At 36.8% G+C, this 72,089-nt stretch overlaps 1 protein-coding gene and 2 pseudogenes across 1 annotated transcript; 2 read left to right on the top strand and 1 right to left on the bottom strand.

Moving 5' to 3' along the window:
- Positions 1 to 33,440: 33,440 nt before the first annotated feature.
- LOC103542450 (olfactory receptor 9G19-like) lies at positions 33,441 to 34,375 on the top strand (annotated as a pseudogene).
- An 8,113-nt stretch (positions 34,376 to 42,488) lies between these two features.
- Positions 42,489 to 43,427, top strand: LOC103542451 (olfactory receptor 9G4). The gene has a single exon (XM_008509392.1). The coding sequence runs from the start codon at positions 42,489 to 42,491 to the stop codon at positions 43,425 to 43,427; it is 939 nt and encodes a 312-aa protein (XP_008507614.1).
- A 1,581-nt stretch (positions 43,428 to 45,008) lies between these two features.
- On the bottom strand, positions 45,009 to 45,955 carry LOC103542452 (olfactory receptor 9G19-like; annotated as a pseudogene).
- Between the last annotated feature and the right edge of the window lie 26,134 nt (positions 45,956 to 72,089).

Below are 72,089 nucleotides of genomic sequence, written 5' to 3'. Positions count from 1 at the left end.
CAATTTTGCTTCCTACAGACACCTCACAGTAGACTTAGTGTTTTAAAAGCTTTATTTTATTACTTAATTTCAATTATTATTTTTTTCATCATTCTGCTAATATATTTTCTTTCCCTGCTAACTCCCTGCCGTTGAAAGTTTAAAATGCACTACTCCAAGTTTTGCACTCACAGGTAGCTCCCATCAATAGGAATCTGTGGAAAACGATGTGGGGTTTTAAGTTTCACCTGGTGAATGGAATGAAACCCTTGGCCGTATACACTAGTTTTTGTGATGGCCCTAATACAAAAAACTGTATGCATCTCAGGGACTGAAGAAGGATTTGTGTTCAATTATGGCAGATAGTGTGGTCCACAAGACCCATTTGCATTAATAAAGAGACTTGTGCTCATCTTTAATGCATTTTGCATATGAAACAGCTTCTGATAGAATGGGTTACACCTGTATTTGCTTGGGATTCAATTTTCTGATAGGTGTTTAGAGGATTAACTAAACTTCTCTAGGTTGGAGCTTGGTTGAGCATATGATAATACTCTCTAAACCCTGGTAATGAAGTTCATTACTTGAGAATGTACAGAGAAATGCTGTAGTGGAGTGTAAGCTCTTAGTCTAGAGCTACCTGTTCCTAGTAAGGTCAGTTGATTTGTAGCATCACACGGGAGTACATCTATGCAACTCAATTTAGTGGTTGTGACTCCATGCATGAGGAGTCTGGGCAGTCTTTGGGTCTGAGCACAGTGCTGTACCACCACTGCATATGTAGAGTGGGCACCCCTGCCACAGTCCCATCTTCTCTTAGAGAACTCAATTCTATCTCTCAATCTGACTTTGCCTCTTGACTTTGGAATAAAGAGACAGAAAGGAAAGAGTTTCACTGAGGAAATGGATCACCATGCCTAGATGATGTTATATTGTCATGGCTAATTTGTTATAGAAATGTCCTCAGAAATTTAAGGAACTCTTACATCCACCTATTTGCCTAGAATGAATTTAACTAAGATAATTAAGAAGCTTTCTCTGAAAGTCACAATCTATCTATTAGTTAGGTAGATAAGTTCTCTGAACTTTTGAGTGCTTTTCCACAAAGCATTATGGGTTATCTTCTATTGATTATTGTACAATGCACAATTTCTGAAAATAGACAATTGATCAGTGAGTACCCACATAATCATAGCATGCTTTATAGCTTCAGGGGCCTTGGAGATCAGTTTTTCCTAACCAGATTACTGGCTAGACATTGAAGCTTGCAGAAAAATGTCTTTTATTACCTTATGCATTATAGAAGCTCAAAATTTGACTTACCATCAAATATAGTTATGGCAGATTCACTGTAACTCCAGAAGCCTTGTTTTAGAGTGAGTTTTCTAGGTGGATAAACGTTTTCCCAGACTATTTGTTGACGATGCTAGAGAAGCAACATGATATAACAAAAAGAAAACTTAAACATTTATAACCACAAAACTTAAACTTTTATCAATTTAGAGTTAAAAGACCTCACACATTCATTTACTCAAGAAATAATTATTGAACTTCTTCTGTGCATCAGGCATGGAGTCTGGTGTTGCATACAACAGTGAAGAAAATGAATATCATTCCTGCATCCACAGTTTACAGGTTGGCAGATCTAAGATGTACTTCCGTTCATTACCCTTTTGATGTATCATTCAAGACTGTAATGAGATCAATAGATGTAACGATAATATTTACCTTATCAGAGAGAGGGCTACTGTGAAGACTAAAGAGAATGTGTGTGGAATCACCTTACAAACTATAAACATGTTTTCTGCTTCCAAGCAACAACTATTCAGTGAAAACAGCAAAATTTTGGAACTAGGGTGCTATCCTAAGTGTGCCAGATTTCCCAGTGTTGGTTCCTTTGCAGGATCTTAGAATGCAGTAATGGGAGGGGAAATAGAGGCAGTCTGGAACAGGGAAGAGCTTGAGTTTTGGAGACAGTCACCTGAATTCTAATCCTAGATCCATTACATGAATTTTGTGGTTTTAGGGTTGCTTTTTAATTCCACCTATAAACTAGGGATAATAATGTGTAATTTACTGAAGAATTATAACCACTTTCTTGAAGGAGCTGAAGTTCACAGCATATAAGAAGAAGGCAACTTCATTATTTTTCATCTTCACCCCTTCAAAATGCTGCTATGTCATTTCAAACCTCCCTACCACTCACTAACATCTCAGACACATCTAACGGTTTTTCCTTCCACTCAAAAGTAAAAACCAAATTGTTTGCTTTTCCAAGTATTAAAAAGTCAAATCCACTATAATATCAAACTACACAGCCTTTTCCAAATTAAATCATCCTCTCTTCCCCATCTCAGTCTCTGAAGTTTGTAGTGATGAAAGAGGGTAAATCTGATTTTCTATTTATTGCTGTACCACCTTTCCCACTCCGTAGGTGCCACATGTGGCTAGTCCAGGATCAAATGCCCTGATAGAAAGGAGAGGGAAAGAGGGGAGAAAAAGTTGACTGGAATAGATGTGGTCTGGTATCAGTACCTTCTAATGACAGATGTATGATTGCTGGCTCTTTCCCTAGAGGGATACTTTTGTGCGTTCCTCAGAGCCAGAGCACTCCTCAGCTCCACCAATCCTGACCCATGAATTCAGTCCATTAGTTCTTTGTGAAGTCACTGCCCCATCTGGCCAGACATTTCTGGCTCATAAAGCAGTTCCCCAGCTTCTGGCCTTGACTCCCAGACTATGATTATTTCACCCCTTCAGGAGGTTGACTTGAGAGAGTTTCTTTTTAAGAAGGTTCTGAGAACCTTCTGCTTTCCATGAGGCCCATATCTGGCTTACAGGAAAACATCAGCACTCCTGGGCCCTTCAGCTCTGGAAGAGTAGGCTGTGTCATTTGGCTTGGGTAAAAGGAAAAGAGTGGTACATTGACAATATTCTCCAAAGAAATCCTCCCCAAATTCTCTCCATCTCCTTTTCCCAACTTCCTCTCCTGTAGGTTTAGAGAGACTAGAGGTGAATGGTCCAATCTGCTAATGCTGGAGGAAACAGTATGGGATCTTCCCATCCCCTTAACAAGAAGATGTCCACATACTCTACTTTAAAATTCAGGAAGTTGATGGTTTCTTTTGCTGTCCAGAAGCTTTTTAACATGAGGTACTCCCATTTGTTTATTTTTTCTTTTGTTTCCCTTGCCTTAGTAGACACAGTATTAGAAAAGATACTGCTAAGACCAGTCTCAAAGGCTGTACTGCCTATATTTTCCTCTAGGAGTTTTATGGTTTCAGGTCTTACATTCAAGACTAATACATTTTGAGTTAGTTTTTGTGTATGGTAGAAGATAATGGTCTACTTTCATTCTTTTGCAACTCACTGTCTAGTTATCCCAAAACCATTTATTGAAGAGACTTTCCTTTCTCTTTTGTATGTTCTTGGCTTCTTTGTCAAAGACTAGCTTCCCATAACTGTGTAGTTTTACTTCTGGACTCTCAGTTCTGTTCCATTGATCTCTGTGTTTTTCTGCTAGCATCATGCAGTTTTGATTACTATAGCTTTGTACTATAATTTGAATTCAGGGAGTGTTATACCTCCAACTTTGTTCTTTTTTCTCAGGATTGCTTTGGCTATTCAAGATCTTTTCTTGTTCAATATAAATTTTAGGATTCTTTGTTCTATTTCCATGAAGAATGTCATTGGGATTCTGATTGAGATTGCACTGAAAGAAATCATCAACAAAATAAAAAGACAACCCAACTTGGAGGAAATATTTGCAAATCCTATAGCCAATAAGGGTTAATATCCAAAATATATGAAGAATTCATACAACTCAACAACAACAAAAAACCAAGCCATGGGGCTGTCCCCACAAAGCTCTTTTTGTTCACCACTTTCCACCTACAAGAAGGCCTGCTACAGAGTAAGTGCTTAGCAATATTTGTTGAATGAATGACTATAAACTGTCCAATAGTTTATGTTATCATATTCATCTTTATCTCAATATAAAGTCTTTACTTTGTCTTTGCATGTCTAAAACACTGGTTGACATTCATAGCAGCACTATTCACCATAGCCAAATGATGGAAGCAACCCAAATGTCTATTAAGGAATGAATGGATTATCAAATATGATATATCCATACAATAGAATATTATTCAGCTTTTAAAAAGAATGAAACTCTGACGTACGGTACAACCAGGATGAACCTTAAAGACATTATGCTTAGTGAAATAAGCCAGACACAAAGGACAACAATTGTATGATTCCACTTATAAGAGATACTAAGAGTAGCTAAATTTATAGAAACAGAAAGTAGATTAGTGGTTTCTAGGTGCTGAGGAGGGGATAATGTGGAGTTATTTTTTGATGAGTACAGAGTTTCAGTTTGAGATGATGAAAAAATAATTCTGGAGATGGATGATCGTGATGGTTCAGTGATAGTGTTAAGGTACTTAATGATGTGGGTCGGTGAGCCGAGGAGTCGAAGGAAAGATTTCTTAGACTCTTAAGATCTGGCAGTAGTGCTCTTTTATTTAGAGAATAGTGTAGCATGGGGACAGGACCCATGGGCAGTCAGAGCTTCTGCTGCCCCAAGTTGAGGGTTAGAGCTAAATTTAAGGCATAGGTATATGATTCATCTCTTTACAAGACAAAGGAAAGAACATGAAAAATGTTAAAATGGTATCAGTGCAGGTGGGGTCTGGTCATTGTGTGATCCCATGACTTTTAGACAAGAATCAAATCGGATTAAGTAAAGGTTAGAAAGGTTAGATGCCACCACCCTAAACCAGTTACATGAGATTGCCAGACAGCAACCAACTTAAGTTCTTGCCTTCCCCATTAAGAGTTTCTAGGGACAAGGTCATCTCTCCTCTTCTTCCTGGTACAGAGAGGGAGGCACCTTTTACAGATAGAGATTTACCTTACAAATGTAAGTATGTCCCAACAAGGGCAAGTTCCATTCCCCAGAGCCTCCTTCCCTGTCCCAGTTTATCAAAAGCTATCAGCCCAAAACAATCCCGATGCCAAAGAGTCATATCTTGGGGTGGCCAATTTCACGTCCCTACAAGCTCATCCCCACCTTCCTTCACAAATGCAAATGTCTCTCAAAAGGGCAAGCAAAATTCCAGTCCTCAGAGCCTGCTTCTCATCTGTAGTTTTAAAAGTAACCAGCCTAAAATCCTCATCACTTAGTGCCACTGAATTATACATGTAAAATAGTTATGATGATAAATTTTATGTTTTATTTACTTCAGCATGATTTTTTAAAATGGTGACTGTCAGAATTTGTATAGAATAAGGGAACATGTTCCACCTCAAAGACGTATCCAGGTCTGTGTCTTCTTAAAACAAAAAAGAACTTCAAAATGATTTGAAAATCGCAGGTTAAAGTTGAAGAACACTTGTGCCCCTAGCTACAGATGGAATGATGAACTATTGAAAGAATAATTTGCCCCAAAGAACATTTAAGCCTAGTGAATTGTTACATTATGTCCTTTATAAAAAAATATTTTCAGCTTTTACCAATATTAAAGTTTCTGTAAAACCATGAAAATACTAGTTTTTCTCACTAAGAAATAAAAATAAAATATCATATACATGTTTAAAAGTATTACACAAGGAAGAAAGATGAACAAAAAGGAAGAAAAGAAATAAATCACCTAATTTAGTAGCATTTATATTTGTGTGGTGAGACCATATCTGACTTTTTAAAAAAATTTCTCTCTACATTTCTGTAATATTCAAGTTTTGTATAATGAATATTTTTTTTAAAACATCTACTGAAAAAGGACCTTGAAATACTCTGTAGAATGTCCACTTAATTCTCTGCTGTCCTTTTTAAGGATAGTAACTCTTTCCTATTTATTTTTAAGTGAGAGTGGGATTTAAGAAGAAAGCTGTTTTAACTTATTTATTATCAGTCAATGACACTGTTTTAAGCATTGTCTTGCCAATGTATAGACTTCAAATATTTAATTTATATTTGCTGTTGTAAAAGATGCCTTTACCACTCCTACCTCATGTCTTATGTTGCCTGGATTTAAACCTGAGGTCCCATGCCACAGATTTTGCCCTTGATGAAGTGTCTCTAAGGGCTTGTGGGGACCTGGAATTGGCCACCCCAAGATATGTCTCTTTGGCATCAGGATTATTTGAGGCTGATTGTTTTTGATAAACTGGGACAGGGAAGGAGGCTCTGAGGAATGGAACTTGCCCTTCCTTAGGACAACATTTACATTTGTAAGGTAAATCTCTATCTGTAAAAGGTTCCTCCCTCTCTGTACCAGGAAGAAGAAAGGAGATGACCTTCTCTCTAAAAACTCTTAATCAATACCAAAGGCAAGGACTTAAATCTGCATTTTATTGTGGTAGTCTGGTAACCTCCTGTAACTGACTTCCCTCCCCCTCCCAACTTTGGCATTTCTTTAAGGATTAAGCATCTTTCTTTAGGCTAGGAACTGATTGCTGAGCTCACCTGTGACCGCCCAGCTCCAGACAATCGACTTGCCTCCGGCTATGCCCACCGAGATAGCAGACCACTACCTGCTGTGTCCATCAAGCAATGGGCCGACAGGGCAATCTTGTGACTATTGTGGGAGGGACATTTCAATCACATATGAAACACCCTGTTTGGGGGTATATAACCACTATGTGCACCCCACTTCTTTGGTGCCCTTTCTTCCTTCGGGAAGAAAGGCCCCGGGCCGTGGTTCCTCATAAAGTTTTGTTTAATTTTCTCTTGCTATTCTGTCTCATGTGAATTTAATTCCTTCTCCAGCCAGATGAACCCACATTTGGGGAGAGGAAATGTCCTCCTCCCCTACAGGCTCTTAAGAGGTTCTGGGCCTGTGGATCTTCTGCTGGGCGAGACTGTGCAGTGCGGGGAGGAGGAAAGAGCAGAAGGGGAATCAAGAGGGGGCTGGAGAAGTTAAATGCTTATAATTTTTATAAAATTTTGTTTTGTAAAATTGAGATCCAAATAACACTCTAGAAAATGTGTAAGTAGCTATGTTGGAAGTCTTGGTGCATAAGTACCATTGACAACATTCATCAAGGACTATTAATCTTGTCTGTACAAGATTAAGGAAGTACTGGGATGGGAAGATCACTAGATATGGAGTCAAAGAACAGAGTTTTAAACTTAACTTTGTCCCTAACTTTCTGTGCACTCTCTAGAAACAAACTTGCTTCTAGGAAGACCTTATTTTCTTCATTTATAAAATAGAATTGCAACCAGTTGTGAGCAATTAAATAGGGTTACTTATTAAAGTTAAAATAGTATACAAATTTGTTGGCATTTATTACTATTAATCAAAATAACCAGAAAGAAATGGTCTTTATCCTTAGAAAATCCCCTATCAAAGTATAGCTAATGTATAAATGACTAAAATGTATAACAGAACATAATAGCCATAAGAAGAAAATACATGGTTTGATGGAGACTCAAAGTAAATAAGGAATAAAGGAAGGAAGGGAGAAAGAACTTCATATTGGATTAGGGCAATGATTGGTTTCCTAGAGGAGGTGATCCTTGAGATTGGCAGTGAAAGTAGGATTTGGACATCTAGCAATGGTGAGAAGGAAACCAGGTGGAGAGAATGGCAGAGGAAGGGCATGATGATATGACAAAGAAAGGGTCTGATTGAGCTGGGATTATAAGAAATGTGAAGTAAAGTGGTGGGAGATATTGATAGAAAAATAGAGCCAGATTATGGCCTAATTAGTTTGGGGAGTTGGGGCATTATTCTTTCTATAGGAAAAGGCCAACGTTTTTAACATGTAGGGCTACCCAATTGAAGAGGTGGCTTTGTGTAGGATGATCAGGATTGAAGAGTGAGCAGAGGTGAGGGGACCTGGTAGGAGCTAGGGCAATAACCTGGGTGAGAATAAAAGTGATGACTAAACAATAATGAGAATTAATATGCATTGAGTTCTTACTATGTTTCAGGCACATTATGGGCATTATCTCATTTAAATTTCCACTACAGGTACTATTATTTAACCTGTTGTTACATTTGAAGGAACTGAAACTCAAGAGTTTTAATAACTTGTTCAAGATCAACAGCTGGTGTTAAAACCGACAAGTATCGTTGTACAAGACACAGGTCCTTCAACAGAGCAAAGATTTGACTTATAGAATTTCTTGAAGCTTCTGATTTTTATAAATTAATCTCCTGGGTTTGCCAGTTTTTGCTGAGTTGGAATACATTTTTGTTTTGCTTTGTTTTGTAGGGCAAGGGATCAAACCCCAAGAAGACAGGACCCAATGGACTGATAATGTTGGGAAGTGGCCCTTCCATTTTACATCTATTTACAAAGGCATTTCCATCCACAAAGTCAGTCTTTCTTTGCTTCCTGACCTGGATCAGGTGCAGGAGCTAACTTTCACAGCTGAATAGATATTGTCATCCAGGTAGTTTTGTTATTTAAAATTGCCTTGATTAATTAGTTCCTCTGGAATTTGTTTAGAGGTGAGGCAAATAATTTCTTTCAACTTTAGTAATTGCCCATCTCCTGGCACCCAATCAATCTTAATGATGCCCTAAGGCATTTGTTAGAGAGGATCAGTAGCCAGGTTGGGCCTTGGGGCCTCAGTTTCACACTGGTAAGAATAGTTTAAGTTGGCATTTTGCTGTAATGGTTTCTCTGAAGAATTAACTGCTGATTTTTCAGGCTTCAAACTCCTACTCCTATGTAGTTTTTTGAGTCACAGAAATGTTAGAAGTGAAAATTACTTTATAAATTATCTGGGCTGAGCCCTTTCTTTGTGAAGTGAGAGAACTAATAAGTGGAGTGAGAAATTAATCTGCTCAAGTTCATGGAGTTAGAAGCACAATAAAGTTAAGAACTTAGTCCTCCTGATATTTAGGGCAATTACTCTTTGTAGGGCTCCGTTATAACAGCTCACAAAAAAGGAAAGAAAGAAGGAGGGAAGGAAGGAAAGAAATGAAGAACAAAAGAAAACTCAAATAGCCATAACACTAAAAGAGAATATTAAACATTTTACGATTAACTCATGACTATCCCCAAAGGACCTTCCATTAAAAAAATAAAGACAATTATATTCTTGTGGGATTTTAGAAATTTCTCATAGAGAAGTACAGGAGATCTTTTTGAAAGAGACTCAGTGCTTCCTGTTACTTTCTGATGAAGACAGAAAGGGGAGGGAAATAGTTTTGAGAATTCAAAGAAATAATGATATTTGTTCTCCTTTTGTTCTTTTTTCTTGCCAATCTTTTAAAAATTTCTCGGGATCATTCCTCTCAAAGATACTAGATTGATGTAATTTTCCGAGTGGATATACCTACACTACACACACACACACACACACAGACACACACACACACACACTGGAACGAATACATGGCAGAGTAAACCTTATCCTAGAGAGGTCCTGAAATGTTGAAATGACATTTAAATAGTTAGATATCGCAATGCTAAGGTGTAATGTAAAAATAAGAGGGTTGAAACAAAAAAGGCATGTGGAATTATGCAAGAGTAATAGGGGACCCTGGTCTTACAGAATAAGCAATAATCAAGTCAAGATGAATTAAAAACTTGAAAATAAGACCTGAAACCATAAAAACTCCTAGAAGAAATCATAGGGGAAAAGATCCTTGACATTGGTCTTGGTCATGATTTTCTGGGATATGGCACCAAAAGCACAGAAAACAAAAGCAAAAATAAACAAGTAGATCTACATCAAATTAAAAAGCTTCTGCACAGTAAAGGAAACAGTCAACATAAGGAAATGCCAACCTATATATTGGGAGAAAGTATTTGCAAACCATAGAGCTGATAAAGAGTTAAACGTCAAAGTGTATAAGGAACTCAAACAACTCAATGGCAAAAATAAACAACCCGACTAAAAAATGGGCAAAGAATTTGAATAGACATTTTTCCAAAGAATACACAAATGACAAATAGGTGTATAAAAAGATGCTCTACATAACTAATCATAAGAGAAATGCAAATCAAAACCAAAGTGAGATATTAGCTCATACCTGTTAGGATGACTATTATCAAAAAGACAAAAGAAAACAAACATTGTTGAGGATGTGAAAAAAAGTGGACCCTTGTGCACTTTTGGTGGAAATGAAAATTGTTGCAGGCATTATGGAAAACAGTATGGAGTTTCCTCTAAAAATAGAAATACCATATGACCCAGCAATCCAACTTCTGCATATATATCCAAAGAAAATGAAATCAGTACCTTGAAGAGATATATCTGTGCTCCCATGTTCATTGCAGCATTATCCACTTTAGCCAAGATATGGAAATAATCTAAATGTCCATCAATGGATGCATGGATAAAGGAATTGTGATATATATACATATAGTTTTAAATATATAATTATCTATATATATTTTTAAAAATGAAGGAGATCTTGTATTTTGTGGCAATATGGATAAATCTGGAAGATATTATGCTAAGTGAAACAAGCCAGACTTAGAAAGAAAAATAATCGTGATTTCACTTATACATGGAATCTAAAAAAGTCAAATTTATAGAAGTAGAGAGTAGAACAGTGGTTACCAAGGGTGAAGAGGTGGGGGAAATGGGGTGCTGTTGGTCAAAGGATATAAAGTTTAATTTATATAGGATGAATAAGTTCTAGAAATCTAATATACAGCATGGTGATTGTAATTAGCACTGTTTTGTACTGAAATTTGCTAAGAAAGTAGATGTCAAGTGCTCCACCACACGCACAAAAATGATGATGTGAGGAGATGCACAGCTTGACTGTAGTAATCATTTCACTGTGTGTATGTAAACCAAAACATCATATTGTGCACCTTACATATATACGATTTTGTTAAATAAAATAAAATTTAAAAATGATGTGGAATTTTATTTTCTCCCTTTATTATAATGAAAAATGCAAGTAACATCCTGTCTACATTTGGTAATAGGTATACTATTTATTGTTTGGTTTGTGCCTTCATATTGAAAAATAATGTATGTTCATGGTAATATTCCAATAAGGTATTCAAGTGAAGACACAATCAGAGATCTGGATCATCACAGTCCAGACCTCCAGCTTCATTCTCTAACATGGTTCAGTGTGAATACTTCTTCTGTTTCCTTCTGGAGGATTCTTGTCCATTTACAAGAATATACATGAATATGTCTTTGCACACCCAGGTAAATGGGAAGATATTTTATACACTGTTCTATGTATTGCTTTTTTTAAATTAAAAAATAACTAAGAGATGATTATGTTTCAGCACATTAATTAATTAATTAGCTAACAATAAATATTTATCAAGTGCTACTGTGCTAGGTGCTGTGCAGGGGCCTGTGCTAGAGATGGGATATAAAACATCAGTGAGCAAAAACAGATACAGTCCTAGCCTTCTTGGGGTTTATGGTTTAGGGTAGAGAGACAAGGCATGCATAACCACAGATGCATGTAAATTTTTCCGCATAGTAAATGGTATAAAGTAGGGATTCTGGGTCATGGATATTTTGAAGGGTATGGATTCTACAAAAAGCATTTAGAGCAGTAGACCCTGGCTAACGGAAGGTGCTTCTTGTTGAGCACATGTATGGATACACTAAACGTGGTATTACTTGTACACACCACAAGATGGCAAAAATTCTCCAAGAAAGGTGTCTTTTCCTTGCTAAGCTAAAGTTGAAGTTTATCTTTTGACTGTCTGTATATGGATAAATAATTACATAAAACAAACGTTTTAAACATATTCATAAACAATATCATTAATTATATCTGATATATTTATTAAAGATAAGTAAACTTTTTTTAATTCTTTATTTCTATTACATAAGTACATTAATGCATGCCTTTACTAAAAAGAGTCAAAAGCTCTGAAGTATACAAAGGAAAAATGAAAACTCCCTTCAATCTTAGCCTTCATGCTCAGCCCCTTTCAAATTCAACACTCATCTGATGATATAACAACCACCTTCTCCCAACTTTTTTAATAAACTGCATATTTTTAGAGCAATTTTAGTTTTACAGTAAAATTTATTGGAACATACAGACAATAATTCCTTTTGACAGATATATTTCCCCGTTTCCATTTCCCTGCAAAAGATATTGTATTGTGATATCTTCTTGCAATTTCACTTTCCACACTTAAATTAGCTTCCTTGAAGGTAGGGATTAAATTTTTGTTTGTTTTCAATTTTTACCAATTGCAATGCCTGTTTAGTTGTACGATTTTTAAAATATAATTGCTTGATTTTTAAATGAGTGACTAAAATAATTTTATTTAGGATGGGCTAGACAACATTACATTTATGTTCTGGAGTGCATCATCTGTCTGCTAATTGGTGACTTGGAGAGGCAGTTTTCTTCCTTCTTTTGCCGTTGTCATCGCCAAAGATGGCCACCATCTTTTGGTATAAGGGGAAGAGAGAGTATACACGATAGGGATGTTTGTGTATGGGGTTTTATTGTGTATTTATATCTCCAGAAAAAGAAATGATGTACTTCACTCTTGTTATATCACACTGGAGAGAACATAGTCACATGATCCTGGCTTCGCTACAAAGTGAACTGGAAAACACAATCTTCCTGTGTGTCCAGAAGAGTAGCAGGACTTGGTGAACATCTAGCCTGTCTATACTCAGTAGAAGTTAAGCTCCTTGAGAACAGGGACACTTTTTTCCTTTTAAGATAAAATTAAACAGAAGAACAAACCATTACCCTACAAGTATTTGCTTCCATTGATGCTGTTAGTCACATGATTCTAGTCACTCTGCTTTGATTTGAAATTCTTCCATATGAAAAACAATAATTCTTCCTTTAGAATGTCTTCTTCCTCTCTTTTTTTTTTTTTATCACAACATCCATATGAAACCTTAGTATACCCTTTCTTACTTCCTCTTCTTGGCAGTTTTCATAAGATTTACCTAGGTTTCTTCTTCTTCTGGATATGATCAATATGATAAAATGAGAATTGATTTTCAGATTTGGCTGACAACTCTTTTCAGCAGTCAAATCTAGAAAGCCGGATTTCTTTTTTTTTTTTATTGGTACCTGAGCTAACATGTGTTGTCAGTCTTTTCTTCTTCCTCTTCCTCTTCTTCTTCTTCTTCCTCTTCTTCTCCTCCTCCTCCTCCTTCTCCCCTCCCAAAGCCCCCTAACACATAGTTGTATATTCTAGTTGTAGGTTTTTCTGGTTGTGATGTGTGCTAAACCACCTCAGCATGGCTTGAGGAGCAGAGCCATGTTGGCACCCAGGATCTGAATCTGCGAAACCCTGGGCCGCTGAAGTGGAGTGCACAAACTTAACCACCTGGCCAAGGGGCCCGCCCCTAGCAGGTCAGATTTCTAAGGTCCTCTAAAGGAAATTTCATCAAGTTTACCCTTTGTTGCCCAAATTCCTTTGGTAAAATCCATTTCAGGAAGTGCTAACATCACTTTAGAATGCTTTAATTTTGAAGGATACAAATCTGAAATCTGTAGACCAATGGCTCTGAACCATGGATCCTCCTGAGAATCTAATAGACCCTCTTAAACACATAAGCACACAAGCAAGGTTTCTCCTGAACATTTTCATGGGGGATCTCGTACACTTTGAAGCCTGTCTGTGTTCTTCTTAGTGAATAATGGACCCAGATTTAGAACTCCTGTTCCAATAGAGATAGAGAAAACCATTTGGGTGAAAAAAGGAGGATAGAGGACAAAGTTCTATAGCACTTATGATATACAAAATGTATTGCTAGGTATTCTGATGATACTGGCTCTGCCATGAATTCCCTTCATGGTCTTGGGCAAGTCTTGCAACTTCTGACGATCACATTAAGCAATTGCTTTGCTCCGTAGTCATGACAACTTGAACTATAAGCAACACAAGCAGTCTTTCTATGTTGTTCACTGTTGGATCTCTAGTGACTATCACATAAATTGTCCATAATCACTGTTCAATCAGTATTTGGCCTGTGGCCTAAATGGGGTCTGAAATATTTCTGTTTGATTCTTTATCTGATTTTATTTAAAATAAGTATCATGAAAATAAAAAAAGGAAAGTTGCCCCAAAATAATTTCATTTATTCATTCACTCATCTACGAACACTGAGAAAGTCCTCCTTCCACTACTATTAGAATGAAGCTGAGGGAGGAGCTCCTGCTAAAGGATGTCCTCAGGACACAGATATCTAGAAATGTGGCCTTTATCACATATTCCTGGTTCATGGTATACTATGGGCAATATAGACAAGAGAGATACAGACTTCCTAAATGGGTAGAAGGAGTTTTATCATTTGTCACACTCTCTTCAGCTTCCTGCCCTGAGAAATGAAGCTATTTCATAAGGGTGCAGTGCAGAAGAGGAGGTAACCATTCATGAATACAGAAGGTCTTTATTACCAGATGAAAACAGATACCAGGAAAATGTCCACTGATGTGAATACACTAACATAGGAAACAAAACCAACATTTTCTAGTATATTATAATAAAGTGTTTGATTGGAATGGATCTTGTAAAATAAAACAAAGATCGTGAATTGCTATACAGAATTTCCACTATGTACCAGTTCCTACATATAGCTAATAAGAAATTAAGTATTGAAAGGGGTATAATATTTTCAAAACTTCATTATGGTTATTCATCGTTCATTCATAAAGCATGCTATTTTCACAAAATCCATTGGAGAACTTCATCAATTTTCTCAAAGGCTTTTCTTAACTTGTATACCTCAATTCCCTTTGAATCTATATTAAAATGTAATCCATATTGGTTTTCCCTCAATTGCTAAATGGACACATGTCAGATCTTCAGAGTGCAACAGATGTATCTGCAATTTGAACGTTTATCTGACTTGACTATTCCACTGTTGTCAATTTTCATTATGTCTGAATTGCATTATCAGAGGATAACATAAACAAATAAAAATAAACAAAATTTTGACCTTCAAATAAGTTGGCTTCTTGGTTGATCATGTTGTGTATTGTGCAGCCATGAGGTATGTCTGAGTGTTCAGAATTTTCTAAGTTGTCATTTCTTTGAACACATTTTGTGTTTTTATCTGTTTCTTAACATAAATACATAATAATTAGGATTTGGATCATAAATACACATTATGGAACCTCTATTTTTATTCCATTTCTTTACTCCTCCAGGCTTGGTATCTCTTGCATTTGGGAATATCGCAACAGTCCCCTTTTTTTGGTGGATGGCTGATGCTATTGCCAACTTTTCTCCCCACTCTCAGGTTTCATACTCCCTTCATAGTACCAAAGGGTGGAAATTTATGAATAATTAGATAGTGATTGTACGTTACCAAAAAAGCTGTAATTTCTGAAAATTTAGTGCCTATCTCCCCCAAAAAATGATAAATAAAGCACATCAGTGTTCAAAATAGAGAAATTAAACAACAGCATTCATATTAATTCTAAATGTATATATTGATTATTACGTGTTCTACACAAGGTTCTAAACTTTAGATTTCCTAACTTATTTACCAAATTATTGAGAAAAATGTTTAAACACAGTTGCCACACATTTTCTGTTTTTTGAAGCAATTTCATTTCTTAAACAACTATTCTCTCTTACACCTTTTTCATTTTTCTCAGTTGTATTATGCTTAGGAAATTTCCGCACTGCTCCTGACAGGTTGTTATGTCTTTGAATTATTTGAGGATTGAATGAGATAATAGCCATAACATGCTCAACACTGCACTTGTCATTTAGCAAGCACTTAGACTTAATGACCATTCCTTTATTAGGATTTGAAAGTTGGGGACAAGTGTGGAGCACACCCTGAGTTCTTGGATTAACTGTGCTTTGTATACAGTGTAGTGGGTTGGCTATCACCCGGTACAAAGTGGGGAGAGTGATTAATTCTATTTATGCAGATGTGTAGGGAATGTCAAATGTTTTAGGTTAACTCTTAACTTGAATTTTTGGCATGAATAGGAGCAAGCCGGGTGAAGTAGTCTTCAAAAGCATTGCAAGCACAAGGAACAGTATGCAGACATCTAAAGAGACGTGGCCATGGTGGAGGTTTTTCTAGATGACAGCACAAGAGTTCTGAAGGTCTGCTCCATCAACAGAATGATGGTGGCAAGTATCAGAAGATGTGGCTGGAGAGGAAGGCTATAATTTACGAGCCTTTTGTGTTTTGCAAAGAAACTTGACTCGTTATCTTGTGAAGTTGCCATATTGGCCTTGTGTTGTTGAGAGGAGCAAGTGATTTATGACAGGGTCACAAATGTCTGATTTAGTTTATACTCGTAGAAGTGCAAACAACACAGATTAACCTGTCCAGTCACTTTTTTTTTTGAATCTCCCCTACCATGCAAGAGAATCTAATAAATTGGAGAACACAATCAGTGAGTATGAATCTGTTTCCTCTTCTCATCCTTCCAAAAACTGGCCTCTGGACCTTGGTGCCTGACACAGTTGACTGAGTGCCTCTGCCCTCTTTCAATTCCTGTGTGGTCCCTAGCAATCCTAGGTTCTCTATGATGTTCTCTGCCTCTTGCCTTACATTAATTTCCTTCCGTTCTGTGCTTCAAGACTGAGCATACATGGATGAGCCTTGGGAGGGTTGGATGGAGGAAGGGATGTCCAATCACACCTGGTGTGGTGGTACACTCTAAGTCACAGTATAGGGGTAACCTGTAGGTTTTACATAGAATCAAACATACAGCACTTTGTCTGACACAGTGCTGTTTCTTCCTTTTATTTCCAGGACTCAGATATGAATCCTTGACTATTCCTTCAAAAGGCAATCTTTTTTTGTTGACAAACAAAAAATTGTATATATTTAAGATGTACGTGATGTTTGATATATGTACACATTGTGAAATGATTATCACAACAAGGCCGATTAACACATCCATCACCTCACATAGTTACCATTTTTTTGTGAGTGGTAAGAACACTTAAGATTTACTCTCTTAACAAGTTTCAAGTTTACAACACAGTATTATTAGATATAGTCAAATGCTTTACATTATATCCCGAGAACTTATTCATCTTAGAACTGAATGTTTGTACACTTAGACCAACATCTTCCTACTTCCCCTGCTACCTAGCCACTGGCAAACACCATTCTACTCTCTGCCTCTAGGAGTTTGACTTTTTTGATTCCATATATACATGAGATCTTACATTATTTGTCTCTGTGAGTCTGGATCATTTTACTTAGCAACATATCCCCTAGGTTTATCCATGTTGTCACAATTAGCAGGATTTCCTTTTTTTAAAAAATTTTATTTTTTTATTAAGGTTATAAAAGTTAACATCCTTGTGAAATTACAGTTGTAAATTATTATTAGTCATGTTGTAGTTACGCCACTTCACCCCTAGTGCCCTCCCCCCACCCCCCTTTCCCCTGGCAACCACCAATCAGTTCTCTTTGACCATACGTTAACTACCACCTATAAGTGGAGTCATACCGAGTTTGTCTTTCTCTGTCTGGCTTATTTCGCTCAACATAATACTCTCAAGGTCTATCCATGTTGTTGTGAATGGGACAACTTTGTCCTTTTTTATGGCTGAGTAGTATTCCATTGTATATATATACCACAACTTCTTTATCCAATCATCAGTTGCTGGGCACTTAGGTTGGTTCCATGACTTGGCTATTGTGAATAATGCTGCAATGAAGATAGGGGTGCATAGAGCTTCTGAAATTGCTGATTTCAGGATTTTAGGATATATACCCAGTAGCGGAATGGGTGGGTCATAAGGTATTTCTATTCTTAACTTTTTGAGGAATCTCCATACTGTTTTCCAAAGTGGCTGCACCAGTTTGCATTCCCACCAACAGTGTATCAGGGTTCCCTTTTCTCCACAGCCTCTCCAACATTTGTCACTCTTGGTTTTGGATATTTTTGCCATTCTAACAGGAGTAAGGTGATATCTTAGTGTAGTTTTGATTTGCATTTCCCTGATGATTAGTGATAATGAGCACCTTTTCATGTGTCTATTGGCCATCCATATATCTTCCTTGGAGAAATGTCTGTTTATGTCCCCTGCCCATTTTGTAATTGGGTTATTTGATTTTTTATTGTTGAGTTTTGTGAGTTCTTTGTATATTATGGAGATTAACCCTTTGTCAGATAAATAACTTGTGAAAATTTTTTCCCAATTAGTGGGATGTTTATTTGTTTAAATCCTGTTTTCCCTTGCCTTGAAGAAGCTCTTTAGTCTGATGAAGTCCCATTTGTTTATTCTTTCTATGGTTTCCTTCATGTGAGGGGTTATGATGTCTGAAAAAATTCTTTTGAAGCTGATGTCAAAGAGTGTGCTGCCAATATCTTCTTCTGGCAGACTTATTGTTTCAGGCCTAATCTTTAGGTCTTTGATCCATTTTGAGTTTATTTTAGTAAATGGTGAAAAAGAATGGTTGATTTTCATTCTTTTCCATGTGGCTGTCCAGTTTTCCCAGCACCACTTGTTGAAGAGACTTTCTTTCCTCCATTGTAGGCCCTCAGCTCCTTTGTCAAAGATTAGCTGTCCATAGATGTGTGGTTTTATTTCTGGGCTTTCAATTCTGTTCCATTGATCTGTGCATCTATTTTTGTACCAGTACCATGTTGTTTTGATTACTGTGGCTTTGTAGTATGTTTTGAAGTCAGGGATTGTGATGCCTCCAGCTTGGTTCTTCTTTCTCAGGATTGCTTTAGCAATTCGGGGTCTTTTGTTGCCCCATATGAATTTTTGGATTCTTTGTTCAATTTCTGTAAAGAATGACATTGGAATTCTGATTGGGATAGTGTTGAATCTGTAGATTGCTTTAGGTAGTATGGACATTTTTCCTATGTTTATTCTTCCAATCCATGTGCATGGAATGTCTTTCCATCTCTTTATGTCATTGTTGATTTCTTTCAAGAAGGTCTTGTAGTTTTTGTTGTATAGATCTTTCACTTCCTTGGTTAAATTTATCCCAAGGTATTTTATTCTTTTTGTTGCAATCGTGAATGGGATTGAGTTCTTGACATCTTTTTCTGTTAGTTCGTTGTTAGCATATAGAAATGCTACTGATTTATGTATGTTGATTTTATACCCTGCAACTTTGCTGTAGTTGTTGATTGTTTCTAATAGTTTTTGTATGGATTCTTTGGGGTTTTCTATATATAAGATCATGTCATCTGCAAAGAGCGAGAGTTTTACTTCTTCAGTGCCTATTTGGATTCCTTTTATTTCTTTTTCCTGCTGAATACCTCTGGCCAACACCTCCAGCACTATGTTGAATAGGAGTGGTGAAAGTGGGCACACTTGTCTTGTTCCTGTCGTCAGAGGGATGGCTTTCAGTTTTTCTTCCTTGAGTATGATGTTGGCTGTGGGTTTGTCATATATGGCCTTTATTATGTTGAGGTACTTTCCTTCTATACCTATTATATTGAGGGTTTTTATCATAAATGGATGTTGGATCTTGTCGAATGCTTTCTCTGCCTCTATTGAGATGATCATGTGGTTTTTGTTTCTCATATTGTTAATGTAGTGAATCATGTTGATTGACTTGCGGATGTTGAACCATCCCTGTGTCCCTGGTATAAATCCCACTTGATCATGGTATATAATCTTTTTGATATATTGCTGTATTTGGTTTGCCAAAATTTTGTTGAGGATTGTTGCATCTATATTCATCAGTGATATTGGCCTGTAGTTTTCCTTCTTCGTGTTGTCCTTGTCAGGTTTGGGGATCAGGGTGATGTAGGCTTCATAGAATGTATTAGGGAGTGCTCCATCTTCCTCTATTTTCTGGAATAGTTTGAGAAGGATAGGTATTAAATCTTCTTTGAATGTTTGGTAGAATTCTCCAGAGAAGCCGTCTGGTCCTGGACTCTTATTTTTGGGGAGGTTTTTGATTACTGTTTCTATTTCTTTACTTGTGATTGGCCTATTCAGATTCTCTATTTCTTCCTGATTCAGTTTGGGTAGGTTGTATGAGTCTAGGAATTTATCCATTTCTTCTAGGTTTTTCAATTTGTTGGCATATGTTTTTTCATAGTATTCTCTTATGATCCTTTGTATTTCTTCAGTATCTGTTGTGAAATCTCCTCTCTTGTTTCTAATTTTATTTATTTGAGACTTCTCTCTTATTTTATTTAGTGAGTCTGGCTAAGGGTTTGTCAATTTTGTTAATTTTTTCGAAGAACCAAATTTTTGTTTCGTTGATCCTTTCTACTGTCTTTTTTGTTTCAATATCATTTATTTCTGCTCTAATTCTTATTATTTCCTTCCTTCTACTGACTTTGGGCTTTGTTTGTTCTTCTTTTTCTAATTCCGTTAGGTGTCGTTTGAGGTTGTTTACATAAGATTTTTCTTGCTTATTGAGGTGAGCCTGTATTGCAATGAATTTTGCTCTTAGCACTGCCTTTGCTGTGTCCCAAATAATTTGGTACGGTTTGTTTTCATTTTCATTTGTCTCCCGATAATATTTGATTTCTTCTTTAATTTCTTCAATAATCCATTGTTTGTTCAGTAGCATGTTGTTTAGTCTCCACATTTTTGGCCCTTTCCCAGCTTTATTCTTGTAGTTGATTTCTAGTTTCATAGCATTGTGATCAGAAAAGATGCTTGATATTATTTCAACCCTCTTGAACTTATTGATGCTTGCTTTGTTTCCCAAGATATGGTCTATCCTTGAGAATGTTCCATGCGCGCTTGAGAAGAATATGTAACCTGCTGTTTTTGGATGAAGTGTCCTATATATATCTATTAGGTCCATCTGATCTAATTTTTCATTTAATTCTATAATTTCCTTGTTGATTTTCTGTCTGGATGGTCTGTCCATTGGTGTTAATGGGGTGTTGAGGTCCCCTAGTATTATTGTTTTACTGTTGATGTCTCCTTTTAGTTTTGTTAAGAGTTTCTTCATGAATTTTGGTGCTCCTGTGTTAGGTGCGTATATATTTATGACTGTTACGTCATCTTGGTGGAGCGTCCCTTTTATCATTATATACTGCCCCTCTTTGTCTTTCATTACCTGTTTTGCTTTGAAGTCTACTTTGTCTGATATAAGTATGGCAACACCTGCTTTCTTTTGTTCATTATTGGCTTGGAGTATTGTCTTCCACCCCTTCACTCTGAGTCTGTGTTTGCCTTTGGGGCTGAGGTGTGTTTCCTGGAGGCAGCATATTGTTGGATCCTGTTCTTTGATCCATCCTGCCACTCTGTGCCTTTTGATTGGAGAGTTCAATCCATTCACGTTTAGTGTGATTATTGAAACGTGGGGGCCTACTGTTGCAATTTTATTACTTGCTTTCTGGTTCTTTTCCATTTTGTCCTGATGGAGAGCTGTTGCTTTGTATTATTCCTTCTGCTTATCTCCTTTGTTCTGGATTTTGTAACCCCTTTCCTTTTTTTGATTTTTCAGGAATGAGTTTCTTCCTGAGCAATTCTTGAAGAGGAGGTTTTGTGGTGATGAACTCCCTTAATTTTTGTTTATCTGGGAAAGTTTTTATTTCTCCATCATATTTGAAGGATATTTTTGCTGGGTAGAGTATTCTTGGCTGCAAGTTTTTATCCTTCAGAGTTTTGAATATTTCATTCCAATCTCTTCTAGCCTGTAAGGTCTCTCCTGAGAAATCTGCTGATAGCCTTATGGGGTTTCCTTTGTAAGTTATTTTCTTCTGCCTGGCTGCCCTTAGTATTTTCTCTTTGTTGTTGACTTTTGCTAGTTTCACTACTATATGTCTTGGGGTTGGTCTTCTTGCGTTAATAAAGCTTGGAGATCTATTGGCTTCTGTGACATGAAGTTCCATCTCTCTTCCCAAGTTTGAAAGTTCTCAGCTATTATTTCTTTGAACAGACCTTCTGCCCCCTTCTTCTTCTCTTTCTCCCTCTGGTATACCTATAATCCTTATGTTGCATCTCCTAATTGAGTCAGATAATTCTCAGAGATTTTCTTCATTTCTTTTAGTCTTAATTCTCCCTCCTCCTCTGCCTGCAGCATTTCTATATTCCTTTCCTCCAAATTGCTAATTCTGTCCTCCATATTATCGACCCTACTGTTCAGAGAGTCCAGATTTTTCTTAATCTCCTCCATTGTGTTCTTTATATCCAGTATTTCTAATTGGTTCTTCTTTATGGTGTCAAGCTCTTTTGTGTCATAGCTCCTGAACTCGTTGAGTTGTCTATCTGAATTCTCTTTTAGGTCGTTGAGTGTCTTCATAATGGCAGTTTTGAAATCATCGTCATTTAGGTTGTAGATTTCATTGTCTTTGGGATTGTTTTCTGGATGCTTATCATTTTCCTTCTGTTCTGGATATTTAATATATTTTTTCATACTGCTTGATGGTGTGGGTTTGTGTCTCCGCATAGAGATAGAGTTTAGTCTCTGCTTCCACTTGTTGCGACTGGTGTGTGTGTGGGGGGCAGCTGTTTAGACTGCCCCAACCAGGAACCCTGTCAGCTGTTACTGACTGGGTCTGGACCCCTCCTCGTAGTCACAGTGGTCCTGTGGGGTCCCTTGTCGGTTGTCAGGGCTATGGCAAGGGGGCCTCAGGCTGCTGGTGCCTACTGCTGCAGCCCACCTAGACGTGCTCCCTCCTTGTGGTCTGCAGCAGTGTTGTGGGCTTTCCGATCAGCCAGGAGCAGGATCACCTATAATCTCCGATTTGTCCCTAACAGAGCCCACCGGATAACACTTGTCCACTATAAGTCCCAGCAGAACTATGGGTATCTTCTGCAGTCTGTCATTAGCTCACTTAGCTTTTGCCCCAGGGCCTTCCCGCCTTGTGATTGCCAGTCAGGACCTCTCCACTAATGCTGTGCAGAGGCTTTCACTGAGGCTGCTCTAAGAACCTGGAGTTCCCCAGTGGGCTACGTAGTCATTTCACTGGAGCTCTACTCTGCCCCATTTTACTCTCATGGGATCTCTGGGAGCCCCTTGCCTCATCTGGGACACAGCCAGAGTCCGTAGGCCTGGCGGTGGCTTGTAAGCTGCTGCCTTGTGGGGAATTCTGCTGTAGGGAGATTCCTGGTGTTCCGAATGCTGTGCAGGGTCTCCCTGCCAATGGTGAGCAGAGGACCTCCCTGCTGGGAGGGTGCGGGAACCTTGATCAAACCCCTGGGCTGCAGAGCCAGGTGTTGGAGCTCCACCCAGTCTCCAGGCACTTCCACGGGAAGTCTGGGCACCCCCTGTACCGACCCGTGTGCAGGAGACCATGAGCCCAGCAGCAGCTTGTGGCCTGGAGCCACCCCGGGGGATCTGCCCACTGGGAGCTTTCCTTTTTCCTGGATTCTGGGCGTGGCCTCTCTGCTAATGGCGAGCAGAGGCTTTCCCTGCTGGGGAGATGCGGGACCCCAGAGCCTTCCCCCGCACCGCAGAGCCAGGTGCTGGAGCTCCAAGCGTGTCCCCAAGCACGCCTATGGGAAGTCCTGGTGCCCCTTGTACTGAGCCAAGTGCCAGAGACCGTAAACCCAGTGGCAGCTTGCAGTCTGGAGCCGCCCCGGGGGATCCGTCCACCAGGAGCTTTCCTTTTTTCCTGGATTCTGGGCGTGGCCTCACTGTTAATGGTGAGCAGAGGCTTTCCCTGCCGGGGCGATGCGGAACCCCAGAGCCTTCCCCCACGCCACAGAGCCAGGCGCTGGAGTTCCAACCGTCTCCCCAAGCACGTCTATGGGAAGTCCGGGCACCCCTTGCACCAAGCTCTGCGCCGGGGACTGTGAGCCCAGTGGCAGCTTTCAGTCTGGAGCTGCCCCAGGGGATCTACCCACCGGGAGGCTCCCTTTTTCCTGGCTTCTGGGCGTAGCCTCCCTCCTAATGGCGAGCAGAGGCTTTCCCTGCTGGGGAGGTACAGGACCCTGAAGCCTTCCCCCACACCGCAGAGCCAGGTGCTGGAGCTCCAAACGTGTCCCCAAGCACGTCTATGGGAAGTCAGGGTGCCCCCTGTACCGAGCCGTGCACCAGAGACCATGAGCTCAGTGGCAGCTTGTGGTCTGGTGCTGTGCCGGGGCCACCAGGAGCTTCTCTTTGTTCTGGTTTCTGGGTGGTGCCTTCCTGCTAATGGCGAGTGGAAGCCTTCCCTGCCAGTGGATGTGGGGCCCTGAGGATTTCCCCCTGGGCCTAGGTGTAATCACACGGGGCTTGGGTAGTGGTGTTGCCACCTGTTTCCACTGTTGCTCCACTGGTGAGTGCACTCTCCTGTCCTTTGTGTCTGGCAATGCTATGGTGGAGTCCGTTGGAAGAGAGTCTCCTGCAGGAACTAGGCTGTCTGGGGGTCAGGGGTCAGGGGTCGGAGAGCTTTCACCTATTTCCACCTCCTCCCAGGGGGGAAGTCTGTCCGCGTTCCGATGTGTAGTACCACGAGACTTTTAGACGTCTTGAGGTGCTATCTGGATATCCTTTGTTAATCGGTGAATGTCCAATTATTTGTAGATTCGACCGGGGAGAGATAAAGAAGACCTCTCACTCTGCCATCTTGGTCCCACCTCGGATTTCCTTCTTTTTTATGGCTGAGTAATAATGACTAAATCCATAGTATTCTACAAATCACCTTTCCCCCCTTGCCATTGAATCAATTTTGCCCAATTGTCTCCTTTTTCCCTGATGTTGAGTGCTGTCTGAGGAGGCTCCTTGATTCTGTGTGAAATTTACATTTATGGGCCCAGGTTTCTCTTTCCCTATATTCCCTGAAACAATTAAAATTAAAATAGGTACACAGCTTAAACTTACCCATAGACATACCTGGTTCAATTCTGTAGAAAATGGGGAATCAATATGATTTATTTTAAAGCACTGATAGAAGTATTAGACTTTTTTTGCAGGATTATTAGAGAAGCTGTGTGAAGGATAAATTGCAAGCAGGAGACACCAGTGACCAGAAGTCCAGCAACAGCAGAATTGTCTAAGTGCAGAGGAGATGACAGTAGATGGTGCTGATATCTTTGAGATAATGCAGTGTGGTTGCTTCTGCAAGGGTTGTAAAAACTGAAAAACGGAAGGAAAAACTAAATCCAGGAGAAATTTCTCGAGAAAACCAGACAAGACCTGCTGTCTTCAGGCAATTAGTCAATTTGGGGTGTGCAATGTTGGATGTAGTATCCACTGGCAAATAACATCCCCCATAGTTGGGAAAGTGAAAGTAAATATAGCTCCATTTTAAACATTTTTCATAGTTTACTAAAAACTATTATTGACATTATGAAAGCAATCCCCAGCAAGATCTTGTTTTCTTTTATTTGTAGTGTCTACTGATAGAATGCCTGAATTCAAACTCTGGTTCTGCCTCTTACCATCTGGGTATCATGGGTAAGGGATTTTACCTTCCTAAACTATGGTTTCCTCACCTATAATTTGGAGAAAATAATAGATATTTGACTTCATGAGGAATAAATGAGATGAGGATTGCTTGTTACTATGTGTTTGTCATAGTTAGTGCCTAATAAATATAAATCATGTAGTAGTTAATCAGGAAAATAAGAAGAAAACCAGAATGTGCTAAGCACTTTTATAAAGGAGAAAAAGATTTTAAAAAATATTTCTCTTTTTGACACAAAGTATTTTGAGGAAAAAGTTTGTATTATAACTCATTCATCCACGCATTAATTTTTATGGTACTTCCATGTCTTTACATTTATGGTTGCTTTCTGAGAAATGCTATTTGTATCAGCTAGGGTCTGGCCAAGAGATAGAAACCACAGAAATTATCCAAACAGATAAAATGTAAATATAAAGAGTTGCTAACTTGTTATTGAAGAATTGAAGAGACCAAAGGGAAAAACTTAAGGATAACAGAGGTAGCAACTTCAGAAAGCAGGTATGGCATTTAGAGCTGGACCACAAAGTAAAACGTTGAAATTTAGAAAGTCGAAGGAGGGATCCTGCAAAGGTAAAACTTAGACCTCAGAAAAGGGGTTTCTGTTCAACAAAATTCAGAAGACTCTCCTTTGCCTCTCTGCCACATGGAGCTGGGACCCAGGTGTCTGAGGCTGGTATCTTTGAGGTGATGTAATAAGCCTGGTTCAAACAGTGTAGGAACAACTGAAAACTGGAATGAAATGCTCCTACTGGAGCAAAACTGCTACACTCTGACTGGAGAAGAATTTCTAGGATGACTCTGAGAGGACCAGGTAGTAAAAACAGAAAGGAGCAAGTCTTTTAACCCTCTTCATGCTCTCCAGCTTCCTTGCACCCTTTGCGGGTAGAATCTTTCAGGAGGCTAGTGGCAAGGAAGGAATGTGGTTTACAAAGTCCCAACCAAAGCATTCTAGAGCAGAGTATAAAATGAATTTGAAGCTAAACAATAGTAGCTTATTAACTGGCACATGCTCCAACCAACTGGTTAATTTTTACCAAATTTTAACCAGAAATAAATATCTCCTTCATTGTGTAAGCTTGGTCAGACATGTCTACAATTCCCTTATTTCCCTTGACAACATCTAACACTCACTTCTTTTTCCCATCACAGTATCCTTTTTACATAAATCTATAATTACATCTCATACATTTTATTCTACTTTTTTGATGATAGGTGCTTGTTTCTCCCACTAGGTTGTTCTTTCCTTGAGGGCAGGGCCAAACCTTTTTTATTACTTATTCTCAGTGACTGGGGTATTATAGATATGGAGGATATTATAATAGTTAAGAGAACATGTTTTGGAGATGAGAATCTGGATTTGAAATTTGTCTATCTTTGAAAGGCATTTGATGTGTGACCCAGCACAATTCATTCGTAACTATTCCTAGTCTTCCACTTACCTCAACTATAAAATATTCCTGTGGCTATTTTAGTAATTTTACCCACCAGATCTCTAATGATTATATGCTTCCTCATAGTTGCAACTCTCTAGGATTCCTTTATTTTCCTTGAAATCAAGAAACCCAATTTTGTGGCAGCATATCTGACTGTCATTTCCAGCCTACTGAGAACAGTCACGCAGAGATTTTCAATGATCTTCTCACAAATGCATTTCCTTTGCTTTAAGAAAGGAATGTCCTTTGGCCTCTTTCAAGTGGTATGTTTAGAGCACTGGTTCTCAGTGTGTAATATAGGGATCTTTGGATCTTCTTGAGACACTTTCAAGGGGTCCACAATCTGAAAACTATTTTCACAATAATCTGAGATATTACAGATATTGGCCTCACATGTCACATTGAAATTAACTTAAAAATACTACTTGTGATCTGGTATACTATCAAAGAAGAGTATTACAATTATCTGAAAAGAGTATTTGAATTGTCTTCTGTTTTCTAGCTGCATATCTGTTTAAGGCTGAGTTTTGTTCCTATACATCAACCAGAGCAACATAACTCAATACATGGAATTCAGAAATATGTGTAAGGATTCAACTGTCTTGTATAAGCCAGAAATTTTTAAAAATTGCAAAAGTATATAACAGTGTCATTCTGCTTACAATATATTTTTGGTATGGAAATATAGCTATTTGTATTTATTAATCGATTATCCATGTTAAAATGTAGTGGGTTTATTATTATTTTAAATGAGTTAATAGAAAATTTTAAAATGTCTTTTTTATTTCTGAAATGGTATTGATAGATGTAACTTACATGAACAAAAACTCTTTGGGTCCCCACTACTTCTTAATAGTGTAAAGCTTGCTGAGATCAAAAGATTTGAGAACTGCAGGTTTAACAAATGGGTAAGTAGGTTGCACATAATTGATCTACACCAACATGCCTGTTTCTCTAATATTTCAAATCCTTCCTTTACAAAGGATGGAAGGGATGGTATTGCATCTCATTTATATTGATTATAGGCATCTGCTGAGGTTTTCTCTTGGTTTGTCTTCCTTAGTTCCATTTCCTTAGTACCCATTCCCCACAAGCTCCTCAGACCCTGACAATCAGCACAATCCTACCTAAGGTATATACACATGTTCTCCTAAAGCAGTCTTTTCACTCCACATCTGAATTATGCTTGTATCTAACTCTCTCTTGGTCCTGGAAGCAAAGAGGGTTGTTGAGGGTAGGGACAGAGAAAATACTGATATTTCCTGCAAGATAACTGCCCCTACAAAGTCAATAAAAGATTTTTTTCCCCTGAGAGAGAGGAGACTGACTGTTTTCAAGGACAAGGAAATTTCAGAGATATTTGGGTGTTCAAAGTTTTCATCAAGTCCTATATGTATATCATTTCCCAAATATCTCTCAGATCTAACCATTTATTGTGAAATATATTGCTATCATCCAGTCCAAAAAATAGTCATCTGAACCTCCCTACCTTCACATATCTATTTTTTTTCCTGAGGAAGATTGTCCCTAAGCTAACATCTGTGCCAATCTTTCACAATTTTATATGTGGGATGCTGCCACAGCATGGCTTGATGAGTGGTGTGTAGGTCTGCAGCTGATATCTGAACCAAAGTGGCATGCATGAAATTAACCACTACACCACCAGAGTGGCCCCTCATACTTCTATTTTTCACATTATAAAGTTTTATTTGAATTTTATTTGACCACAGCACGCATCTGATTAAAGCCCCTCAGTGTGTCCCCAGTGCACTTAGGATATACTCTGAATCATTAACATGTACACCCAGTCTCTATGCTGTCTGATCTTGCTCACCTCTCCTACCTAATTCAGTGTGGCCGTATTTATCTCTCCAGGGTCCAGGCACTCTTAGCTTCGTTCCCTTCCTCAAATCCACAGTGCTTTTCTCAACTGGCAACTTTGCATTTTCTGTAACCTCTACAAGACTACTCTCCATACCCTCCCTACAGCTGCCACCCCTACCTTCATCACTCACTATGACTAGTGATCTCTTATTGTCATTCAGTTCTCAGTTTAATATAACCTCTGTAGATAAAGTTTCCCTAAGGTCCCACACTATGCCAAATCTTGTAATAAAATCTTGTGAAATTTTAATATTATGACTCTGCAATACTAGTCCTAATTTATAAATTTATATAATCATGTTATTATGTCACCCATGAGGCCATAAATTCCACAAGGGCAAGCACTGTATCCCCTTCTCTGTATTTTATTTTTATTTCTGCTTTCACTTGTTTTTTGATTTTTTCACTGACATTTATTAAAAGCTTTATGTATGTTAACTCATTCAATCTTCAAAAAGACTTTATGAGGAAGGCAAGTTATTTCCATTTTATAGATAAGAAAACTGAGGCTTGGTGAGTTTCAGTGCACTGCTCTTGATCACAAAACTAGTGAGTACTAGACCTGGGGTTCACTCTTAGAGAGTCTCTGTCATAGCTTGCCTCTTGACAATAACTAAGCTCTGCTATGACCTTACCTTGCCTCCCAGTTTTTTCTCCCTCAACTACTAACTCCGTGCTGGGTACCTAGACATTGTGTGAGAGATATGTTTTGAATGTACAAATATAATCAAGGACTGAAGTAGAAATGAAGCCTGATCTAACCATATGACTTTGGTTCTGTCTCTCAAATTTCTCAAATTCTATGTCTCAATGCCTTGTTTGTGAAATGGGCACTTTTTATTAAGTGATAGTCAATATGTCTCAGTACTAAAGTCCTATGGCCTTTTCATTATCATTATTATCACTAGGGACTGCAAATAATTCTTGAGCATCCACTGTGTGCTGATTATCATGTTGGTTATTCCTTTTGTAGGTTTTTCTTTTTATCTCAAATGGATGAATGAAACTCACAAAGCAAAAGGGTTTTAGGTATTAATTTGACCAATTATATTCATGATCAATGGTTTCTCCCTACTGCATTCCACAAAGATAAGTGAGCATTATAATTGGTCACTTGGCACCAGAAAAGCACATAAGATCGTCTATGCTTTTAGTAGCATATGCCAAAGGGATGATCAGGCTTATATGTTCTCCAACATCATCACCATTGGAAATAGGGTTCCTGTGGAGTGAATAGAAGGCACTTTTTATTCCAAGGTAAGTAAGAAATTCTAAACTTGAGTTGAAATTCAAATGAAATGACTCTTTTTGTTCATGAAGTATTTTGTTAAAGCAACCAGAGGAAAAAGTTCAGTAAATCACAATAGGGACAAAAGACAAAACAAGGGACAAAAGACAAAACAAGTTTTTTAATTTTTCTCTCTCTTTTTTTTTTTTTTTTGCTGGGAAACATTTGCCCTGAGCTAACACCTGTTGCCAGTCTTCCTCTTTTCTTTTTTTTTTTTAATATGAGCTGCCACAACAGCATGGCCGCTGATAGACAAGTGCTGTGGTTCCATGTCCGGGAACCAAACCTGGGCAGCTGAAACAGAGCACACCAAACTTTAACCACTAGGCAATCAGGGCTGACCTCAAAACAATTCATAATGATATCAAACCGTGACATAATTCTACTTTGTGAGATAGAATGAAGTTTTCTTCTTATAATTGTATTTGATAAGGGAAGCTGAAATGTCTCCACATGCACTTTCTTCCAGCCTTATTTAATCTTTCAATGAAACAGGCAATTGGATGTGCACTTGATGGATGTTTTCATTCTCATATATCCTCTAAAGCTGTGTGTGGCCCACCATTGTCTCTTCTGTTATCTTTCAGGAAGCCTACTAGTCCTTAGAGTAGGTCAAGTATAGAAAAAATAAAATAACGAAATATTTTCATGAACTTAAAATGTTTTTTATTCTATGACAGGCATTGCATGGGGCAAGAGCTCCTTAAGAGAAGGAATGCAAATATAATACAAAATATAGAGATATAGATACAAATCTTTGGGACCATACTGTACACTTCTAATTAATACGTTACTCAAGAAGTATCTGATTAACATATCAAACTGAATGACAGAAATGGTAGGTGAGTTATGCCTGGAGAAGAATGAGAGATCACTGAGAGTTAAGTGAGCAACCACTCCCAGAGGCATCTATGTCTTAAAAAGGCCTCTGAGTGAAGGAAGATGTGTGGCGGATGGGGGAGGAGATATGTTTTGTGGGAGAAGGGTCTCAGGGCCCCTCCAGTCTAAGAAAGTATGCAGCCAGCCTTAAGGCTCCAAATTACTGGCAAGTAAATGTAGCTGAAAAAAACTCTGTTTTGTGTCTACATATATAACAATACCATTTAATATGTTATACATTTTTTTTCCAGTCATTGTCTTTACAAGAAATCTTGGAAGAAATAATTTCAGGTTTGTATCAAAAGTGGTAATATATTGTCAAACTTTTTGGTTGGTTTGCTTGTCCTTTTCATGCTACTAATTGTATATATGGGCTGCTAGAAAGTTTTGATCAGATCTGTGGTCTTCACAGAGCCATGGATTGGACTAATCGATTCAAAACAGGTTTATCCTTGCTTCCATTTTATGTCCATGGCTTGTTTTTCCTTTTCACATTTCCTTAATTTATGTTGCTTACCTGTGTTTTATCTCTCACACCAAGATAACTTTAACCCTTTTTTTTTGAAAATCATTAATATACACATTCAAACACATATATAATCACACTTAAGTTTTTAAAATTATTTAATAACTGTAGAGGAAAACAAGACATTAGGTAAGAAGTATGTCTTGCAATTTTCATTCCCAGTTGTAATTCTGTGAAGAAACCCAGCAATTGCCCAACTTGGGTAAAATCCACATATTAAATAAGAAGTTTCTGCATGAGAACACATGAAACTCTAGGGAGTTGATAGCATAGGTACAATTGGAAATCCCTGGGAGGTAAAGTAAATATATCTGACTCACAGAGTACAGAGATTAAGAAATCACAGACAATGCAATATACAGTTTTAACTTCTGGTTTTCACAGTGGTTAATCACATCTGTGATCTCAAAAAGGCCACTGAACTAAGAAAACTAGGTGAGAAAATAGAGCTTGGGAGGTTATAATTTTATTTAAAGATGGTAGCAGCCAATTAAGATCAAATCCAGATCTTTTGGTTCTTAGTCTCAAGCTGCTTCCCACAATTTGACAAAAATGACCTTAGCATCTGACACCCTTGAAATTCTAAAGGAATTGAAAGTTCACTTATTCCGATCTTCTTTTCGGTTATTGTGAAGAATTTCTACTTTGATGATAACTATAACATTAATATATATTTTAGAGTTAAAAATTATAGATTTTTAACATCAAATAGATACAGTTCCAAGAGAGCAATTCTTTATTTTTCTAGCTCAATTTTAAGTCCATAGCCAAGCATATGACCAAGATTAAATTTTTGTTTTTGTGTTTGTTTTCTCCCCTAGCAGAGAAGATTTTAAAGTCTTGGATCTAATAGCAGAATTATTACATCCCCTGTCAATTCAGACCCCTGACAATCAACATTCAGCACTGTTTTGATTTTAGTAAGGTATAGTAGGGACCCCTTGGATGTAATGTAGACAAACAGAAAGGATGCTTCCCTCAATGCTGGCAATAATTCTGTCTCCGTCTTCTACCTTCAAGGAAAAGAAGATTGTTAGTGGTTGAGGTCCATAACTTCCTGTATTAACAAAATACCAAAAACATAGTGGCTTAAAACTATAGAAATTTATTCCCTCACAGTTCTGGAGGTTAAAATTACAAACTCATGTTACTGAACCAAAATCAAAGTGTTGGAGGTTCGCACTCCATCCAGAATCTCCAGTGGAGAATCCATTCCTTGCTTCCTCTGGCTTCTTGAGGAAGCCAATCTCTGCTTCTGAGTTTCCATTGTCTTATCCTCTTGTGCTCGTGTGTCTGTAGTCAAATCTCCCTCTGCTTCCCTCATATAAAAATATTTGAGATTGCATTTTGGCCTCATCTAATCTACCCATCTCAAGATTCTTAATTTAATAACGTTTTTCCCATATGACGTAATATGCACAGGTTTCAGGAATTAGAACTTGGATATCTATAGGGGACATTATTCAGCCTACCGTGTTTCCTAAAATCATTCAGTTTGGGCAGTTTAGGTTTTTTGGTTTCTTTCTTTTTAAAAATCTTGATTCTATAGGAAATTCAACCTCATTATGAACACAATTATCCATTAATTAATTTGAATACTTCCATTCACTGAACATTGAGCGTCATACAGGTAGCTATTGTCTCAAATTGCTATTATCTTTGTAAATCTATTATATTATTCAAGTTAACATTTTCAACACTATGTAAAGCTATGTTCTTTGTTTTGTTGTTGAAAAGTTGAAGAAGATATAAATATTATCTTTGTAGAAATTAAAGTAAAATGCACTTTTAAATATATTCCAATATATAGTTAAAATAATATAGATGTGCTACCATATGTAATTCTCTGGGAAAAGACAAAAAGATTCCCAGACCTGAAGAGAAGTTAGTGCATCTTTTCAAATCCTCTTTTTCATATCTTCCACTTGGCTTTCAATCACCCTTTATGCAAGTGGAAAAGAAGATATACAAATCGCTCCTTCAAACAGTAAGAAAATTAGTTTAAAAATATAAGGTGACACACACTATGTTATGTTCATAATAACTCGTCTCTCACAGCAGCATAGAAAGATTTCCCAGTTATCCAACAACAATAATAACCAGTTCAGCATAAACATCTCTCACAATTGACAATGTAAACACAGCAGTTGGATTTTTCAATCATGTAAAATGGCAAATGACAGGGGAGCTGATATACTGGTATCTTAAATCATGATTTATTCATTAATCTTGTCACAGAAAAGGAGCATAGAAACCCAAAAACGATGGATGAGAAAAATTTCACCAAAGTGAAAGAGTTCATACTTTTGGGGTTCACAGCGGATTTGCGGTTACAGAGAGTGCTCTTTCTTATCTTCCTTATCATTTACATCCTCAGTCTCTTTGGGAACATCACTCTGGTTTCTCTGATCTGTGCTGATTCTCGGCTCCACACACCCATGTATTTCTTCATTGGAAACCTGTCATTCTTGGATCTGTGGTACTCTTCTGTCTATGCCCCCAAAATTCTGATGACCTGCATCTCTGATGACAAAAGCATCTCGTTTGCTGACTGCCTAGCTCAGTTCTTCTTCTCAGCTGGTCTGCCTTATAGTGAATGTTATCTTTTGGCTGCCATGGCTTATGACCGCTATGTGGCCATCTCTAAGCCCTTGATTTATTCCCAGGCTATGTCTGAAAGTTTATGTGCCAGTCTTGTTGCAACTTCATACATAGGTGGCTTTCTTAATTCAACCATCATCACTAGTGAGACATTTACCCTGAGCTTCTGTGGCAACAACATCATTGATGATTTCTTCTGTGATCTGCCCCCACTTGTAAAGTTGGCCTGTGATATGAAGGAGAGCTACCAGGCTGTGCTCTATTTCATACTTGCCTCCAATGTCATCACTCCTTCCATGCTCATTATTGCCTCCTACCTCTTCATTATTGCTGCCATCTTAAACATCCTCTCCACCCAAGGGCGCCTCAAGGCCTCTCCACTTGTAGCTCTCACTTGACAGCTGTCACCTTGTACTATGGTTCAATTCTCTTCATTTACTCCCGACCAAGTACTAGCTATGCATTGGAAAGGGACAAAGTTGTGTCGGTGTTCTATACTGTGGTGATTCCAATGTTGAATCCCTTGATCTATAGCTTAAGGAATAAAGATGTTAAAAAAGCCCTGAATAAAATGTTAGACTCAGTAAACTCTTTTTAAATGAAAACATTTGGTGAACAATGGCTATATGTTATTTCACAGATGATCTTCCTGTTAATATTATCAGCCTGTAATCTCAGAAATACATAAAATAGAAAAAAAATCTTTGGATAATGTTGAAATATCAGTCTGTGTTGTTTTTTCAGTTTGCACTAATGTCTTTGAATGTATTTTTAAAATAAATGAGCCTGAGGCATTTGAAAAAAACTGCTTTGTCTGCTATCTTGAAATAAAGTCTATAAAATTACTGAGATTTAAGAAGCTTGAAAGACAGCACTTGTTGTTTTTTGCAATATTCACTTGCAGTTCATAAGTTGCTTGCATGTATAATATTGTAATCTATAGATAGGAATAAGAGACTCGGTGATGGAATCATTGCCTTGTTTATGTGGATTAAATGACTTCCTTCAAATCATGTAGTTCATAGGTGAGGAAAATAGGAATGCAAACCCAGAACATCTGACTCCAAATTCTCTTACCCAATTTGTTGGGAGACAGAGTCAATTAGGAGGTTGTAAGTAAATTTCTACTGTAAAATGTCCTTGGAAATAAATTTATTTTTTTCTTTCTGACTCTCATTTCTTGGTTACCATCATACAAATATTTCCTTGATAATAAATAGAGAAAGTAACAAGTATCTTTACAAAAGTCACTCTTAACTTTTCAATAAATGGGTATTTTCTCCCTAAATTAAAGAACTAAGGGCAAAAATATAGCAGTTATATGAAATAGATAGAAATGGAGATCGAGATAGGAATAGATGGATAAGTAGAGAGATAAATTTCAGAAAGTTTTACTTCTAGGATAACTTTCAAAATGGAAATGTCTATGAGGTGAAGCAATGATTAATGACAATTAGGTTTCTAGGAATATTTATATTTCTTTACTTGTTAAGTGTTGTGTATGAATTAATGAAAAATTTGAGAATATTTGTTTTAATGCATTACATTTCCTAATTTTATTAGTCTTTCTACATGTAAAATATGGATTGCATAAACATTAATAAGCCCTAGTGTTGATAAGCAAGTATATTAAATTGCCTGGGCTACTGTAAAAACATACCACACATTGGGTCATGTAGATAACAGAAATTTATTTTCTGACAGTTCTGGAGGCTAAAAGGCCAAGATTCAAGTGCAGTCATGGTTGCTTTCTTCTGAGGCATCTTTCCTTAGTTTGCAGATGGCCAGTCTCTTACTGTGTCATGAAATGGTCTTTTCTCTGCTAACATCCATCCCTGGTGTCTCTTTGTGTCCGAATTTCCATTCCTTCTTTTTATAAAGGCAGCAATCAAGCTGCACACCCTAACCACCTGATTTTCATTTAATCACCTCTACAAAGACACTATCTCAAATACAGTCACATTCTGAGTTACTGGGCATTAGAGCATCAGTATATGAATTTCAGGGGGATATAATTCAATCTATAACATTGGGATTGATAGTTTCTTTATGAATGAGATAAGGGAGGATAGGCTAGAAGAGAGAGAGGAGCATATGGCAAGGAAAAAAGTTATGGACTGTATGATACATTCTAGAACGTTGTAATTAGTGCAATTTGGAGAGTTTTTACCATCAGACACATTTAATGATTCTATTGTAACTTAGATCCCTTAAGAGAATGTACTTAATAAAATATTCCTAATTTCATCTTGTCATAATTAATATATGATCTCCATACTCCAAATGAACTCTAATTGAGTCTCTGGAGACTGAGATGCATATTTCTGGAATGCTCTATGGAAGGATTCACAAAGGGCTCTTGGGGAAATACATATATTGTGCCCAACAGAGCACACGAAAACATCAAAGGGGAGGAAAAAGTGTGTTACTTCCAGGAGTGTCCTTCCTGACCAAGGGTAAGAAATTGCGATCAAGGAAAGCTATATTGTTTGGTCTCTGTGACTTCAACTGTGATTAGAAGGGAGATACAGAGTCTGACCTGTCTCTCAAAGGATTGTTGTTATGCCAAACAGACACACACACACACACTCACACACACACACTCACACACTATCTTAAATAGGATTCCAACCTATAGTATACGTAACCCTCCTGTAGAAATCAAAATTCAGTGTGGTAGTTATGGTGGGTCATCATACATTCACTTACACAGTGGAGAAATTAAGAGGACAAAAGAGATGACATGCCTTTTCACTCTAGTGGTTGTGATATTCTGTGCTGTCCAAACTACTAAAGTATGGTATTTTCAGTTCTTTGTACTCATTTTTCGGTCCTAGAGGGACATATTCTTCCACAGAATTTAAGTGTTTCAGTGAAGGAAGCAGGGAACAGAGCTTCTGCAGGGGAACACACAGGTTGACAAGACGTTCTACACGGAATGCTTAGCATGATTGTCTCTGACATTTCCTGTGTCTTTTACTTTACATTCACATTTTAATTGCAATTTATTTCAAATTCAAAACGGATTTTACTCCATCTTTATGGTTATGAGTTTGATGCTTATGAATCTTCTCTTTATTCACTCCTCCTTTTTATTAATGATAACTACACTGAGCCAGGGATTTCCCTATCAGGGTAGATTAGTCCTGAATAGTTTGAGCTAGGTCAGTAGTAGACAATACTTTGGGAAAAATAGCTTCAAGGTACAAAGGTAGTTACCCATTTATTCATTATAGAAATATTTATTGAGTGCTAATTAGTTACTATAAACTGTTCTGTATGTTGGGAAACAGAAGTAAACAAAACAAAAAAATCGTGTTGCTCCATGGTTAATATATTCTGGTGGGGAGAAAATGGACAATAAATTTAATAAACAGGAATTAGATGATGACAATAGGTGTGGGAGAAAATAGAGCAGAGTCGAGAAGAAAAAGAAAGAAGGGGATTGTTGGTGGGAAGGGGGCATGGTATTTAAAATAGTGATGAGGCCGAGTCTTAGTCTGAAAATGATATTTGAATAGAACATAAAAGAGATGAGGGTGTCAGCCTAGCAAATAACCGGTAAATAGTTTTGCAGGCAGAGGAATAAACAATTCTGAAATCTTTGATACTGAGGCAGGATTGTCATTTTTGAGAAACAGTAAGAAAATCAGCAAAGCTGGAGCAGAATGAAGCAAGAGGTGAGTCTTAGGAGATTTGCACCTGCAGGTAATGGAGGGCTGGTACTTTGGAGGACCTTTAGGACATTGCATGGCACTTGACTTTAGCTTGGAATAAATTACAAGGATTTTAGTGTGGTTTTAAGAACAATCCTAAAGTTACTTGTGACAATATTTTTTGAAGGACCATACTGATTGAAATATTGAAAATAGGCTATAGAGGTACAAGTGTGTGGACCAGTTAGAAGGCTATCACAATATTCCTGGCAAAACCTGATGATCTCTTAGACCAGACTGGTAGTCGTGGAGGTGGTGAGAAGTGCTCAGATTCAGGATGTGTTTTGCAGGTAAGGATGCCAGGATTTCTTGGAAGATTGAAGAAGAGGTAGAAGAGAGTAGGTTGTTTCCTAATTTGTGACTTGAGAAACTGGAAAAGTAGGTTTATTACCTGATATGATAAATGAGCAGATTGATCAATTTTGGGGAGTGAATATTGGGAATTCAACTGTAAACATGCAGAGTTTGAAATAATTATTACTCATCTCTTTTAATTATAGTGTTAGCACTGAAAAAAAACTTAGGCATCTTTTAGTGGTGGGATTTTTTTTTTAAAGATTGGCCCTGAGCTAACATCTGTTGACAATCTTCTTTTTTCTCCTTCTCCCCAAAGTGCCCCAGTATATAGGTGTATATTCTAGTTGCAGGTCCCTCTAGTTCTGCCATGTGGGATGCCACCTCATCACAGCTTGATCAGCAGTGCTAGGTCCAAGCCCAGGATCCAAACCACCAAAACCCTGGGCTGTTGAAGCTGAGTGCACGAACTTAACCACTCAGACATGGGGCCAGACCCCTGTGGTAGAATTTTTAATTGAGAATCATAATGACAAAATCTAATGATAGATTTCTGAGGATTTGTGAACCCTCTAAAATTGGGTGTGCTTATACATATCTACATTTTGGAGGTTGGGAGAAGAATCATTGCTTCTACCACATTCTTTAGGAGGTCTAGGATTCCAAAAGTTTAAGAGCCATTAAAATTTTAGATAAACAAAGGAACACTGTAGTTGGAGAATGTACACAAGCTCACATGATTGATTTTTAGGGAAATAAGTATGAACATGCAAATCTTATAGTGAAAAGGATGCTCCTGTCTTTGGTATATTCCATGTCTCCCTTTAACCAAGATAATGCCACAAATATCCAGAAATATATGCATACATAAGGATTGCTAATCTCTTCTAACACACTGCATTGTTGTAGCTGAGGTTTCTATTCTTATCTTTATGATAGATTTTACAAGAGATGCTAACAAACTGATAACCTAAAAGGTGGCTACTGGAAAAGGATTGACCAATTTTTTCATATGGATGAAATTAAGTTCAGAGAGGACCTGTGATGCTCTTAAAGTAACACTGGTGATTAAGCTTCAGCCTCCATCCTTATCACAAGACTCCTCAATCCAAGGCCAATGAACTGTTCACTTTCAAGCCTGACACTCCTTTGTCAAATTGCTTGCGTGTAGGTGACAAAAATATTAACTTTGAGGATTTTAGAAAGATTCTGAAATATATCATCCTTCTGGATTAAATTATTTCCTTGTAGAAAAGTGGCTTTCTCTTTTTTTCCCTGAAGCTCAGATTTTAGAAATAAGTCAGGTAGTATTTATGCTTTGGAGAGTAAAAGTAGATACCATCAGTTATGCATGTTTTCTGACCATGTTCTGAGATATGCATTTGATCTACATAGCACTGACACTTTTCTTACCTTTTAAAAGGTAAAGAAATGTGGCTTGGAGGTTGTTAAAGACTTTCCCAAGATTGAAGAACTACTACTGAGTGGAATCAAGATTTGACTGCAGGTACCATTTCAATTCTGTAATTATGCACATCTACTTATGTCAGACATGTTGGCTCTAACCTGGGTTTGTGCTCTTAGGTTTGTGATTAGCTGTTAGCTCAGTTGAGAGCTGGATGATGAAGAATGGATCCACTAACATGTCTGGGGGACAGCTTGTTGTCAGCTGGGGTCACAAAGAGAACACAGGCAGATGTCTCATTATTCAGCAAGCTAACTAAGGCTCATTTACATTGTGGTAGCAGGATTTGAAAAGTGAGAAGAGAAGTTTGCAAAGCCTCTTGAGACCCAGACTTTCGCATCTTCATAGCACTGTCTGTGCTGTAAACTATTGGCCACGACAAACCACAAAGCCATGGCTGACTCCAAGGTTAGAATCACAAAATCTAGTCTTGAAATCAAGGAATCAGTAAAGAACTGTAGTCTTTCTTTTGTCACATATCACATAGATTATTGGTTAGTGGTTAATTTAACTCTTTCTCTTTTAAAATTAGAGCTTTTGTACAAAATATAATGTGATGAATTTGAGATACAATTATATTTCACACAGAATTCAGAATGATAACTGTATCTTTCATTTAATTCTATGTTCTAAAGCTTTCATCAAATTGATTTATCCATTCCTTCCACGACTTTCTACTTTCTTGTGTAAAGATAGAGAGGCGATGCTTTCATTATCAACTTGTACTTTGAAAGGATCTTGTCTTTAAAACTTTTCTAGTATTTTGAGGTTAAATTCCTGTATAAATGCACATTCTTGGCTAGAAGAGAGGTTGAGACTGACAGTCTTTGAGTCCTGTCTATCAGGATACTGTCCCAGTTTATATGAGCCTTAGCAATTCTATTTCGAATTTTGAATGCCTCTTTTTTGTGCCTTTACCAGAGGACTGGTCTCAACGCATAGTAGACAACTGAAGATTTCAGAGACATTCCTGTTAAGAGGGAACTTTTCCTCCCTTTCAATCCATTCTCTGATCTGCACCCAAAGTAAACTTTAAAATGATAAATCTGACCATGTTACCTCCTCATAATAGCGATGGCTTCCATTTGAATTGGTTTGAATGTCAAAATCCTTAATAAGGTTTTCAGTAAGCTCTGTGATCTGGTAGCTCTTGTGGCTTATCCCTGGTTCCCTCCTCCATCTCAATCTTTGTTTAATCTCTCTCTGCTCCTTAAACTCGCCAGACTCTCTCTCAGGGGAGGGTTCTGTTTTGTGTTCTTTCTTCTCATGTAACTGCTTTCCTCTCTCTCTTTACCCTGACAATGGGCTAGCATTGGGCTCATTTTTCAGGTCTCATTTAAATATCTATTCTTCTGAGAAGAATTTGATCTTAGACCGGAAAATTTATTTTATCAGTTATTTGCCTCTTTAGAGGGTAGTAGTAGAGGAGTAGTAATTAGCTCTGTCCAGATATTTCATTTTTGCCCAAATCGTATTGTATTAAAAATGAACTTATTAAGTACCAGACATTTTTCCTTGTAAGGATGAGTGATAACATAGCAGAGAAAGTTCATAGTAACCACTGAGTTTATGGCTATAACCCACCATTTTATACATTATGAGTATAAAAACTATACATTTCTGCCAAGATAATTCTACTCAAGCTTCAGCATATTCAGAAAAAAGTTGTATTGTATAAATGAATAATAGGAAAGCATTATAACTGTGAAACACCCAGGATGTGTGAGGATATTATGAGGAAATCAATCATGTGAATAATATAGTTCGGTTGAAATACTAAATCAATGAGGAGGAGTGGTAAGAGAGACCTTTATAAAGGTAAGTTAGAGACAGCTTATAGAATCTTGTGTGTATGCATAAAGCATCTGTACTCTGTGTGCTATCAAGAAAAGATCCATTATATACTAGTGAAAAAATGGAATTGTATTCAGGACTCCAAGATGTTTTTACCAGAGTGCCATCAGTGAAGTCAGATCCTCTCTGAACATCATCACCTACATTTGAAAGGTTAAGGTACCTCACTAACGAATAAATGGTAACAGTAGAACTTGAGGTAGAAAACTTGGATTTGCAATCTAGTTACAACATTGGCTCTGGTTTAGCTCAAAGGCAAATATTTTAACCATTGAAGTAAACCACAGTCCTCTTGGTTTTAGCTTTCTCCCACTGCCTTAAACCTAGTGGGAAAGTCAGCTGACTACTAGGGCATCAGCCCTAATTCTGTAACGTTTTAAATTAGATACCACCTTTGCTTCTCTCTGAGAACTTTGGAATTTCAACTTGGAAGGATTCATGATGTTTGAATATGCTTGACACCAAAAACTGGTTCTTCCAAAAGGTCAGCATTCACTATCTTAAAAAAAAAGGCCTTAACTATGTATATAAATCTCACATCAACTAGAGAATTGTGAAAAAAAAGCAGTGTTTAATAAAAGAATTTTTTAATGCTCTTTTTAATAGGTAAAGAAATTCAGGTTGCCAGATGATTATAGGATTGCCTTAGCCAGGAGACCAAAAGAGCAAACAATTCACCTATAAAACACATATATTACTTAACAGTTGAGAACATGAGCATATATTCTAGGTAAATATAACCCTGGGTTGAAATACCAGCTCTGCTGTAGACTATTCTGTGATGTTGAAAATGTTTCTTAAACTTCATGAGGATCATAATAGTACCTACCTTATAAAGTTATGGAAAGGATTAAGTAGATGAAGTATAAGACTCAGGATACCATCTGTCCACAGTTGTAATATATTTTTCTATTTGTACTAATAGTAGCAGTAGTAGGACAATACATTGGTTTTTGTGTGACTACCAACATGATGCATGACCTATAAATTCTCAATAATACATGAAGGACACTCAATTTTTTTTGAGTGTTCCTTATGTACCAAATATTGAGCTACGTGTTTTCAGGCAGAGATTATGTATTCGATTAGACAACTTGTCAGGGGGCTTCATTGTTCTCATATGTTTGGGGAGACTAAGGGACTTACCTTGCATTAAACAATTAGTGAGTAAAAGTACTAATTCCAAGGTCAGATTATACTCCAATTCAAGCAGTTCCCAAGTAACAGTCTGAAATTATATCATCTTGGGTAATATTGGATAACAGTCCATAAGCCTCTAGTAATTGTTGACTTAATTGATATCTTTGTTTATTTCTTTCAATAGAAAAATACTAAACAGTTTTTTTTCTCATAATCTTTATCAGGCTTTCTCCTCTATTGATATGGAAGTCGGAAATCACACCACCCTGACTGAATTCATCTTGGTGGGCTTCTCAGCAAACCCCCAGTGGCAACTGATTCTATTTGGAATATTTCTGACACTCTACTTGATAACACTGTCAGGGAACATGACCCTGGTTATCTTAATCCATATTAATTCCCACCTGCACACACCTATGTATTTTTTCATCGGCAATCTGTCATTTTTGGATTTCTGGTACACCTCTGTGTATACTCCTAAAATCCTGGCCATTTGTATCTCAGAAGATAAGCGCATTTCCTTGGCTGGATGTGGAGCCCAGTTGTTCTTTTCTTGTGTTGTCGCCTACACTGAGTGCTATCTCCTAGCAGTCATGGCCTATGACCGCCACATGGCTATCTGTAATCCATTACTTTATTCAAGTACTATGTCCAGTTCTCTCTGTACCAGACTTGTTGCTGGCTCCTATGTAGGAGGGCTCTTGAATGCAATAGCCCATACTGCCAATACTTTCTGTCTGAGTTTCTGTGATGAAAATATCATTGATCACTTCTTCTGTGATGCACCACCATTGGTAAAAATGTCTTGTACAGAAACTCACGTCTATGAAAAAGTCCTTCTGGGTGTGGTGGGATTCACAGTCCTCTCCAGCATTCTTGCCATCCTGATTTCTTATTTCAACATACTTCTGGCTATCCTGAGGATCCAAACAGCCTCAGGAAGGTACAAGGCCTTCTCCACCTGTGCTTCTCACCTAGTTTCAGTCATGCTTTTCTATGGATCCTTGCTCTTCATGTATTCAAGGCCAAGTTCCAGCTACTCCCTGGAGAAAGACAAAGTGGCTGCTTTGTTCTACACTGTGGTCAACCCATTGCTCAATCCTCTCATCTATAGCATGAGAAACAAAGACGTCAAAGAGGCCTTCTGGAAAACCATGCAGACCCTAAGGCCACAGAGATGACGTTTGTAATTTTGCAGAATGCTCTAAAAGTATTTTCCAAACATTTGGTTATACACATATTTGAAAACGTTGCAATATTTCAAGTAAACTCAACAAACTCTGCCTAAAACAATGAAACATTGAGCAAACCACTTTTAATTGTTTATTATTATTTTGTTGTAATTACAAGATTTTAAACCTATAATATTGGATTGTTTCATGTCCCGCAATATTGATACTTTGTAATACTATATTTGTAAAATTTATCATCATTTCTTTGGGAGATTTGGGAAGAGAACATGAGAATTGGATGGTTTTCATGGGTATTGTTTGAATTTGAAGTTTGGAAAACAAGCTTTATGTTATGGGGAAAAAATATTTGGAATCATTAAAATAGTGGAAATTTTCTCAAGATTTTCCAATTACTTATTTTTTCATAAAGCAGTCCCTCCAAATTCCTTCATAAAGCTCTAATTGAGTAAATAGGAAAAAAATCTTTGTAAACTTTTTGCATTTTATATCAATTTAATATTAGGCGACACATTTAAGGGTTAAGATTACAAAAAAAAAAAAAACCCAAAAAATAAAAAACCAAAGGGACCAAAACACTTTTCTAAATGTTTGGAGAAAGATGTATCTTTATGGTTTTACCATCACCATAAAAGGAGTGATCTCTTCCACAGAGAATGCGTACTCTGCTATCATATCTTTCATTCCATAACACAACATATTTCCCATGAAACAAAAGAACATCAAGGGAATCAAACAAATCAGTAAGCAAAACCCCACTATATTCTAGACTCAATGCTTGTTTGTTTTTCTTTTTCCATCCACAGCTCAATATTCAGTACATGACAGGTTTAGCTGATATTTTTTCAATACTCTTTTTAACAAGACTGCAAATTAAGGATTATTAGTTACATTTGACAAATAATTTGTTTGAGACCAAGAAGGAAGAAGTTTGTTATTGAAATATTATAGCTATTGTTGTAATGAGCACAATTATAAAATGCACAAATTTAAATTTTAGAACAAATAATTGTAGCCATTTCACCATTTGTAATAAATCTGACATTTGTTATCTTTCTTTTCATCTGCATTTATTATCTAATATGTCACTACTCTCTTTCTTGCATCACAAAATACTTAACATTCCTTATTCTTCCATTACTACAAAAGTTCTGTGGGTATTGGACAAGAAGGATTTGTGGTATATTGCACAAATCTCAAGAATCCATATAAATTTTCTTGACATCCTCTACTGGCCATTATGTAGGGAAAAAAATAATTGGGTCACTCTTAGGGGATATATTTAAGTAGAATCCAATCCTTTGTGATCCCAGAAGTAACATATACATGTCTATTTTGCATTAAACTCTGATTCTGATTTCTAAAAAATATATCAATATTAAATTGAATCTATATTCTACAGTATAGACTATAGTTCAATCACTAAAACAAAACAAACTAATACAAAGAAATAGAATCTCTTTCATTGGATTTCTGTGAAAAGCAAAAAAAGTTTTTTTTAACCTAGTTCCCTAGCCTTTCATGGAAGCAGTCCATTTTCACTGAGCACTGATTTGAGTAATTTATGTTAATTTAGACTTCAGATTGTGTTAACCTGAAAAGTTTTTTCAGAGCTTATTTCACATCTTTATTCCTCAGACTGTAGATCATGGGGTTGAACATGGGAAACAGCACAGTATAAAATGTAGAAACCATTTTATCTCTCTCCAGGGAATAGCTGGGATTTGGGCAAGTGCAGATGTGGAACATAAAGCCACAGTACAAGGTGGCAGAGATCAGGTGGGACAACCATGTGGAGAAGGCTTTGTGGCAGCCCTGGGTGGAGTGGATCCTGAAGATGGGGGCAATGATGAAGAAGTAGGAGGCCAGTATGAGTATAGTAAGGGTAATGATGTTGGAGGCCAGGAAGAGGTACACTACAGCCTGGTAGCTCTCTTTCCCATCACATGCCAACTTCACCAAGGGTGGGACATCACAGAAAAAGTCATCAATGACATTGTCATCACAAAAATTCAAAGTGAATGTGTGGCTGGTGAGTATTATTGCGTTGAACAAAACCACCAGTATAGGAATATATAACAAAACAGATGCACAATCTCCTTGACATGGCCTCAGCATAAAGCAGGGATTTGGAAATGGCCACATAGCAGTCATAAGCCATGGCAGCCAACGGTAACTCTCACTCTACCCTAGCCCAGCAGAGAAGAAGAACTGAGCTACACCACCAGTAAAGGAGATGCTTTGTTTTCAGAGATGCAGGTCACTAGGATCCTTGGGGTGTAGACTGAAGAATACCAGAAACCTGGAAAAGACAGTTTCCCAGTCAAAAGATATATGGTCATGTGCAACAGAGAATAATTATAGATCAACATTATAAGGGTGGTATTTCCTATCACAGTCACAGAGTACATGCCAAGGAACACCACAAACAGGACCAGCTGCATCACAGAGTCTGTTGTGAAGCTCACCAGGATGAACTCTGTCAATGAGTGATTGCTTCTCTCCATGGCTATAGGGAATCTCACCTAAGAAAAGAGAAAATCAGAGTTCAGCTTGAATTGTTGTGCAAATAAATGAAAAAATATGTTAAATAAATGACATTGGATCACTGGTACACCTTGAAGTCTAAGAGTCAGCAATATAAGTGCTTAATTCAGAAGAGTTTGCATTTTGCAACAGACTCCTCAGAATTTACAATTATATGTTGTTAATAGATAGACTTAGGTACATATAAATTTTCAAGAGTTTATATGAACATACGTTGATTTGAATCAGGTAGTACCAAACCGAATGTGGTTAGGAGTCCTCCATGGACAGGAGCTAGAGGAGAGGTTTTTATAGAGAAATAGAAGCAAAACAAGGAAATTAATTGATTGGTTATAGCTCATGTGGTTGTCATATTTGGGAAAACTCAGATGGTTGTTTATGATTAGTTGTTCTTAAGTTTCATTTTCCCAGATTCACGTACAATGACTCTATCCTTAGGCACTTGTTTGCTTACATAGGCTACCAAAGCATAAGACCCATCTCACCGTAATGGCTTCCTTTCTAATGACTTTAATAATATTAAATTCAAAATTTCCCAAGACGATTATTATTTTTTTCCTTTAGGAATGACTGTTTCATTAAAGGAAAGATTAAATTATAATTTCTATTTTCTTGTACTTTGGTTGTCATCAGAATATCAAATGCTCTTTTGCTAAATGTGTGACATCTCAACTTCAAGTGTTATTTTTTTATATCTGAAAAACTAGACTCATCCATATTTTAAGAATAAAATATTTTTCTATCAGTGCTTCTATCTATTGAAACATCCTGCAGCTACTATAAATTCATATCTCATAATAATATCTGTAGACATAAGAAAATACTCAGGAGATTATGAGGAAAAAAGAGGACATTTACCAAGGTTTGGAAAAAATGTGTACAGAAGATAATATACAATGATGGAATCATAAAGTACCCAGAATTAACTGTATTTTATACATATTATACAGTAAAAATATATAAAAATACTCTAAAAAGCCAATTTTAAATATAAGTAATATACATAAATACACTACATAAATAATGTAGTACTGGAAATTTATACTTTATTTAAATTATTTATTGCTCTTATTATTAAGGACTTTAACCTTAATGAGAACAATTGGGCCAAAAATATATATCTTTAAATATGAAGATAAAGCCTCTAACATGTGAATTAGGTAATTCATCTAAAATTCTGAGCAAGACTGTCACTTCAATAGAATTCAAATATGCCTGCCCCAGAATCATTTATATCAGTTTCTGCATCCCTGGATGGTTAAATACCTGTAACCCTCAGGATTTCCTAGCTTAAGAAATAACTTAAATAGCAGTTAAAGAAAACTATCTGTTAACAAGTTGGGTATTATTTAATAAGATGGGGAATTGACTTAAGGCTGCAAGTCCCTGGTGAAAATGTCATCAGTCAGAATTTGCATTCTCATTCTCTCTTGAGTTGTGTAGAAGCTAATGTAAACATATGTGTACACATAAATTCCATATACTATATATTCATATGCGTACATCTGCATATTAAAGCATATAAGTTCAATGATGCTGATAATTTTCTTCTATATTGAAGACCTTTCCTTTGTCCTTCCAAATCCATACTCTACTCTTTTAAACTCCCCTTTGCTCCAGGATGCTAGTTGTGTTAACTGCATTAGGGGGCTCCTTTACTCTCCATCTATTTAATGGGTTTAGTCAGTGGTTGTAACTGGCAGGGAGGAGAGTGAGGTCATAATGTTTTTCCAAGGCCCCTTGCTTGCAGACATGCCACAGGTGGCTGCATCCCTGGACCTGGACCATAGCTCCTTCCAGGTGACCCTCTTTCAAAGCTCTCTCTCCAGTGCTAGTAAACTCTCTCTCTTCTTGCTCCTTCAGGGATAGAGGAAGAATATCTTTCAGAAGTTATTAGTTCTAGAATTATTACACGAGTTCGGGGGAATTCCGTGCACCATACATTTCTTTCTAATAATCCCTTTATTAATCCCTTCCCAAATTAGCCGTTTAGGTAAATGTCTGCTAGCTACTAGGTTTATATATGTTATTGGTCCTAGCAATAGTCCCAGAAGACATACATTCAAATGAAACTGGATTCTTCACATATTTGAAGATTAGATATAAACCCATAGTGGTGGGAAATGGGACACTATTTATCTATGACATCTAGTGGCATCCAACTTATTTAACTGGTTACCGATGGCATCATGGACTGAAGGATGAGTGAAGAGAAGACAGTGAGAGATCAACTTTCTGTGTCACAGAGGCATGCAAGTAGAACTTATAAATATCCTGAGGTGAGTTGGCTCCTGCCCAAATTTATACCTCTGGCTAACCTGCAGAAAAAGGAAACAGGCAGCAAAGAAGTTTAAATTACAGTTATGAAGGAGTCTTTATCTCCTGTTGTCCTTGATAAGCTGCATTTGAGGACCAATGCCATGACATCCCTGTCAACATTGAAAAGTTGCCTCCCCCCAAAAATGGTTAACCTTGGTAAGTATTTCATGGGAATAGAGGAGTTCTAACTGGATAGGAGCAAGGTTCTGAGATATAGGATAGGAGCATTTGGGCAGAGAAGGACAAATCTGAGAATTCTGAATCTCAAATCCTCCTAAGTCACTTTTGAAAAACAAAGAGTTTCTTCATCTCATATAAGGACTAAGGAATTCCCTTCAATGACAGCCTTTTATTGACAGCACCTGAGGTAGTAGCACATTCAAATATAATTCTCCTTAACACCAAGCCCCCACATTGCTTGTGGGCTTGTGGTGAAACTTAAAAATCAATATAGCCCAGATAGTGACATAGAAAACCTGATGTGGTAAGATTAAAAGGACCTCACCAATCGCTATTGACAAGAGAATGGGGAACATCGACAGGAAAGAATTCTAATAGCATGAGACCAAGGACATGGACATATTAAGTTTCATATAGCTAAATTTACTGACACAGGCACACTTACCAAGGATTTGGGATTTAATGTGATAGCTTGAATCCCTAGAATGATATTAATAATTCATGAGGCTGGTTAACTGAATCTTGAGTTCAAAGAAGCTGTCTGCAGTCATTGAGGTCAAAATCTCAAACCAACCTGCCATACTATTGGAGAAATCTGAAGGAAGATTGAGAAACTATAAATGATCCATTGTGTGTAATCTGCTCTACCACTGCCTAATCATCCTCCTCCTCACCTCCCACCTTGCTCATCCAAAGGCTCCAAGGACATTCATTTTACTAAGGCAGTAAGAAACTCACTGCTTAGGCAGTCATCAATATCCCTGTAAAACTAGGCAGACGCTACCACCAGTAAGCTAGTGATGATGGCACGAGAAGCTGCAGTGGCACTGGATCCCCAGAATGTCAGAAGTCACATTGTGATACATAACAGTTAGTCTCACACTACCAAGAAAAGTTTAAGTTAGCATTTTGCTGTGATAGTTTCTCTGAAGAGTTAACTACTGATTGGACAGGCTCCAAACTAACATATATATGTATCTTTTAGTCATAGAAATGTTAAAAGTGAAGGCTACTTTAGAGATGATCTGGGTGAGCACTTTCATTGTCTGGTGAACGAACTAATAAGTAGAGTGGGAATTGATCTCCTCTAGGTCAGGAAGTTAGTTAGGAGCACAACTTTGTCAAGAAGCCGGTCCTCATGATTGATTCTAAGTGCTATGCTACCTCTTCATGAAAAATAAATGAAACAAAGAAAGAAAGAAGAAAGAAAGAAAGAATATGGAGGAGGAAAAGAAAACTCCAATAGCTTTCACGTTGAAAGGGAATATTAAACATTTTTATAACTCATTAACTCATGACTCTTCCCAAAGGAAATCCATTAAAAAATAATTAAAAATATATACATATTCTAGCAGGATTTTAGAAACTTGTGATAGAGAAGTACAGGAGATTTTTTTGAAAAGAGAATCAGTGCTTCCTGGTACTTTATGATGGAGCCAGTAAGAGGAAGAAAATAGTTTTGAGCACACAAGGAAGCAGTGATACTTGTTCTCCCTTTCCTCTGTTTTGTTCTCTTTTCTTCCTAACTGTTTATCAATTTACCTGGATCTTTCCTCTGAGAGACACTTGATTGATACAATCTTCTGAATGGATAAAGCTATGCAAATATAATTTATGTGTTTTCTTATAGATGTAAAGTTTGTGTATGTGTATATGTATATACACATATTTGTTTGTGTATATATATGTATATACATATATTAGCTCCATATTTGCTGAAATAATGTTTAAAGTGCTAAGGTTTAAGAAAAATTGACCTGGTTGAAATAAAAGTTAGGTGAAATTATACAAAATAATTAAAATGGAACCTTAAAACCTGTACAAAAATCAACTCAAAATGAATTAAATATTTAAATATAAGACCTAAAACCATAAATATTCTAGAAGAAAAAATAGGAAAAAAATCTTAATATTGGTCTTGGTTATGATGTCGGGAATATGGCACTGGTACCTAAAGCAAAAATAATTAAGTGCAACTACTTCAAACTAAAAAGTTCCTACACAGCAAAAGAAGCAATCAACAAAATGGAAACACAACCTATGGATTAGGAAAGAATATTTGCAAACCATAGATCTGATAAGGGACTATAATTCAAAATATATAAGGAGCTCAAACAACAGAATAGCAAAATAACAAGCAACTTGATTAAAAAATGTGCAAAGGACCTAAGTTAGACATTTTTCTGAAGACACACAAATGTCCAACAGATATATGAAAAGGTGCTCAAAATTGCTGATCATCAGAAAAATGCAAATGTGAGATGTCTCCCCACAACTTTTAGAATGGCTATCACCAAAAAGTCGAAAGATAAATGTTGGTGAGGATGTGGAGAAAAGGGAACACTTATACACTGTTCTGGGGAATATTAAATTGGTACAGACATTTTGGAAGACAGTATTGAGGTTTCTCAAAAAATTAAGATTAGAACTACCATGGGATCCAGCAATCCCACTTCTGGGTATATATACAAAGGAAATGAACTCAATACCTTGAAGAGGTATTTGTGCTCCTGTGTTCATTGCAGCATTATCCAGAATAGCCAAAATAAGGAGACAATCTTAATTACCCATCAATGATATATATTTTTACAGTGGAATATTATGCAGCTTTAAAAGTGAAGACGAACTTCCCATTTGCAAAAGCATAAATGAACCTGGAGTACATTATGCTAGAAGAAATAAACTAGATACAGAAAGACAAATATTGCATAATCTCAATTGTATGTAGAATTTAGAAAAGTCAAATTCACAGAAGCAGAGAGTAAAAAGTGGTCAGGCCAGGGAGTTAAAGGAAATGGGGAAATGTTGAAGCATTTGTAGGTATACAAATTGAAGCATAAAAAGCTTCAATTAAGTATGATGAATAATTTCTAGAAATCTAATGTATAGCATGGTGACTATAGTTAAAAATACTACATTTTATGTTGGAGATTTACTAAGAGAATAAATCTCAGGTGTCCTCACACATACATAAAAATGTTAATTCTGTGAGGAGAATGGTATGTTAATTAGCTTGCTGATGTAATCACTCACTATACATATGTATATCAAAATATTATGTTGCACACCTTAAATATATCTAATTATAAAAACTTTTAAAAAGCATGTTAAATTTTACTTACCCCCTTTTACATTATGGAAAACAATAATCTGCCATCTGTATTTGACAATGGTTATACTATTATTGTTTTGTTTCATGCTTTTATATTGAAAAATAATATATGTCAATGGTAATTATTCCAATAAGGTATGCAAGTGAGAACACAATAAGAAGTGAACTTCACAGTCCAGACCTCCAGCTTACCTCTAACTACAAACAGTATTAATAGTTCCTGTGTCTCCTTCTGGAGGATTTTTTCCATTTAGAAGAGTATATATGAATATATCTTTGCACACCCAGGCAATGGGAAGACATTGTACACTCTCCTCTGTATTTTTTTAATTTAAAAATAACCTAGAAATGATTATGTTTCAGCACATTAATGAGTTAACTTAAATATTTATCAAGTGCTACTCTGCTAGGTGCTATGCAAGCGTCAAAGCTAGGGCTGGAATTCAATATGTTGGTGAGCAAAAATAGATATGGACCTAGCCTTCTTGGGGTTTCCATTAAGGAAGTAGGATTCTAACACTAATTATTTTCACCAAACAACCAAAAAATTCTCTGTCACCAGCTGGGTGTCCTAAAATTTAACTCAATTCTGACATTATCAACCTGGTGAACAGGATCTGATCTACAGGTTAAGGCCTTAGTCTCACAAGATTGCACCCCCTCTCCAATTCTAGATGCCAATCTCATGTCCGGGTTGTCACCTGTGCTTCTGAAGAATCAGCTACAGATATGAGGTTCTGAAGACTCTCTCCTTGGGTCTGATTACTTTGCTAGAGTGGCTGGCTCACAGAACACAGAGAAACACTTTACTTACCATCTTACTGTTTGATCATAAAAGGATATAGCTTGGGAGTAGCCAGATGGAAAAGATGCTTAGGGGAGCTCATCAAGATGGTGGTGTGAGCAGATGTTGAACTCGTCTCCTCCCACCAACACAACCAGGTTACATCTATTTTTGGAAAAATCACCCCAGACTGAAAACTGGTTAAAAAGAACCCCCACAACAAGGCACAGTCCTGATGAAGGAAGAAGAGGCAGAAATTGCTTCTGGTGAGGAAAAAAGCCACCTTTGGGAGCAGTGCAGCTTCTCAGCTGGCCAGGTGGGAAACACCCTAAGGTACGCAGCCCTCCCTGGAGGAGTGAGGTCCAGAGCAGGGCCAATACTGCTATAAGCATACTTCAGACTCAGCCCAACTGAGACATAGCTCTTACTGTCTGGTTTTGCTGGCTATGAACTGCAGCAAGGATACCCCCAGAAAAGTTATCAGCTGAAAGCCAAAAAGACCCGGCTCTTAAAGTGCCTTCGCACAAACTCACTCATTGCAGCAATCTAAAATCACCAGAGAGAAGGCTGACAGTCCTTTGGTGAAACGATACTCACCTGGTGGGCTCTGAGGGCATCTTGGTGAGAGGAGAGACCTCTCCAGAGACTGAGATATTGGTGGGGGCCATTGTTCTGAGCTGGTCCAGGTATGCTGACACAACCCTCGTGGGTGCCATTGAGGTTCATCCCTTGGCCCATTAGCCCAGGGGTCTGCCACACCCACTAGAGCACAGATTTAATCCAGTACAGCCAGGGCAGGCAACCCACCCTAGAGACTAGTCCCACCTAACAGCAAGCCCTCAGGCTACTTTTCAGCCTGCATTAGCTGGGTGCCTTGATCCTCCACAGGCAGGCAAGGGTGTCTGCCTCTGGAGGCAGGGCCTGTGTGAGGACCAGATGAACTGTGGTGGGCATTGGTGGAGAGGTGGGGGCCTCTGCAGTGTGGCATCGGGGTACACTCCAGGGGGTTGAGAAGTCTGTATGGACCAGGACTATGTTAATTGTGTATGTGGTCCTGTGGGGGGTGAGGCATACCAGTGGCAGAAGTCCTGGTTTCACAAATAGCCATAAAAAGGATAAGCCCCACCTTCCAAAGCCTGAAACAATTGAGTGCTCCCAAGCCTGGGACCAGCCCCACTCAGCTGCACTCCTAAGAGAACTGACAACAGCCTTGTAGGCCTAAGGCCTATCACAACTGTACACCCCTGAGCCTAACAACCAGCTAAACTGGGTACCAACACAATTAAGAGGAAAACTGCAATAGTAGTGTGCTGATAAACTTTGTAGGCAACAGTGTTGAGGCTTCCCAAACCAGATTTACAAACAACTGGCCAGGGAAGAAAAGATTAGACTTCCTGGGTACCTGGAGTGGAAGCAACCCTGCCACAGCAGAAAGACACAAGTAGCCCACAAAGGGATCACTCCTGGTTCTTATGGACTGGTGATGAGAAGGAAGCACACTGCTGGGCGTCATAAGGCATCTCATACATAAGGCAACTTCTCCAAGATCAGGAGACATAGCTGACTCACCTAATACATAGAAATAAGCACAGAAAAAGAAGAATAATGAGGAGACAAAGGAATGCTTTCCAAGCAAGGAAACAGTATACAACCCAAGAAAAAGGACTAAATGAAACAGAAACAAGTGACCTATTCGACAGAGTTCAAACAAAATATCATGAGGATGCTCACAGATATGGGGAGAAGAATGAATGAACACAGTGAGCACATCAGCAAAGATATAAAAAAAAATCAGAAATGAAAAATACAATACTGGAAATGAGAAATTTACTAGCGGGATTCAATAGCAGAGTAGAGGATGCAGAAGAACGAATCAGCAAGCTAGATGAAAGACTAGAGGAAATCACCCAAGCAGAACAGAAAAGAGAAAAAAGAATTAGACAGAATGAGAACAGTCTAAGGGATCTCTGGGACAATATCAAGCATGCTAACATTTGGATTATAGGTGTCCCAGAAGCAGAAGAGAGAGACAAAGGGGCAGAAAGTTTATTTGTAGAAATAATAGAAGAAAATTTTCCTAACCTGAAGAAGGAAACAGACAGCCAAGTTCAGGAAGCACAGAGAGCTCCAAACAAGATAAGCCCAAAAAGGCCCAGACCAAGGTATATTTTAATTAAAATGTCAAAAATTAAAGACAAAGAGAGAATCCTAAAAGCAGCAAGAGAAAGGCCACAAGTGACATGTAAAGGGAAACTCATAAGATAATCAGTGGACTTCTCAGCCTAGATCCTGCAGGCGAGAGAGAATGGCATGATGAATTTAAAGTGCTAAAAGGAAAAAACCTACAGCCAAGAATACTCTATCAATCAAGGTTGTCATTCAGAACAGAAGGAGAGATAAAGAGCTTCCCAGACAAGCAAAAGTTAAAGGAGTTTATCACCAAGAAACCAGTTCTGCAAGAAATGCTGAAAGGACTTATTTAAGTGGGAAAGCAATGACCACAAATAGAGATAAAAAAATTATAAAAAAAAAAAACAACAACTAAAACCAGGCAATAAAATAACTTGTAAGGTAAAAATGTAGTAAAGGTAGCAGATCAACTACCTGTGAAGATAATATGAAGGTTAAAAGACAAATGTACTAAAATCACCTATTTCAATGATAAGAGGGTAATAGATAGACACACACTAAACAAGAGACTATATATGATTGGAAAAACATATAGTGTGGGAGGAGGGGAGTGAAAAACTAGAGCTTTTAGAGAGACAGCAAGCTAAAGAGTCTATCAACTCAATGTAGACTGTTATATGCATAGAGTATTAAATAAGATCCTCATGGTAATCACAAATCGGAAACCTATAAGAAGCAAGAAAAAAAGTAAGACAAAAGAAATCAAACATATTACTAAAGATAGCCATCAAACCACAAGGGAAGAGAGCAAGAGAAAAAGAAAGCATTAGAGAACAACTACTAAAACACCCAGGAAAAAAAGTGACAAAATGGCAATAAATACATATTTATTAACAGCTGCTTCAAATGTCAATGGACTAAATTCTCCAGTCAAATGCAATAGGTTGGCCAACTGGATAAAAAAACAAGACCCATGTATATGCTGCATACAAGAGACACATTTCAGACCTGAAGACACTCACAAACTGAAAGTGAAAGGATGGAAAAAGATATTCCGTGCAAATGGCAAAGAAAATAAAGTGGGGGTAGCAATACTTATATCAGACAAAATAAACTTTAAAACAAAAAGTGTAACAAGAGACAAAGACATGCACTACATACTGATAAAGGGAACAATCCAACAAGAATATATAACACTTGTAAATATCTATGCACCCAACGTAGGAGCACTGAAATATATAAAGCAATTATTAATAGACATAAGAGGAGAAATAGACAGTAACACAATAATAGTAGGGGACTTTAACACTCCACTTACATCAATAGATAGATCATCCAAACAGAAGATCAATAAGGAAACACTGGCCTTAAAGGACACATTAGACCAGATGGACTTAGCAGATATATACAGAACATTCCATCCAAAGACCACAGAATACACATTCTTTTCAAATACACATGGAACAATTTCCGGGATTGATCACATCTTAGGGCATAAAACAAGTCTCAATAAATTTAAGAAGATCGAAATAATACCATGCATCTTTTCTGACCACAAAGGTATGAAACTAGAAGACAACTACAGGAAGAAAACCAGAAAAGCCACAAAAATGAAGAGGTTAAACAAAATGCTACTGAAAAATGATTGCGTCAATGAAGAAATCAAAAAGATCCTGGAGACAAATGAAAATGAAAACATGACATGCCAAAATCTATGGGATACAGCAAAAGCAGTTCTAAGAGAGAAGTTTATAGCAATTCAGGCCTACTTCAACAAAGAAGAAAAATCCCAAATAGGCAATCTAAAAGCACATCTAAAGGTACTGGAAAAAGAAGAAGAAACAAAGCCCAAAATCAGCAGAAGGAAGGAAATAATAAAAATCAGAGTGGAAGAAATGAACTAGAGACTAAAAAGAAAATAGAAGAAATTAATGAAACCAAGACCTGGTTCTTTGAAAAGATAAACAAAATAGACAAATCCTTAGCTAGACTCACCAGGAAAAAAAGAGAGAAGGCTTGAATAAATAAAATCAGAAGTGAAAGAGGAGACGTTACAACGGACGCCTCAGAAAAACAAAAGATAATAAGAGAATACTATGAAAAGCTATATGCCAACAAATTGGAAAATCTAAAAGAAATGGATAAATTCTTAGAAACATACAACCTTCCAAAACTGGACCAAGAAGAAGTAGAAAATTTGATTGGACTGCTCACCAGTAAGGAGATCAAAATAGCAATCAAAAACCTCCCAAAAAATAAAAGTCCAGGACCACATGGCTTCCCTGGTGAATTCTACCAAACATTCAAAGAAGACTTAATACTTATCCTTCTCAAACTCTTCCAAAATATTGAAGAGGAGGGGAGGCTTCCTAACTCCTTCTACAAAGCCAACATTATCCTGATACCAAAATCAGACAAGGACAACACAAAAAAAGAAAATTACAGGCCAATATCACTGATGAACATTGATGCAAAAATCCTCAACAAAATACTAGCAAATGGAATACAACAATACATTAAAAAAGAGTCCGTTGCACCCCTATGTTCATTGCAGCATTATTTACAATAGCCAAGACGTGGAACCAGCCTACATGCCCAGAAACTGATGATTGGATAAAGAAGATGTGGTATATATACACAATGGAATACTACTCAGCCATAAAAAAAGACGAAATTGGCCCATTCACAACAACGTGGATGGACCTCGAGGGCATTATGTTAAGCGAAATAAGTCAGTCAGAGAAAGACGAACTCTATATGACCCCACTCATAGGTGGAAATTAGTATATTGAGAAGGAGATCTGATCGGTGGTTACCAGGGAAAAGGGGGGGTGGGGGGAGGGTACAGAGGGGGAAGTGGTGTACCCACAACATGACTAACAAAAATGTACAACTGAAATCTCACAAGGTTGTAATCTATCATAACATTAATAAAAAAAAAAAAGATCATACATCATGATCAAGTCGATTTCATTCCAGGGATGCAGGGATCGTTCAACATCCACAAATCTATCAACATGATACACCACATTAGCAAAATGAAGAACAAAACTCACATGATCATCTAAATAGATGCAGAGAAAGCATTTGACAAGATACAGCATCCATTTACAATAATAACTCTAAATAAAATGGGTATAGAAGAAAAATACCTCAACATAGTAAAGGCCATATATGACAAACCCACAGCAAATATCATGCTCAATGGAGAAAAACTGAAAGCTATCCCTCTAAGAACAGGAACCAGACAAAGATGCCCGCTGCCACCACTCTTATTTAACATAGTATTGGAAATCTTAGCCAGAGCAATCAGACAAGAAAAAGAAATAAATGGGATCCACATATGAAAAGAAGTGAAACTGTCACTCTTTGCAGATGACATGATATTATATCTAGAAAATTCTAAAGATTCCAGTAAAAAAAAAATTTAGAATCAATAAAGGAATACAGTCAAGTCACGGGATACAAAATCAATGTACAAAAATCGGTTGTGTTTCTGTACACTAACAATGAAGTAGCAGAAAGAGAAATTAAGAATACAATCCCATTTACAATTGCAACAAAAAGAATAAAATACCTAGTAATAAACTTAACCAAAGAGGTGAAAGTTCTCTACACTGAAAACTATAAACATTGTTGAAAGAAATCAGAGTAGACACAAAGAAATGGAAAGATATTCTGTGCTCTTGGATTGAAAGAATTAACATTTTTAAAATATCCATACTTCCTAAAGCAATCTACAGATTCAATGCAATCCCTGTCAAAGTTCCAACATTTTTCTCAGAAATAGAATGAAGAATCCTAAAATTTATAAGGCACAAGAAAAGAGCCCAAACAGACAAAGGATTCCTGAGGAAAAAGAACAAATCTGGAGGTATAACACTCCTTATTTCAAAATATACTACAAAGCCATAGTAACCAAAACAGCATGGTACTGGCACAAAAACAGACACACAGATCAGAGGAACAGAATTGAGAGCCCAGAAGTAAACTCACACATGTATGGACAGCTAATATTTGACAAGGGAGCCAAGAGCATACAATGGAGAAAGGAGACTCTCTTCAATAAATTGTGTTAGGAAAACTGGACAGGCACATGCAAAAGAATGAAAGCAGACCATTCCCTTACACTATGCACAAAAATCAACACAAAATGGATTAAAGACTTGAATCTAAGACTCAAAACCATGGAACATCTAGAAGAAAGGATAGGCAGTACGCTCTTTGACATTGGTCTGAGCAGCATCTTTTCAAGTCCCATGTCTGACTGGGCAAGGGAAACAAAAGAAAAAATGAACAAATGGGACTACATCAAACTGAAAAGCTTCTGCACAGCAAAGGAAACCATCAACAAAATGAAAAGACAACCTAACAATTGGGAGAAGATATTTGCAAACCATATATCAGATAAGGGGTTAATATACAAAATATACAAACAAGTCATACAGCTCAACAACAAAAAAAACAACAATCCAATTGGAAAATGTGCAAAAGATCTGAACAGAGATTTCTCCAAAGAATATATATGGAGGGCCAACAGGCATATGAAAAGATGCTGAACATCATTAGCTATCAGGGAAATGCAAATCAAAACTACAATGAGGTATCACTTCACTCTGGTCAGAATGGCTATAATTTACAAGACAGGAAACAACAAATGTTGGTCAGGATGTGGAGAGAAGGGAATCCTTGTTCACTGCTGGTGGGAGAGCAAACTGGTGCAGCCACTATGGAGAGCAGTATGGAGTTTCCTCAGAAAATTAAGGATAGGTCTACCATATGATCCAGCTATCCCACTACTGGGTATTTATCCAAAGAACTTGAAAACACAAAGATACTTGCACCCCTATGTTCATTGCAGCATTATACACCATAGCCAAGACTTGGAAGCAACCTAGGTGCCCATCAAGGGACTAATGGACAAAGAAGATGTGGTATTCATACACCATGACCTACTACTCAGCCATAAGAAATGATGAAATCCGGCCATTTGTGACAACATGGATGGACCTTGAGGGTATTATGCTGAGTGAAATAAGTCCTAGGGAGAAAGTCAAATACCATATGATCTCAATCATAAGTAGAATATAAACACAATGACAAACAAACACATAGCATTGGAGATTGGATTGGTGGTTACCATAGGGGATGGGGGGGATGGGGGAGGGCAAAATGTGATTAGGCTCACATGTGAATGGATAGACTATAATTAGTTTTCAGGTGGTGAACATGATGTAATCTACACAGAATTTGAAATATATTATGATGTACATCCTAAAATAAATAAATGAATAAATTTTAAAAAAGGAAAATATACTAAATAAATAATATTGCATCATTGTTAAACCCAAAAGTCTAAGATCTAGCAATATAAGTGCTTATTTTAGAAAGAGTTTTCATTTTGCAACAAACTACTCAGAATTTACAATTATATATTAATAGACTAACTTAGGTACATTAAAATTTTTGTTTATTTGAGCATACATTGATCTGAATCAAACAGCACCAACCCAAAAACATTTGGGAGTTCTCCACAGACAGGAGCTCGGAGAGTATTTATCAAGAAGAACTGGAAGCAAAGTAAGGAAATTATTCGATTGCGATTAGATTATGTGGCTGCCTTATTCATGAAAACTCAGCTGGTTCTTTGTGATTGTTTTTTTGTTTTTAAGTTTCATGTTCATCTGTTCATTCACTGCGAGTAAAGTTTTGGTTGGCTTACAACTGTTACTAAGGTATAGGTATAAGATATAAGGTATAGGCTGAGTCACCTCAGCCTAAGGGCCTCCTTGATTAATGACTTTAACAATATTCAATTCCAAATTTCTGAAATTGGTTATTTATTTTTTTGCTTAAGAATGATTGTTCAACTAAAGGAAGGATGGACATATAAATTCTTTTTTCTTGTACTTTAGTCTTCCTTAAAATATTAATATGCTTTTTTCTTAAATGTGTGAATTCTTAGCTTAAATTGTTACTTATTTGTATCTGAAATACTAAACTTCACATATTTTTAATGTATTTTTTAAAGAATCAAATATGTTTTTCAGTACTCCCATATATTGAGATCATATAGCCATTATAAATTCATGTTCCATAATAATATTTATAGGCATAAGAGAAAGGAGATTATAAGAAAAAAGGAGGATATGTAGAAAGTTTTGGAAAAATGTATACAGAAGGATGATATAAAATGATCACATTATAAAGAACTCAGAACTAAATATTTTATACATATTCTAACCATAAAACCTATATATCAATAATTTAAAGAGACAATTTTAAATTTAATTAATTCATCTATACTACATAAGTAAAGTATTACTAGAAATTTACACATTATATTACATTTTTATTTCTTTCATATTTTTTCATTATTAAGGATTTTTTCCTTAATGATAATGAGTAGGAAAAAATATGTAACTTAGAATATCATGAATGAGACTCAGCAATGGATCTGATGACACAGAAATCTACTCACTTTCTTCAGGCTTCCCTGCACATGGAACTATAAATGATCTATTGAAATGGATAGATGGGAATGTAGCAACAGTACATCTATATTACACTTCATGGGCAATTCCAGTCAGACTAATTTCCCATTAACCTAAGTGGTTTTGTAGCTAAATATGCAAATATCATAGTGAATATTATTATTTGTATGCCCATCCTCTTGGAACCTAGGAAAACACTCAGTTCATATTAGACTATCAATATTAGTATTAATAAATAACAACATAATAAATTGACATTTATCAGCAAAATATTGAACAAAGGAAGATTGTTCCTCCTAGACTTTTGCTACCTCTACTCCACTAAACATGTCTTCATCTAGGTCCAGTGACCACACATAACTGAATCCAATGATCACATTTCAGTCCTCATCTAACTTAACTTATCTGAAGCATTTGACATAGTTCATCAGTCCTTCTTGCTAGATACACTCTCTTCCTTTGGTTTCCAGTTCCTCAAACTTGCCTGAATTTCATTCTACTTCCATGGCTGTATAGTCTCAGTAGAATTATTGTCCCTAGCTTTGAATTTTGAAGTGCCCCAGAATCAACCCTTGAATCTCTTTTCTTTTCCATCCACAATACTCCCTGTTGATTCATCCAGTCTAATGATTTTATATGCTCTCCATATGTGAATTTATTATTATTTTTTAAAATCTCTTGCCCATTTCTCTTTCTTGAACTTCAGGCTCATGAGTACAAATGCATACTTAATATCTCCCACAGGATGTCCACTGGGCATTTCCAGAAAAACTAAGTTCCTAATAATCTTTCCTAAGGCTGTTTTTCTCTCAGACTTCTCCACTGCAGTAAATGACATTATCTCACTTTAAGGAAAACCACTGAATTTTTTTGACTCGTCTTTGTATTTTACATTGTAGCCGACCAGTCAACAACATCTTGTTCTACTTTCAAAACAGATTGAGAATCTGACCAATTTGTCCCAGTGTCAGTGGTTTCACCCTAGATTAAGCCACTCTTATCTCGTATTTCCATTATTGCAGAACTTCCTAATGGTCTCCCTTCTTCCTCCCCGCTTCCACGCTTACCCTATGTGAGTTCCTCAACAAGGCAGTTAGAGTGATCTTATTAAAATACCTCTTAGATCATGTTACTTCTCTTCTTCAAACACTCCAATGACTTCTCAATTTATTTAGAATAAAAGCCAAAATACTTATGAAGATGTACAAGGTTGCAAGACCTTTCTACATCTGACTTTTACAGTTCTCCCTTCCACTGTTCACTCAGCTCCAGCCATGCCACCCTTCTTTTAGTTCTTAGATTAAACAGGGCATGCTCAGAGCCTTTACATCTGCTCCTCCCTAGGAGTGGAATGTCATCCTCAGATGTCTTTATGGTGAACTGTCTCCCATTGTTCAAGTCTTAATTCACAGTAATATTACCCCATTCCAGGTATTCCCTGATCACCATATTGTAATCTACTTTCCTGACATTTCTTACAACTGTTTCCTACTTTATCATTCTCTGTAGCACTGCTCATTATCTACTATTACACGCATCCCATTAATTTAAATTTTCTTTTCATTTTCACTAAAATCTACTCTTTCCCATCTACTTTTGGTGGAAAACATACATCAATTCAATGTGTATCTCATATTAATTTGTATGTTTATTGTAAGATTTTGTGGGCTGCCTATTTTAAATGAATCACTTAATACAAACAGAACAATTTTGTAGCTGAGTAAAATCTCTGAAAACATAAATACATGAGACAAAAGAGGTTTCCTATAGGAAAAAGTTGAAAACTCCTGGATTCCACCTTAAACTTAGTATCCCCTGATTCTATTTTTCTCTGATTCTCATAATTATCGCAGGATTTGATGATTTATAAAAATAGTAGCTAACAATTTTGAATACTTTACTCTGAGTCAAGCACCATGCTTAGAGTTTCTCATGCATTATTATATTTATTCCCACAGCATCCATCATAGGTGTGTTTAAAGATTAATATCAATAATTTTGCAGATGATCAAACTGAATTTTAATAAGTAGCTGGTAGTTATAGTGTTAGTAAGTGGTGTTGTCTTAATCCAGAGATCTAGTATTTAACACTCAGCCACCACCTTTCATATTTGATATTAGGTTAACAGTTGCTTATAGGCTCCATGGGTTCCTCTGTTTTTGTTATAGCACCATAGGAAAAACCAAATGGAGAATGCTGAGAGATTCAGATGCTGTCCCAGGTGAGTATCTCATACACGCGGGGTTAGATAAATGCTACCACAAATCATCTTCTGGCAGAGTCCTTTGTCCCTTATAATTACAGCAAACTCTCATTATGAGTGCAGAAACATTCTACTCACTTCACCCAGGACCAGAACACTTACCTGCAACTCTCACAGTCCCAACCAACAAAGACCATACCATGGATCCAGATAACTTATACCTGCTCAGGCTCCTCAATATATTTGATTCCTTAAGAATCTCAGGGGTTCAGAGATTTGAAAGTCTCTGAAAAGGCAATTAATGAAAAGGTGTGTTAACTTTATTTAGGAAAATCTTGCTCAATGCAAAAGAATAGAATGACTTAAAAAGTAATAATAACAATTACTATATTTTGATAAACTATTCTTTGCAAAACACCTTCCTGGGAAGTTTATTTAACTGTCAAATAGTTCAATGGAGTATGAGGTGCAGTTCCCATTATAGACAAGAAAATCAATCCAGAGCAATTAATTAACTTGCCCAAAATAAACTCAGAAAGCAATTGCAGTCAGGATTGAAATTTAAGGAAATCTGATTATAAAATTCATTATCTTTCCACTGCACCAAGCTTACTTCAGAGAGTCATATTATTTGAGTAATATTCAGCTGTGACTACACTGTTTTAGAAGTGGACTTTGTGTTAACCTGAGTGTCTATACAGATAGATTTTGCAACAAACATTCTCTCATGTTTCATCAACTCGCTACCCAATTTTTAAATGGCAAGAGAAAGAAGGGTATCATGATTATCTGAAAAGACTATTTGAATATTCTTCTCCTTTTTAACTGCATATCTGTTCAAGGCTGAATTTTCTTCATGTACTTCAACGAAACAACATATCTCAATGGATTGAATTCAGAAACACATGTGAGAATTCAACTGTCTTGTATAAGACACATTTTTAAAAAATGCAAATGTATAAAACAATGCCACTCTGCTCACTACATATTCTTGGTATGGAAATAGAATTATCTGAATTTATTAATCTATTATTTATGTTACTATATTACTAGTTTTATTATTTTAACTGAATTAATAAAAATATTTAAAATTTCTCTGCTTTTATTTCTATCTGATGAATACAATCCACGTAAATGAAATCTCTTTGAATTATTCAGAGAGGACTGAGATTAAAGATTTGAGAAACTCAGGTTTAGTTGATGGTTGAGCAGAATGCACATAATTGATCTACACCAACATGCCTGTCTCTCTAAGCTTTTGGATTCCTTCCTTTACAGTTTTTAACAGATGGACTTACACTAAACTATAACGACTGTAGGCCTCAGTTGGTGTTATTTCATGGTTTATCTAGCTTTTCTCACTCCCTAGTAAGCATTCCTGGTGTGCTATCCAGGTCCTGCTAATGACAATTAGCGCAGTCCTGCCACTCCTCAGATGTATACATGTGTCCTCCCAGAGCAGTCTTCTTACTCCCCGTCTGGGTTATGCTTAGATGTAACTCTCCTGGACCTGGAAGCAAAGAGGAGTGTTGAGGGTAGGGACTATGAAGATACTGATGTTTCCTGCAAGATAACAGCTCTTACAAAGTCATTAATAGATGTATATTTTTATGTACGTATATGTACATATACATATGTAAAATATGTATGTTACTTCCCAAATATCACTTACACATGACTATTTATCAACAATTCTATTGCTATCACCAAATCCAAGTGCTATAAGCAATTGCCTGGGTTTCTGAAATACTCATCTGAACTACTTTCTGCCTTCACACTTCTATATTTCCCATTGCAAAGAGAATGTTATTTTGATTTTATTTGATCACAGCATGCATCTGACTAAAACCGTCAATGGCTCCCATTGCACTAGAAAATACTACAAACCGTTAACCTGGACCACCCAGTCCCTATGCTGTTTGAACTTGCCCACCTCTCCTGCCTAATTCAGTGTGTCTCTATTTATCCCTCCAGGATCCAGCCACTCTGAACTTCCTTCCACTCCTGGAATCAACAATGTTTGTTCTCAAATGGGATCTTTGCATTTCCTGTAACCTCTGCAAGACTTCTCTCCCTACCTTCTCTGCAACTACCACCCCCTTCTTTATCACCCACTATGACCAGTGACATGTTGTCCTTCAGTTCTCATGTCAAATATTACCTCCCCAGATAATGCTTCCATATGATCCCACACTATGTCAATTCCTGCAATAAAATCCCGTGACACATTATTATGACTCCACGACACTAGTCCTAATCTACAAGTATAAATTTATATAATTATTTGATTACTTCCCCCATGAGGTGTATAACTTGCACAAGCACAGGCATTGTATGTCTCTCTTTTTATTTTATTTATATTTTTACTTTTGATTATTTTTTATTTTTTCTTGATATTTATTAAAACCTTATTATATGTTATCTCATTCAGTCTTTACAATAACTTTATGAGAAAGAAAACTTGCCTCTATTTTATAGATAGGAAAACTGAGTTTCACAACCTGTTATCCCTTTCGTCAGACTGCCCCATAACCACTACTCAAGGTCACCTAAGACCTTACCTTGCGTCACAGTTCTATCTCCCCCAACATTTAACTGAATGTTAATTATATAGGAGTTGTTCAACAAACATGTTTTGAATGAATAAATATAATTATGATCTGATGTAAAATTTGCTTTAACCATATGAATTGGTACTGTCTCTCAATTTCAATTTCTCAAATTCTGTCTCTCAATTTCATTGTTTGTAAAATGGGCACATTGTATTAAGTGATAGTAAACATGTTTCAGGACTAAAATCCTAAGGTATTTTCATTATCATTATTATTGACTGCAAGTAGTTCTTCACCATGTACTGTGTTCTGCCTGTCCTCTTGGGTATTTCTTTCTGCCAAATTCTCTTTTGTCTCATGCAAGAATGGAATTTACAAAGGAAAGGTGCTCTACAGATTAACAGGACCATTTTTATACATGATGAATGATTTCTCCCTACTACATTACCAAAAGATAACTGAGTATTGTAATTGGTCACTTGGCACCACAATAGCATATGAAGAGCCTGTCTGCTTTTAGCTGCATATCCCAAAGGGATGCTCAGGCTTATATGTTCTCCAGTATTCTTACCACTGGAAATAAGATTCCTGTAGAGTTAATAGAAGGCACCTTTTATTCTAAGGTATTGAGAGTAATTCTGGACTTCAGTTGAAATTCATATGAAGTGACTATTTATGTTCATGAAATAGTATAGCCTTAAGTAACCAGACGAAAAAGGTCAGTAAATTACAACATGGATAAAGATAAAACAGTTCTTAATATAATCAAACATAAGGTAATTCTCCCTCCTGTAATAGAATAAGATTTTCTTTCCTACAATTATATTTAGTGAAGAAAGCTGAAATGTCCCCAAATGTCATTTATTCCATCTTTATTTTCTCTTTCAGTGAGATAGACAATTTGATGTGTACGTGATGGATTTTTTTCATTCTCATAACCCCTCTGTAGCTGTGTGTGGCCCAATGTTGTCCCTTCTGTTATCTTGCAGGAAACTTATTAGTCCTTAGAGTAGGTTAAGTATAAAACCTTAAAATGAGTCAATATTTTCATGACTTTGAAATGTTGATTTTCTATCTTAGGCTCCTTAAGAGAAGGTTGCAAATAATTGGGATCATCTCATACATTTATAATCAATATATAAATAAAGAAATATCTGTTAAAATCCCAAACTGGATGACAGGAATAGTAGGTGCATTAAACCTCTGGAGGACTGAGACATCAGATCCTTTTGGGTGACCACATTCAGAGGCATCTACCTTTTACAAAGTTCTCCTTGTGAAGGGAGATAGATGAGGAGGAAAGATGTTGTGGGAAGAAGTTTTCTGAATATCCCTAAAATCTAATAATGTATGCATCCAACTTTGATCTGCTAATTAATGACTATTAAATGCAACTGAATAAAGCTCTTTTTTTAAACTAAATATATAAGAACACTATTCAATATATTATGCACAGTATTTTACTCAAACTCTTTAAAATGACCCTTAGGATAAATTATTTTAAGTTAGTGTCATTGAGAATGGTAATATGTTACCCAACCTTTTAGTTGGTTTGCTTGTCTTTTGGATGCTACTAATTGTAATTATGGGCTGCTAGAATGTTTTCACCAAACCTGTGGTCTGCACAGAGCAGTGGATTGGACTGGTTGACGTACAACAGTTTTATCCTTGCCTCTATTTATGTCCAGAGCATGCTCTTCCTTTTCACATTTTCTTAATTTATGCTATTTACCTGTGTCTCATGTCCTACACTAAACTACCTTCAACCGTTTATTATTTGTAAAAGCATTGATATACACATTCATATATGTAGACATTCACACTTAGGTTATATTTTAGTAATTGTATAAAAAAAGATTAAAGATGAAATATCTTTTGCAAATTTTATTCCCAATTGTAATTTTTCAAAAAAGCTCAGCTATTTCCCAGCGTATTAAAGAAGGAGAAGTTTCTTCATGAGAACACAAGAAAATCTAGGGGGGCAGTAGCATAACTACAATTGGAAATTCTTGAGAGGTAAAACAAATATATCAGAAGAGCAGGTGACAGAGGTGAATTCATCACAAAATCATAGAAAATATAATACATAATTATAAATTCTAGTTTTCAAAGTGCTTAATCACACCTGTGATCTCGTAAAGTCTCACTAAACTAAAAAGATAGTGAGAAAACAATTTTGGAGGTTATAATTTTATTTAAAATTGGCAGCAGCCAACTAAGTTCAGACTCAGGTCTCTTGTTTCTTTGTCTTAAGTTTTGCCAGGAATATTCTTTGTTAAAAATTATCTTAGCTTCTGAGAGCCTTGAAATTCTAAGGGAATTTAAAGGTCACCTATCTCAATCCTCTTTTGCTTGTTATGAAGAATTTCACAATAACTATAGTGTTAATATTTACTTTATAATTAAAAATTATGGGTTCTTGACATCAAATTGATACAGTTCCAAGAGAGATTCTTTTTTCCAACACAATTTTAAGTCCATCACCTAGCATAGGAACATAATTAATTTTTTTCTTTAGCATAATAAATTTTTAAGACCTTGGATTTGATAACAGAAATGTTATACTCCCTCTCAATTCAGAACTTTGACAAACATCATTTAACCCTCTTTTTTTTTGTGGTCTACTATGGGCCCCCTGGGTTGTATCATTGACAGAGAGGATGCTTCCTCTATTGTTGGCAACAGTTCAGTCTCCTGCTTCTTCTTTTAAAAGAAAGACTGTTAGTGGTTGAGTTCTATGCTTTCCTATATTAACAAATTACCAGAAACTTGATGGCTTTAAACAAAAGAAGTTTATTCTCTCAAAGCTCTGCATGTCATAAGTCCAAATCCAGTGTCACTAAGCAAAAATCAGGGTGCTGGCGGGCCACCTTCACCCAGAAGCTGCGGTGAAGAGTCCATTCCCTTCCTCCTCTGACTTCTTGAGGGTGCTGGCATTCCATGCAGTTACATCACTCCAATGTCTGCTTCTGAGTTTCCATTGCCTTGTCCTCTTGTGTCTATATATTCTAATCTCCCTCTGCCTTCCTCATAGAAAGATATTTGTTATTGCATTTAGGGCTAACCCTGATAGTCTACCCCTCTCAAGATTCTTAACTTATCGGCTCTTTTCTCATATAAGATAACATTCACAGATTTCAGGAATTAGAACATGGATATCTATAGAGACTATTATTTAACCTACTGCTTTCCCCAAAGCAATTTAGTTTTGCTAACTTGGTTTTCTTTTGTTTGTTTGTTTTGTTTTTCTTTTGATTTGATTCTATAGGAAATTCAACTGTATTATGAACACAATCATCAATTGATTAAAATTTTAACTTTCTTTGAGGGTCATACAGTTTGCTAAGGTCTCAAATTCTTATTATGTAAGTAAATCTATTCTTTTATTCAAGTTATACATTTTCTTCTTTATGCAAAACTCTGTTCTTGGTTTTGTGGATTAAAAATGAATAAAATATAATTATTGCCTTCTGAGAAATTACAGTAAAATGAATTTCCACAGGTATTCCAAAATATGGTTAGACTACTATGTGTGCTTCATACTCTGGAAAAAGACAAAAAGACTCAAATGGCTGAGGAGAAATCAGCACATCCTTTCAAACTTCCTTTTTTATCTCTTCCAAATGGTCACATTCACCCTAATTGCAAATAGAAGAAAAGATACACAAATCACTCCCTCCAAAAAGTAGAAAAAAGTTTAAAAATATAAGATGATAGGCACTGTTTGTGTGTAATTCCTGATCTTTCAAGGCAATATGGAATTGTTTTCCAGGTATCCAACAAGGATGATACCCACATCAGAATAACCATGTCTCACAGTTTACAATGCAAATGCATCAACTGGGTTTTTCATGATTGAAAACGGCTAAACATGGTTGAACTGAAATAATTATTTCTGAAATCATAGCATAATTATTAATATTTTCACAGAAAGGGAGCTTAGAAATCCAAAATCAATAGGTGAACAAAATTTCACCAAGTGAAAGAATTTATACTTTTGGGGTTCACAGCAGACTTGCAGTTAGAGAGAGTGCTCTTTCTCATCTTCCTCATCATTCATGTCATCAGTCTCTCATGGAACATCACCCTGATTTTTCTAATCTCTGCTGATTCTTAGCTCCACACACTCATACATTTCTTCACTGGAATCCTGTTGTTCCTGGACCTCTGATGTTCTTCTGTCCATATCCCAAAATCTGGATGACCTGCATATCTGATGACAAAAAGATCTCCTTTGCTGGTTGCCTAACTCGGTTCTTCTTCTCAGCTGGACTGACCTATAGTGAAAGTTATTATGTGGCCATCTCTCTAACCCCTTGCTTTATCCCCACACCTTGTCACCAAGGTTATGTGCCAGTCTTTTTGCAACTTCATATATCAAGTGGCTTCATTAACTCAACTATCACCACCAGCGAGACATTTACCCTGAGCTTCTAGGCAACAATATTAATGATTTCTCCTGTGATCATCCCCTTTTGTAAAGTTAGCCTGGGATGTGAAGAATAGATATCAGGCTGTGATCTGCTTCATGCTTGCCTCCAATGTCATCACTGCCACCATGGTTATTTTTGCCTGCCAGTTCTTCATCATTTCTGCCATCTTGAATATCTGCTCAACCCAAGGACACATCAAGGCCTTCTCCAATTGTTATTCTCACTTGACTGCTGTCTCCTTGCTCTTTGATTCAATTCTCTTTATCTACTGTCGACTAAGTACTAGATTTGTAGTGGAAAGGGATTAAAATGATGTTGGTGTTCTGTACTGTGGTGTTTTCAATGTTGAATCCTTTGATCTATAGCTTAACAAATAAAGGTGTTAAGAATGTCCTGAAGAAAATGTTAGATAAAACAAGGTTTTCTTAAATGAAAATATTTGGTAAATGATGGCTGCATTTTATTTTAGAGCTTGTCATTGTTATTGGCCTGTACTCTCAGAAATACATAAAATAAGAAAACAAAAAATTAATGGGGGCCAGCCCAGTGGCACAGCAGTTAAGTTTAGATGTTCTGTTTCAGTGGCCTGGGGTTCACTGGTTTACATCCTAGGTGTGGACCTACTCACCACATGTCAAGCCATGCTGTGGCAGGCATCCCACATATAGAGGAAGATGGGCACAGATGTTAGCTCAGGGCCAGTCTTCCTCAGCAAAAAAGAAGAGGATTGGTGGCAGATGATATCTCAGAGCTGATCCTCCCCCCAAAATAAATAAATAAATAAAATAAAGAATAAAGAGAATTAGATTTTAAAAATCCATGAATAATGTGAAATCATTAGCATGTGTTTGTCTATTTAAGTTAGTACTAATGTATTCAAATGAGTTTTTAAAATAAATGAGACAGAGCCTTTTGGAAAACCTTCCATGCCTGCTAGCTTGAAACAGAGTTTATAAAATTACTGGGATTCTAAGAGAGTAGAAAGAGAGTGGATTTTTTAAAAAATTTCACTTGACAGTTTATAAATTGCCTGTGAGTAATATATTTTAATCTGTTAATTGGAATAATGAAATGGGTTATGGAAAGATTGTCAGGATTAGATGGATTAAATGACTTGCTGCAAATCATATAGTTCATAGATGAGAAAATAGGAATGCAAACCCAGAACTTCTGACTCCAAATGTACTTACACATAAGTTGGGAGAAAGAGTGAGTTAGGGGGTCATAAGTGAAACATCGACTATAAAGTGCCCTTAGAAATAAATATTTTCTTTTCTGATTTCAGTATTTTGATTGCCATGATACAATGATTTCCTTGGCAATAAATACAGGAAAGAACAAATATCTTTATGTAGAATCACCATGAGCTTCCGACAAAAGAGTTTTTCTCCAACAATTGGAGAATTAAGTTATAAACTCAACTTACCTCAACAACAAAAATGAAAAAAGAAGTAAGGGCAAATGTACAGTGACTATATGAAATAGACAGAAATTTGTATGTAGATATAAATGGGTAGTAGAGAGATAAATTTTAAAAAGATTTACATCCAAGAGAAGATTCAGAGTTAAAATCTCCACTAGGAGAAACAATAACTAATAACAATTAAGATTCTGTGAGTATTTGTATTTTTTTGCTTGTTCAATGTTACATATGAATTAATGAGAAATTAGAGAATATTTCATTTTGGTGCATCACTTTTCCTCATTTTAGTGGTATTTTTACATGGGAAACATGAGATTGTACCAACATGAAAGAAACCCTAATGTGTGTGCAAGTATATTAGTTTGCTAGGGCTACCATATCAAAATACTACAGACTGGATAATGTAAACAAAAGAAATTTATTTTCTCAGAGTTCTGGAAGCCAAAAGGCCAAGATCAAGGTGCCATCAAAGTTG

This window comes from Equus przewalskii, chromosome 11 (genome assembly GCF_037783145.1).
Source record: "Equus przewalskii isolate Varuska chromosome 11, EquPr2, whole genome shotgun sequence".
Classification (NCBI taxonomy): Eukaryota; Metazoa; Chordata; class Mammalia; order Perissodactyla; family Equidae; genus Equus; species Equus przewalskii.
This window is presented reverse-complemented; position numbering and strand designations above follow the sequence as displayed.

Excerpts from the sequence above, each read along its gene's own strand:
- LOC103542451 (XM_008509392.1), top strand. The coding sequence starts at position 42,489 with ATGGAAGTCGGAAATCACACCACCCTGACTGAATTCATCTTGGTGGGC.